At 38.5% G+C, this 72,089-nt stretch overlaps 2 protein-coding genes and 1 pseudogene across 4 annotated transcripts; all 3 read right to left on the bottom strand.

Annotated features, from left to right (window-relative positions):
- Window positions 1-20,818: 20,818 nt before the first annotated feature.
- PLA2G2E (phospholipase A2 group IIE) lies at window positions 20,819-22,847 on the bottom strand. Its single transcript, XM_074191890.1, has 4 exons — window positions 22,808-22,847; window positions 21,444-21,585; window positions 21,113-21,219; window positions 20,819-20,961 (listed from the first exon to the last, which is right to left on the bottom strand). Exons 1-4 carry the CDS (start codon window positions 22,845-22,847, stop codon window positions 20,819-20,821), a joined length of 432 nt encoding a protein of 143 aa, XP_074047991.1.
- A 13,624-nt stretch (window positions 22,848-36,471) lies between these two features.
- On the bottom strand, window positions 36,472-38,457 carry LOC141508290 (progestin and adipoQ receptor family member 4 pseudogene; annotated as a pseudogene).
- Window positions 38,458-53,607: 15,150 nt separating this feature from the next.
- Window positions 53,608-56,579, bottom strand: LOC141491189 (phospholipase A2, membrane associated-like). 3 transcript variants are annotated; one of them, XM_074191868.1, is made up of 5 exons: window positions 56,113-56,579; window positions 55,407-55,456; window positions 55,005-55,149; window positions 54,431-54,537; window positions 53,608-54,164 (listed from the first exon to the last, which is right to left on the bottom strand). In XM_074191868.1, exons 2-5 carry the CDS (start codon window positions 55,444-55,446, stop codon window positions 54,022-54,024), a joined length of 435 nt encoding a protein of 144 aa, XP_074047969.1. In that variant the 5' UTR covers window positions 55,447-55,456; window positions 56,113-56,579; the 3' UTR covers window positions 53,608-54,021. The 3 variants fall into 3 exon arrangements, 1 of the variants encoding a protein (XP_074047969.1); XR_012469511.1 differs by lacking the exon at window positions 54,431-54,537; XR_012469512.1 differs by lacking the exons at window positions 54,431-54,537; window positions 55,407-55,456.
- Window positions 56,580-72,089: the final 15,510 nt, after the last annotated feature.

Here is a 72,089-nt window from a genome sequence, read left to right as displayed (position 1 = left end):
AAAAAGCTAAAAGAGCAAAGAGCACTAACCATAGAAAGTTACTATGCAGACAGAGATGATGAAAATGCCACCTCAGAAGAAGAAAGAAGTGAAAAATTACCAACATGGAAAGTCTCAAAGGACTCTATGAATTGGACTCAAATCCAAAACCTCATAGAAGAACTTCAAAAAGAATTTAAAAACCAAAGAAGAAAGGAAGAAGAAAAATTGAAAAAAGAAATGAGAGCCATGCAGGAAAGTTATGAAAAATTGACCCAAGAAATCAACTCCTTTAAAAGTAAAAATAACTAACTGGAAAAAGAATGTAATTCTTTAAAAAATAAAATTGATAGTGAACCCACAAAGGGACCCAGAGAGGCAGTTCTCCTACTCAAGGTAACCTGGAAAGAGCAGAGAGGCTCTGCTCCCCAGGGTCGGAGGGGCGGCCCGCCAGAGCGAAAGAACTTCAGCCTCCCAGAGGCAGCCCCAGGGCGCTGGAAGCCGTGGCTCACAGCAGTGGGGGAGTCTCCTGAGCTGCACACCGGGGAGCACCAGGCACAAAGTGGGGGAACAGCAGGGGACCTCTGCCAGAGTGAGCACGTGGAGCCCAGCCCTCGGGGCACACAGGGAGCAGCTCGGTCTTTCAGCAGCCCAGACCCAGAAACAGAAGCAGGCAGAGCCAGTAAGCAGGAGCCCCCAGGGCATAAGCCCATTGAGTTGAGGGAGGGGAGTGAAGAGAGATTGCAGAGCTCTGTCCTCTGCCCCTGGAACAGGTCTCTGGGGCTCGGACCACATTCAGATCCTGATCCCAGTCTAGGCCCCCCCCAATAGAACAACAGGGCCCCCCCACCTCAGCCCCATGGCAGAGGGGGGCGCTTATGGTCATTCACAGACCAGGAGGGAGGCCAGAGCCTCACACACTGAGACCCTTGTGGGAGTGTCCCAAAAGCTCAGGAAGCACCCCAAAACCAGGCCCAGGCTGGGAAAATGAGCAAGCAGAGAAATAAGAGGAAGACTATTGAGAAATATTTTGCAAATGAGCCTAAGAAGGATCAAAATACTCAGTCTGAAGATGAGGAAGCACAAGCTCCTGCATCTAAAGACTCCAAGAAAAACATAAATTGGGCTCAGGCTATGACAGAGCTCAAAAAAGACTTTGAAAATCAAATGAGGGAGTTGGAAGAAAAACTGGGAAAAGAAAGGAGAGAGATGCAGGAAAAACATGAAAATGAAGTCAGCAGCTTAGTCAAGGAAATACAAAAAAATGCTGAAGGAAATAGCATGCTAAAAACCAGCTTAGGTCAAATGGATAAAAAGTTCAAAAAGTTATTGAGGAGAAGAATGCTTTAAAAAGCAAAATTGGCCAGATGGAAAAAGAGATAAGAAAACTCTCTTCTGAGGAGAACAAATCCTTCAGACAAAGAATAGAATTCAGGGAGATTGATGAATTTACCAGAAATCAAGAATCAATACTTCAAAACCAAAAATAAATGAAAAATCAGAAGAAAATGTGAAATATATCATTGAAAAAACAACTGATATGGAAAACAGACTTAGGAAAGATAATTTAAAAATTATTGGAATACCTGAAAGTCATGATCAGGAAAAGAGCCTTGACATCATTTTCAAAGAATTACTACAGGAAAATTGCCCTGATATTCTAGAAGCAGAGGGCAAAATAGAAATGGAGACAATCCACAGATCCCCCTGAGAAAGAGATCCCAAAAAACCAACCCCTAGGAATATTATAGCCAAGTTCCAGAACTCCCAAGTCAAAGAGAAAATATTACAAGCAGCCAGAAGGACACAGTTCAAATATTGTGGAGCTGCAGTCAGGATCACACAGGACTTAGCAGCAACTACATTGGAAGCTCATTGGGCTTGGAATAGCATACACCGGAAGGCAAAAGAGCTTAGAATGCAGCCAAGAATGAACTACCCAGCAAGGCTGAATTTCCTCTTCCAGGGAAAAAGATGGACTTTCAATGAACCAGGAGAATTTCAAATGTTCCTTTTGGAATGGCCTGAGCTGAACAGAAGGTTTGATCTTCAGATACAGGACTCAGGTGAAGCATGGAGATTGGAGGAGAGGGGGGAAATATGAGGGACTTAATGAGGATGAACTGCATGTATAGAAAAATGATACTGATAATATTCATATGAACCTTCTCAGTTAATAGAGCAGGTAGAGAGAGCTTTTATAGTTGAAGCACAGGAGAAAGCTGAATTCGAAGATAAAATATGGTGTAAAAATGGAGTCAATAGAAAAAAGGTAAATGTAATGGGAGAAAGAAAAAGGAGAGGGAATAGTCCAAGATATTTCACATAATAAGATTTTTTTTTTTTATTACAATGAGCTATTGCAATGATATGGAAGGGGGGAGGCAAGGGGGAATGAGGGAACCTTTGCTCTCATCAGAGATGGCTAGGAGAGGAAACAGCAAATATACTCAATGGGGTATAGGCATTTGGAGTAAGAAGGAGGGGAGCAGGGGGAAGAGGTGGGGATGTGAATAAAGGAGGAGAGGATGGACCATGGTGGGAGAGTGGTCAGATATAACACATTTTCTTTTTTACTTCTTGCAAGGGGCTGGGATTGGAAGGCCTGACCAGGACCATAGGGCCAGGTGGATTCTGGGCCTAAGGGGTCGTATGGGGGCTCAGGGCTTCTTGGCCCTAGGACCAGGGATCTGTCTGCTGTGCCACTCAGCGACCCTACAGCAGAGTCAGAGTGAAAGGAGAGAGAAAATATAGTACATGGTAGTGGAGAAATAAGAAAGCAGGGAGTTGCGATCAGCAATGGCAACGTTGGAAAAATATGGAAGTACCTTTTGTGATGTGCTTATCATAAAGAATGTGCTCTACCTGTGACAGAGTTGTTGGTGTTGGAACAAAGACTGAAGCACATTTTTTGTTATTATTATTTGGGGGAGGGTGCAGGGCAAGTGGGGCTGGGTGGCCTGCCTGGCGCCACATAGCAGGGTGATCTTTGGGTGTCTGGGGCCGGATTTGGACCCAGGTGCTCCTGGCTCAAGGGCCAATACTCTGTCTGCCACCCAGCCACCCCTACTATTATTACTATGCTATTTTATTTTGGGTCTTTTTTTTCCTCTTCTTTTTGGTTTCTGCAGGGCAGTGGGGATCGGGTGGCTTGCATGTCACATAGCTGGGTGATTGTTGGGTTTATGAGGCTGGATATGGACTCAGGTGCTCATGGCTCCAGAGCTGGTGCTTCGTCCATTGCACCACCTGGCCATACCTACAATTATTACTATTATTTTTTTTAATTTAAATTTTTTTCTCTCCCCTTTACTTTTTTCGCCCAAGCAAGTCTATCTATATTCATGGGGGGAGGGGTATTTTATTTACTTGTAAACAAGAATATTTTATTAATGTAAAAAAAAACATTTGTACAGAATGAGAATAAGAAATAAATTAATGAAAAATTACTATAAAAATTTATGTTCTGAATCAAATTAAAAAAATAAAATAAAATTGATAACTGAAAAGGGAATGTAGCTCAGCAAAAAGTAAAATTAACTAACTGGAAAAGAAAACAAAAGCTAATTGAAGAATATAAAACTCTGAAAATTAGAATTGGACAAATAGAAACCAATTAACCAAGACACCAAGATTCCATCAAACAAAACCAAAAGACTGAAAAGAATTGAAGAAAGTGTAAAGTACCTTTTAGGAAAACAAGCAACCTGGAAAACAGATCCAGGAGAGATACTTTATGAATTATTGTTCTACCAGAAAGCCTAGATCAAAAAAAGAGCCTGGAAAATGTATTTCAGGAAATTATCAGGGGAAACTGTCCAAATTTGCTAGATCAAGAAGACAAAATAGCCATTGAAAGAACACACAGAATTCCTCCAGAAAGAGGCCCAGAATAAAAGCTCCAATGATTATCATAATGAAATTCCAGAATTCTCAAAAAAAAAAAAAAAAGGAAAAAGTACTCTAAGCAACCAAAAAGAAACAATTTAAATACAAAAGGAAGCACAGTAAGTATTACATAAGACCTATTGGCTTCAATATTGAAGGATTGGAGAGTCTGGAATATGGTATTTCAGAGGCAAAGGACCTTGGATTACATTCAAGAATTCATTACCTTGCAAAATTCAGCATATTCTGTCAGGGGGAAAAGATGGATATTCAATGAAATAGAGGACTTCCAAAATTTCCTGATAAAAAGACCAGAGTTAAATAGAGAATTTGATCTTCAAATACAAGACTCAAGAGATGCATAAAAAGGTAAATGAAAAGGGGAAAGAACAATCAAATGTTAGTCAAGAACCTTAAATTGTATATAATCTAGCAAGGGAGGATAATATTGTAACTCTTGAGAATTGTACTTCTCTTAAAGGTTATACTTAGAGGATATGGGTATGGTTGGTTCTTGGCCTTCTATGGAAGAAAACCAAAATCACATCACTATATTTGAGACAGATTATAGTGCATCTGATTGTGACTGATGAGACAAATAGAAGCTCAGAATGCTCTACTATAGGTCATGCACAAGTATTCCAGGTGAAAAGCTGAGGTATTTACCCTAAACTTATGCATCTCACATTTCCTTTGATCTATTTTAATTCTGTCTTGCTCATGGAGATCAGGACTTTCTCTGATGAAGGCATCTTATGCTGGGCAGTCCTGTGCCAGAGTCTCCCATATTTTACAATCAATTGTAAAGTTTTTAAGAGAGATTTTCAGGGTGTCCTAGTATTTAGAATACTTAGAAACTGTATACATAATTAAATCAGAAAGTGATTTTACTTTACTAGATACTTAGAGGTTTGTAGTACCATTGGGGCAGAGAGTGGGAAACTACTTAGAAGGATTGGACATAAAGAAATTAAGAAGCAATTTTATCTTAATCCATACTTTCTTTAACAAGAGCTTAAGTATCATGGTTGAGGAGCTAAAGGGGGGAGTGTGGGAGAGATTGTATCTGATACTTTGATTGGGGAGGACCTCTAGGCTATGGTTGGAGGGAGATGGAGGGAGAGAGTACACTTAGAGGGACTTGACATCAAAACATCATGAGAAGTCTTTGCTTAGCTTAATGCTTTGGCTATAACTGGAGAGAGTATGCTTGGGGGAGGTACAAACATTCAGGAAATGATTTGACTTTGCATGGTGCCTTGGCTCATGAGGATTTGGTGTCCATAGAGGATCCTTGAAAAAGGGGGTAAGGTATAAAGTGATTATAATTTGATTTGAATCATGCCTCTTGAGAAATGTATTTCTAATGATACAGAAGAGGGGAGGGTACTTAATGACTATGAGGGAATGCTGCTTATCAGTCAATCAACCTTTGATTGTACTTTGATTGATAGTACTTCAATCAGGTCAAATAAAAGGAGTATAATTTGACAAAGAGGATATAAGTACAAGAAAGAGTTAAAACAATTAAAAACATAAAAATAAAAAGAAGACTAGGCATTAGTGGATAAATAAACAGTGAAGAGGCACAAAAACCTATTCTAGGAGAGGGAAAGAAGGGAGGGTGTGAACACTGAGTAAATCCTATTCAACAGATTTATTATTATTCAACGGAATAATGTACATTCTTAGTTGGGTTTAAGAATCTATCCTACCCTACAGGGAAGTAGGGAGGGAAGGGAAAAGAAAAAAGGAAGAAGGGACTGATAAAAGGGAAGGTGAAGGTATAAGTAAACTGAAAGTTAAAATTTAAAAGAAAAGTTAAAAGGGAAAGGGAGCAAAACTTGGATGAGAAGGATTAAGAGAAAACAAAAGAGAAAAGTACAAATAAGGAAAGATGAAATGAAGGGAAATAAAGAATTAGTAATCTCAACTGTAAATGTGAATAGGATGAACTCTCCCATAAAATGGAAGTGAATAGCAGAATGAGTTAAAAACCAAAATCATACAATATGTTGTTTACAAGAAACATATTTCTTTATTTTTTCTTTTTTTCTGTTAAGATTTTATTTGTTTTCCAATTATATACAATAGTAATATGTACCTATCATTTTTTGAAAGGTTTTGAATTTTTCAATTTCCCCCCTCCCCCCCACCAAAGGCTGTCTGATAGTCTTTACATTGTTTCCATGCTATATATTGATGTAAATTGAATGTGTTATAAGAGTAAATATAACCCCCCCCTCCCCAAGAAGATAAAAAAACCTCAAGAACAGAGAAGAGAGAGAAAGAAAAAAAATAAAAAAATGTACTTCAGGCTGTGTTCAGATTCCAATGGCTTTGTCTCTGGGGTGAGTTTCTTTTTCATAAGTCCACCAGAGAAGTTGCTTCAATATTTTTCCCATAGTTGCTATTACTAGCTGTACCTCCACTCTATTTCTCCACACTTTCATTTATTCTATTCTCTCTTTCCTTTCATCCTGGCCCTGACCAAAATGTGTTGAATTTGAGTACCCTCTCCCTCAATCTTCCCTCTCTTCTATCGTCTATTCTCCCTTCCCTCCCCCATTCCCCCTTATCCCATCCCTTTCTTTTTATTTTCCTCTAGGGTAAAATAGATTTCCTTATCCTATTAACTGTGTATGTTATTTCCTCTCTGAGCTATTTCTGATGAGAATGAAGGTTCACTCATTCCCCCTTGCCTTCCCCCTTTCCACTCCATTGAAAAAGCTTTTTCTTAGGGTGGCTAGGTGGCACAATGGATAGAACACTGGCCCTGGAGTCAGGAGTACCTGAGTTCAAATCGAGCCTCAGACACTTAATAATTACCTAGCTATGTGGCCTTGGGTAAGTCACTTAACCCCATTGCCTTGCAGAAGCCTAAAAAACCCCCAAGTATTTCATTTGGGGCAGCTAGGTGGCGCAGTGGATAAAGCACCAGCCCTGGAGTCAGGAGTACCTTGGTTCAAATCCGGTCTCAGACACTTAATAATTACCTAGCTGTGTGGCCTTGGGCAAGCCACTTAACCCCATTTGCCTTGCAAAAAACATGAAAAAAAAAAGCTTTTTCTTAACACTTATGTGAAATTTCTTAGCATCTTCTTCATCTCCTTTTCTTTCCTCCCAGTACTTTCCTTTATCATCCACTGACTCCATCTTTTTATTATATTATACCATTATATTCCACTCCTTCCTATGTCCTGTCTGTATATGCTCCTTCTAATACCTCTTATAAATGAGAAAGTTCATGAATTATCAATATCTTCTTTCCATGCATGAATACAAACAGTTCAATATCATTAAGTTCCTCATAGTTAGTCCCTCTCTTCCACTCCCTCTAAGGTTCACCAGAGTCCTGTCCTTGGAGATCAAACTTTCTGTTCAGCTCTGGTTGTTTCAATAGGAAAGTTTGAAAGTCCCCTGTTTCATTGAATGTCTATCTTTTCCCCTGAAAGAGGTTGTTCAGTTTTGCTGGGTAGTTGATTCTTGGTTGTAAATCAAGATATTTTGCCTTTCAGAATATCATATTCCAATCCCTCCAAGACCTTAATGTAGATGCTGCCAGATCCTGTGTAATCCTGACTATGGAGCCTCAGTAGTTGAATTGTCTGTTTCTGGCAGCTTTTAGAATTTTCTCTTTGATTTGGGAGTTTGGGAATTTGGCTATAATATTCCTGGAAGTTTTTCTTTTGGGATCTCTTTCAAGAGGTGACTGGTGAATTCTCTCAATTTCTATTTTACCCTCTGCTTCTAGGATCTCAGGGCAATTTTGCTGTATTATTTCTTGAAAAATGAAGTCTAGGCACTTCTCCTGATTGTGGCTTTCAGATAGCCCAATAATTTTAAAATTATTTCTTCTGGATCTGTTTTTGAGGTCAGTTGTTTTTCCAATGAGATATTTCACATTTTCCTCTAATTTTTGACTTTTTTTGGAAGACTTATTTCTTCCTGATTGCTTGCAAAGTCATCAGCTTCCTTTAGTTCCATTCTGCATTTGAAGGAGTTATTTTCTTCAGAGAACTTTTTTATCTCCTTTTCCAGCTGGCCAATTCTGCTTTTTAAGGCATTCTACTTCTCATTTGCCCTTTGTTTTGCTTTTTTTCCATTAGGCCTAAACTGATTTTTAACATATTATTTTCTTCAGTATTTTTTGGTATATCTTTCTCCAAGTTGTTGATTTAGTTTTCATGATTTTTCTGCATTGCTCTCATTTCTCCTCTTAATCCCCCCCCCTTTAATTGCTTTTCAAAGTCTTTTTTGAGCTCATCCATAGTCTGAGCCCATTTTCTATGTCTCTTGGAGGTTTTGGATACAGAAGCTTCAATTTTGTCATCATCTGAGTATGTGTTTTGATCTTCCATGGTACTAAAGTATTTCTCTATGGTCAGTCTTCTTTTTCTGTTGTTTACTCATTTCCTCAATCCAAGACAGCACTTCCAGGGCTTTGTTTTTGTTTTGGGGGGGTCACCCCACTGGGAACTTTATTCCTCCAAGGTCTTATGCTCTCTTGCCTGTGCTTTGATATGTAGATGCCCACCCCCAAACTTCCCTCTGTCCTGGAGCTATAAGGAGGATCCTGCTTAGTATTTTTTTTTTAAGTTTTTGTAAGGGAAAAGTTAAGTGGCTTGGCCAAGGCCATACAGCTAGGTAATTATTTTTTTTCTTTTTCTTTTTAGTTTTTGCAAGGCAACGGGGTTAAGTGGCTTGCCTAGGGCCACACGGCTAGGTAATTATTAAGCGTCTGAGGTTGGATTTGAACCCAGGTACTCCTGACTCCAAGGCCGGTGCTCTATCCACTGTGCCACCTAGCCGCCCCAGCTAGGTAATTATTAAGTGTCTGAGGCTGGATTTGAACTCAGGTACTCCTGACTCTAGGGCTGGTGCTCTATCCACTGCACCACCTAGCTGCCCCATGTACTCTCTTAGTATGGAAACCCAAACTGCAATCTGGATCTGAGTGTAGGCTAGCAGCATAGTCCTACCCCGAGGGAGAGCAAAGAAATCTCTGCAGTCTTTTCTGACCCCTTACCATCTCTGGGGGTGCAGGCTGCTTTCTCCAGATTTTCACTGCAGATTCTGCAGCTTGTGCTCCTCACTGCACACTCATTCTGGTGTAGCAGAGTTCTCTCCCTGCCCCTTAAAGCTGTTGCTGGTGATCTCTAGGCTGGGCTGGGCTCTGCTGTGGTTTTTTCCCCTAATCCCTGTCCTGGGGAAACACACCTTTCCTGTGGAACTTCTAAGTTATCTTGGCCTGGGAAAATGTATCACTCAGTCTTTCTGTCATAATCTTGGCTTTTGGAGTTTGGGGGGAAAGAGTTCCCGGGAAATGCTGCCTTCATGCCTCCAACTTGGCTCCACCCCCTACAAGAAACATTTGAAGTAGATATATATCTATATCTATATCTATCTATCTATCTATCTATCTATCTATCTTCATACAGGATAAAGGTAAAAGGCTAGAACAAAACATATCATGCTTTAGCTGAAGTAAAAAAAAAATCAGGGGTTACAAAGCAAAATCAAAAAATAGATTTCACTAAAAGGGATAAGGAAGGAAACTACATCTTAAAAGACATCATAGGTGGAGTGGCTAGGTGGTGCAGTGGATAAACCACCAGCCCTGGAGTCAGGAGTACCTGGGTTCAAATATGGTCTTAGACACTTAATAATTACCTAGCTGTGTGGCCTTGGGCAAGCCACTTAATCCTATTTACCTTGCAAAAAACCTTAAAAAAAAGACACCATAGACAATGATGTTATATCATTATTAAATATATATAAGCACCTAGTGTATAATGACCAGATTCTTAGAGGAGAAGCTGAATGAATTACAAGGAAACATAGAAAAACTATAATAATGGGGACCTCAATTTCCCTCTCACAGAACTAGGTAAATTTAACCACAAAATAAACAAGAAGGAATTAAGGTAAAAATGTCTTAGAAAACTTAGATATGATAGATTTCTGAAGAAAACTAACTGGGGATAGAAAAGAATATAACTTTTGCTTTTCAGTCCATGGCATCTATACCAAAATTGACCATGAACTAGGGCAAAAAAATCCTTACAATTAAGTGCAAAAAGGTAGAAATAATAAATGCATACTTTTCAGATCATGGTGCAATAAAAATTACATGTAATAAAGGACCATGAAAAGATAAAACAAAAATTAATTAAAAACTAAAGAATTTTAAAGAATGAGTGGCTTAAACAACAAATCACAGAAATAATCATTTCATCCAAGAAAATGATAACAATGAGACATCATACTATGCAGCCAAAGCAATTTTTAGGGGAAGTTTTATATCTCTAAATGCATATATGAAAAAATAGAGAAACAAGAGATCAATTAATTGGGTATGCAACTAAAAAAAGCTAGAAAATAAACAAATTAAAGATCCCTAATTAAATGTCAAATTAGAAATTATGAAAATCAAAGGAGATTTGAATAAAATTGAAAGCAAGAAAACCATCAATCTAATAAAACTAAGAGTTAGTTTTATGAAAAAAAACCCCAATAAAATAGATAAATCTTTTGTTTATTTAAATAAAAGAAAGAAGAAAATAAAATTAACAGTATCAAAAATGAAAAGGGTGAACTCACCACCAAGGAGGAGGAAATTAAAGAGATAATTTGGAATTATTTTGCCCAATTGTATGCCAATAAATTTGATAAACTGAGTGAAATGGATGAATATTTACAAAAATACAAACTGCTCAGATTAACAGAAGAGGAAATAAAGTACTTAAATAACCCCATTTCAGGAAAAAGAAACTGAAGAAACCATCAATAAACTCCCTAAGAAAAAGCCTCCAGGTTCAGATGGATTTACAAGTGAATTCTGCCAAATATTTAAGGAACAATTAATTCTACTTCTACATAAACTATTAAAAAATAGTTCTCCCAAATTTCTTTTATAATACCAATATAGTGCTGATACCTAAACCAGGAAGAACTAAAACAGACAAGGAAAATTATATTTCCCTAATGAATGTTGATGCAAAAATCTTAAATAAATTTTAGCAGAGAGATTACAGCAAGCTATTACCAGTATATATCTTGATCAGATAGGATTTCTACCAGGTAGGCAAGGATGGTTCAATATTAGGAAAATGCTCAACATAATTGAACATATTAATAACAAAACCAACAGAAATCATATGATTATCTCAATAGATGCTGAAAAAGACCTTTGACAAAATACAATATCCATTCCTATTAAAAACACTAAAAAGTTTAGGAATAGTTTTCCCTAAAATAATAAATATTATCTATCTAAAACCATCAAAAAATATTATATGTAATGAGAATAAACTCAGAGCATTTCCAATAAAATCAAGGGTGAAACAAGAATGCCCATTATCACCATTACTATTCAATATTGTATTAGAAATACTAGCTATAGCAATAAGAGAAGAAAAGAAATGGAAGGAATCAGAATTGGCAATGAGACAGAAAAGCTTTTTCTCTTTGCAGATGATATGGCATACTTAAGAGAACCCAAGAAAATCATCTAAAACACTCCTTGAAACAATTAACAAATTCAGCAAAGTAGCAGGATATAAAATAAACCCACATAAATCAACAGCATTTGTATATATGAACAACAAAGCCCAAAAGCAATTGACAGAGAAAATCCATTTAAAGTAACTATAGACAGCACTAAATACTTCAAATCTACTTCCTAAGATAAACCCAGAAACAGGATGAACACAATTACAAAACACATCTCACCCAAATAAAGTCAGAGCTACATAATTGGAAAAATGTCAATTGCTCATGGTTAGGTTGAAATAATATAATAAAAATGAGAATTCTATCCAAATAAAATTATTTATTCAATGCCATACCAAATTACGAAATAACTGTTTTTACCAAGCTAGAGAATATTGTAACAAAATTCATCCAGAGCAACATAAGGTAAAGAATATCAAGAGAACTGATGAAAAAATGTAAAGGAAGATGGCCTTGCTCTACTAGATCTAAAACTATTATAAAGTGGCAGTCTTCAAAACTGCCTGGGACTGGTTAAGAAATAGAATAATGGGCCAGTGGATTACAATAGGTTCAAAAGAAAAGTAGTAAATGACTATTGTTTGTTTGTCAAGCACAAAGACATTAGTTTCTGGGATAAGAACTCACCATTTGACAAAAACTGTTGGGAAAACTGGAAAATAGTGTGCCAAAAACTAGGCATAGACCCACGTCTCATAACTATACCAAAATAAGGCCAAAATGGGTACAGGATTTAAACATAAAGGGTGATACCATAGACCGATTAACAGATCAAGAAATACTCTGTTGGATCTATGGAAAGGAAAAGTTTATGACCAAACAAGAAATAGAGTACATTATAAATTGCAAAATGGATAATTTTGACTATATAAAATTAAAAAGGTTTTGCATTAATAAAATCAATGCTGCCAAGATTAAAAGGAAAATAGAAAGCTGGGAAGCAATTTTCACATTCAGGAGTTTTGATAAAGGTTTCATTTCTAAAATATATATATTTTTTTATTTTTGGTTTTTTTTTTAGGTTTTTGCAAGGCAAACGGGGTTAAATGGCTTGCCCAAGGCCACACAGCTAGGTAATTATTAAGTGTTTGAGATCGGATTTGAACCCAGGTACTCCTGACTCCAAGGCCGGTGCTTTATCCACTATACCACCTAGCCACCCCTCTAAAATATATAGAGAATTGAATCACATTTATAATATTACAAATCACTCCCCATTTGATAAATGATCACAGGATATGAACAGGCAGTTTTCCAGTGAAGAAATTAAAGCTATATATAATCATATGAAAAAATGCTCCAAATCATTACTGATTAGAGAAATGCAAATTTAAACTACTATGAGGTATCACTTCATACCTATCAGACTGGTTAAGATGACAAAAATGGAAAAGGATCAATAATGGAGAGGTTGTAGGAGAATTGGGACAGTAATGCACTGTTGGGGGAGTTGTGAACTAATCCAAACATTCTGGAGAGCAATACAGAACTATGCTCAAAGAGCAACAATACTGATTATGCCCTTTGCCCAGCAATACCAATATCAGGCCTATATCCAGAAGAAATCATAAAAAGTAGGGAAAGTCCCATATATTCCAAAATATTCATAGCAGCTCTTTTTGTAGTGGCAAAGAATTGGAAATTGAGGAGATGCCTATCAATTGGGGAATGATTGAACAAGTATATGAATATTATGGAATACCATTGTTCTATAAGAAACCATGAATGCTTGGATTCTAGAGAAGCATGGAATAAATTACAGGAACTGATGCTGAGTGAAGGGAGCAGAACCAAGAAAACATTGTACACATTAACAACAATATTGTGAGTTGATCAACCTTGATGATACAGCTCCTCTCAGCAGTTCAGAGAGCTAGGACAACCCTAGGAGACCTGTTATTTTTTTATTTTAATTGATATTTTATTTTTCCAGATATATGTTATGAAAGTGTTCCAACATTCACCCACCTTCATATGTGTGTGTGAATATATATATACATACATATATATATATATACATATATATATATATATATATATATGTATATAGGCAAGGCAGTGGGGTTAAGTGACTTGCCCAAGGTCACCCAGCTAGGCAATTATTAAGTGTCTGAGGCCAGATTTGAATTTAGGTCCTCCTGATTTCATATATGTATGTCTCATTTTGTACCCGAAATCCATCACTCTTCAGTTAGGAGATGAATGATATGTTTCAACATAAGTATTTTGAAATCATGGATGTTGTATTAATTATAGTTTTTCCAGCTTTTTAAGTTGTTTGTCTTTATAGTGCTTTTGCTATTGTTCTTCTGGTTCTACTCATTTCATTTTCATCAGTCTGTAAAAGTCTTCAGAAATGTTTGTTTTATAATGTTGATGTTAGAGAGCAAATTGTTCTTCTGGTTCTGCTTACTTCAGTCTTCATCAGTTCATATATGTCTTTCCATGTCTCTTTGAAATTATTTCTTCACTTCTTATGGCATATCAACAGTATTCCATCAATTGTCATATACCACAATTTATTAAGCCATTCCCCAACTGATGAGCATCTCTTCAGTTTCAAATTTTTTTGTTACAACAAAAAGAGTTCCTATAAATATTTTTGGATATAAAGGATCTTTTCTTCTTTTTTGATCTCTTTTGGGTATAGATCTAGCAACTGGGTCAAAGGGCATTCATGACTTAGGAACTTTTTCTATAGTTCTAAATTGTTTTCCAGAATAGTCAAACATGTTTCCAGAATGGGTTTACCAATGTACCTGTTTTCCCATAACTCCTCCTTATAATTTCTTTTGTTGCCTTCTTGGCCATTATGAATGGCATAGATGGATTATCAGAATTGTTTTCATTTACTTTTCTCTAATTAGTTATTTAGAGCATTTTTCATATGTTTATAGGTTTCTTCCTTGAACACTTGACTTTATATCCTTAGATCACTTATCAATTGAAAAATGACTTTTTTATAAATTTGACTCTATCTTATATAGCTTTCTAGTCATTTTGTTACTTAACTTCTAGAAAATGTAAATAATAAAAATGATTTTAAAAAGACATATATTAGGAAAATCATTTATTTTATGCAGGCTTCAATGATTTCCCTTATAAAAGGGTTATTCTTGGAATTTAGTTGGTCCAGAGGTTTACAGGCATAAAAAATACAATCTGTGGAGAGTTATTATTTCTGAACTTTCTAAACTCTAGGTGGCACAGTGAATAGACTTGAACTTAAGAGTCAGGAAGAGCTGAGTTCAGATATTTCAGCTACAGTGTGTCTCAGAACAAGGACTTTAACCTCTCTAAGTCTCAGTTTCCTCCTCTGCAAAATGGACATAAATAGCTCTACCTCACAGGATTGTTGTGAGGATTTAATGAGCTATCAAAGTGCCTAGTAAACCTTAAAGGATCATATAAAATGTTAGCTAGTTTTGTATGACAAAGTTACCACTGCCCTGAAAGAAATTTTTCTGACCCAACACTGTTTACTTGGAAAAGAAAGGATTGCAACCTTTTTTTTAAAAACCTTTTTTTTCCTTTAGTAAATTTTATCCTTTTAATCCTATTTTAAATAAAGTTGTTTTTATTGAAGTTTATGATCCATGAATATTTTATTATGACTGACCCAAAAAACATTTGAATAAGTAATTTTAAGGAAATTTAAGTAATTTAAGGAAATTTCATACAAAATGTACATGTAATATAGAGTATATTTTGAGCACAAGTGCAAAAATGTACAACAGAAGTGACATCTATACCATAATAATACTTTTTTGTAAAAGTTTAATCTGTATCAGCCAGTTGCTAAAGAATGGAGACCAAAAACCCCTAAAAACTCCTAGTTCAGCTTTTTAGAGGATGAGTTCTGCATGTGTGTGTGTATCTGTGTTTGTGTGTGTGTGCATGTATGTGTATGTGTATATGTGTGTGAAATTTATTACCAAATAACACTGATTTAGAATATAAATTCATCTGTATTATCTTACAGAAAGGAATGATTGGTGATTATGTTTTGCCTTAACAGAAAAAATTGGAGGAGGGTGGAATCAGTTTAAAGGAAGTTCAGCCAGAACTCTAACAAAGTCATCTTGAGGGCATTTAAGGGTGATGATGGAAGGAACACAAATAGCAGAATAATGAATAACTTTTACAAAGATTTTTAAACAGTTTTAATTATGATGGACAGTAAAGCTGCTTCCCTTGGACTTTAGCATCACCATCCTGGTATTATTTATGGGAAAGGTATGAATGGCACCGAAGGGAACAGAAAGAAGAAAAGCTGACCAAGGTAGACCAGATGGTAGACCAGATTTTCATAGAGGTTCTCTGTGCGGGAGGTGACAAAATTTGAAGAATGATGAGGGATTGATTCACAAGGTATCTGAAAGATGGGAAGATACTAAAGGCATGAAAAAATTCTGATACATTATTTATTAATGAAAAAATGTGAATGAAAAAACATCAGCTGGTGTTACCCCATATGCTTACTCTGCTGACTATACAAAGACTCTGAAAGTCATCTACGCACCTATCAAGGGTGTCCTTGATGAAGGTGTTAGAGGGGAACAGACTGTCTTTCTAAGCAAGCACCAAGCTAATGCTGGAAGGGTCCTCAGAGGTCATCAGGACTAATCCTCTCATTTTAAGACCAAGGACATTAGAAGAGACTCAAGTCATATGAATAATAAGCCTCAATGATAGGAATTGAACCTCGGTCTGAGTCAGTGTTTGGTTACAGCTCGAAAAGCTAACATGATCATGGACTGCAGGAATAATGGAGTAATAAACCTCTGGCTCTCTGCTCTGGTGGACCACATCTGGAGTACTACATTCAGTTTTGGGTACCACATTTTAGGATCAGTATTGAGAAGCAGGAGATTGTTCAGAGAAGGGCAGTTAGGTTGGTGACAAGCTTGGAATTAGGCCCACATAAGGATCAGCCTGGAAAAGAGGCATTTTAAGATGAGCAGGCTTGCTTTTGAAAGGCTGTTTTGTGGAAGAGGAATGAGTCTTGTTTTTGGTCTTCTGCCAGAGGGCAGAACCAGGAGCCCCAGGGGGAAACTACCAAGAGTAAAATTATTCTTGGTAGCTTTTAAAGCTATCCAAAGATGGATTGGATTGCCTTGCAAAGGGCTGGGTTTCCCTTCCTTTGAGGTCTTCAAGCAGACTCCAGTGACTCACTAGGTACCTTGTTTGGAGTATGACCTGGGCTAGTTGGCCTTGGAAGTACCTTCTGACTTGAAAATCCTGGAGTTCTGGTTCTGGGATTCCCATGTGACTAATAAGGAAACAGTTTGTAGAAAAGAGACCTGATCACAGTCATGTGGCTACCAAGGTGTGACCAGAACTGGAACTCAGACCTTACAACTCCAAGTTCAAGTTTCTCTTCTATATCCTATGGATAGGGATAGTGGGGAAAAGGAAGGACATTGTTCCCTGACAATTTTGTCAAGGTCCCAGGGCAAGAGGGAATGGAAGAGGAAGAAAAAGTTTGTCTTGGGTTAGACTTCAGATTACATTGGTAGAGTTGAGTCTACTGATTAGGGATTTGCCTGACTAGGCAAGGGGATGATGGTCACCATTTTAGGGGTTTTCCAATTACTCAGTGATTTCTTTTTGAGAAGAACCCCCATGATCACAAAGTTTTACTTTGGGTCTCCAAATGCACATTTTGACTAAATATGCCATTTTTTGGGTATAGTTGTTGTCCCCTCTCTCCCCAAGAAAAAATCAGTTAGAATTAAAGCCTGGAAGTACTAGGGCAAGATGGCAAGATGTGCAGTCAATATGTGTGTGTGTGTGTGTGTGTGTGTGTGTGTGTGTGTGTGTGTGTGTGGTGCGTGGTGTGACTTGAAACCAGCAGTCAGCTATATACATTGTTAGGCTAGCCCAAATAGAGTTTAGTTTCCAAACTAGTCCCCTAGTCTTGCTTTTCACATCAGGGAACAAGGAGCACCTGGTGTTGGTCTAGAATTCACTAATCAGAACAATCGAGTGAGGGCAGCAAGAGGAAGCTCAGATGGTCATGGGAGCATCTGGTCCTAATTCACAGCAATGGTGACTTCAGATCTTGGTTAACCCTGAGAAGAGGCATATATTCTATGCATCCTTCTCCTTATCATAGTGGAGAGAGTGAGGAGAGGGTGTTTTTTTTATTACAAACATTGGGGATTAAATCTAGCATTAGATGGTGGTGAAAACCTTGGACTGGGCACCAGTAGAATTATTGGAGACAGCAAAGTTCAGTGACAAGAGGGTTGTATTTGGAGTTAGAAGTTCTGGGTTTGAATCCCACCTATGCCACTTAATTACCTATGTGACCCTGAAAAAGTCATTGTCCCTCCTGGGCCTTCCTTTCTTTAGCTATAAGGAGAGGGCTTGGTTTGTGTGTTCTCATGGACTTCCTTTCAACCCCAGATCTTGAATCTTACAATGAGCTTTGTGCTCTTGGACCTCAGTTTCTTTATCTTTTTCCTCTTTTTCCCAGTTTGGCTTAGTTTTCAAGATTTTCCATAGTATGGCTCCATCTCTCTCTGTGACTGTGTTTCATTCTCCCACAGAGTCCTGGATTTGAAGCAAGGACTTGTACTAGTTGTATGATAGGTGAGACAACCTCACTAAGCCTCTTTTTTCCCCATCTGTAAAATGGGGATGATTATACCATTGACTCACAGAGATATTGTGAAGCTCAAAAGTAATAAAATGGGCCAAGTGCTTGCAAAGCTTAAAGCACTTACATAAAAGTTATACCATTTACTATTTTGCACTGTCACCAGTGCTGCCCAGTTTCATTTGTCCCTCTTCTTGTTCCCTATTCCTTCATCTGGACTATTGAAATCCTTCTTTCCTTTAAGACAGTTAGGCAGACCACAAGCTTTTACTGATGGCTTTCTGCTAAGTCCTGCTAAGTGAGGAGGATACAAAGACAAGGCAAATGACAGTCTCTAGTCTTAGGAGAGGAGATAGGGAGGTGAGGTAGGGGAGAATCAGAGGGCCTGCCTGGAAGGGAGTGAAGTATGGGAGTTGGATCCCCAGATGGAGACATCCAGATTCTGAGGGCAGGTACACATATGATGGTATAGATGCAAAGGCACCTGGACAAACCAGAGAATCGGAAGCTTGGGTAGATGGACTCAATGGAGGCAGCATCTCTTCCATGTATCTTCTTTGAGAAAGATGGAAGAGAACCTTCCTGTAGTCTCTTGGTTTCTGACTTTGATTTTTCTCTATTTACTGTGTTTGAACTTGGTTTAAACATTTGCATACCTCTCTCATCCTTCTGATTCTGGGGCTCAAGGCCAGGATTGAACATTTTTCTCTTTTTATGCTTAGCTTCTTGTACAAGAATTTACCTTTGTGGTGTCTGTGATTTTCTTGGCATTGAAAATCTGTTCATTGATGACCAAAAATAAAAAATTGAAACATATGCTAAGTATCAGATGCTCAAGGATCCCTAAGTTTGGGGAGAGGCTTCAAAAGGGGTTGACTGGAGGGCAGTAAATGTGTGGACCATAGCAACTCCTGAAGACTATCTACTAAGACATCAAGGGGCTGCAAATGTTGATGAAATACAGATCTTTGATTTTTTTAATATTTTACTTAAGGTGCGAAGAACTGCTGTTTCCTCTCTACCCTTTAAAGTAAGAGTTGTATGTCTGCTAATCCTCATTTTACAGGAGAAAGAATTGGGGATTAAAGAGGCTGATTCACCCAGGGTTGATACAGCTGGGAGATATTAGAATTTGAACTTGAACCAGAGAAATCCTGGTAAATATTGAACAACTGACTCTTTGAAACTCACCACCCACAAGTTTAATTTGCATTTTAACATTTTTCTCTTATCTCTTAAGTCTAGGTAAAGAAACAATAATTCAAACTCTGGTTTGTATCTTTTGTGGCTTTCTAAGGTTTAAATGCTTACATTGAATATTTAACAGTAAGCTCTTATAAGCTGGTCTGAGCTGGTTCCAGCATACCTCTGACTTGAATTTAACACCTTCCAAATCTAAATCCAGAATACTGTTTATTCTGTAGTATAGAGCACCAATACTTATGCCATGTCATTCTTGTCTGTGGTGTATAGTAGGCCCTGAGATAGTTATTGAATTGGCTCTGCAAAATAAAGAGACTGGTCTTGAAGATTGCTGAGACCTCTTTTAGCTATAGGATTCATAATGGTAGAGATTTCAGATTATAGGTAATGAAAGGGAAGCACATCTCTGGGCAAAGGTACTTTTCAGCACCACTTCTTGTGTAACTAGACTGTTCTTACCATGCTCTAGATTGCCAATCTCTTTCTCTAATCTTTTAGATTATGAGCCCCCAAGGTGAATTTCAGGTCTAAGGTCACTTCCAATTTGACATTTGAGGGCATCTTTTTTAGTACTGAACTTGGGGGTCAGGACCATCTGAGTTCAACTCTTGCCTCAGATACTTAGTAGCTGTGTAGCTCTGAGCACTTGCTTAACTTAAACATTGCCTACTATAGTTTCCTTTTCTATAAAGTGAGAATAATAATAATGATAGTACTTTACAGGATCATCGTGAGGATAAAATGAGATAATATTTGTAAAGCGTTTTATAGTCTTTAAAATGCTATGTAAACATTAGCTACTATTATTATTTCTAAAGTGAAACTCTGAACTTAGAATCTGGAAAAGTCACTAAGTCGCTCAGCCTCTTTATCTGTAAATGGAACTAATTGTTGTGAGGATCAGTGATATAATGATATCATACCAATGTTCTGCAAACTGAAAGCACTTTCTAAATGTTAGTTATAATTGTTATTAATTCTGTCAAGGTCCCTTCCAGCTCTGATTTTCTATGCTCTCATGTCTTTTCTAATTCAAACAGAAGAAGTGGCTGGATAGACCGACAGACCTGGTGTCTGGAAGACCTGAGTTCAAATAATGACTTCAGATATGCACTAATTGTCTGACCCTGAGTAAGTCATTTCACCTCTCTTTGCCTCAGTTTCTTCTTCTGTACAGTGGGGATAAAAAGATAAAAAAAGCTTTCTAGACTTGTTAGAAATAGTCATTCTAATGTGCTTAGCAGAGGCCCTGGCACATTGGAAGCATTATTATTATTATTATTAAATCTTCTGTTAGTCTGAGATCAAAGGAACTGATTAACTTGGGATGATGATGATTTGGCTGGTACTTCAATGAAACAAGAGAGTATTGTCAAAATACTCCAAAAAATTGCTAGTACAATGGGCATTCAATCATAAAGCCATGGTCCAAAAGCTCCCCCAGAGGGAAACATAATACAGGGAAAGAAAAGACTCCAGAGATAGGCAAATAAGTATTTATTGATAGGAAATTCTGGTCATGATGCCCTTGACTGTCTCTAGAGGAGACAGAAAGAGGATTTGGCGGGGGAGGAGACAATGGAGGCTGGGAAGGCAGAGATGACTGACCTTCCACTGAGGCCCAGGACTTCAACATGGTGGAGTGGGGCCTGTGCACAGCTTGTTGGGGTAGTGAGCATACTTGGGATTGTAGGTGCTGAGATGTTCTCGGAAGCACAATGTGGCATTCTTGTCACACTCACAAGTCAGCTTTTGGCAGGAAGTTCTTCCCCCTGAAAGGGGAAGGGAAATGGTCAGGGCAGGAGAAGGGTGAGAAACCCTAATGTGCTTAGTCTCTGACCTTCCCAAGCAAGGCTTTCATCTGCCTGTGTATTTCATGTCATCCCTTGGAACTCCCTACCCTTCTCCCCATCCTCCACCTACCACAGATGATGTTGTTCTTTATTATAGAGAAGTTGTACTTTTCCATTTTGGGATCACAGCCTAGCTTATTCATCCTTCCATAGCAGCAGTCATGAGCCTGGCAGCACCTGGTGGGGATAGCACCGACCTAGAGGGAGTGTGTAGGAACTAGAGGGAGAGGAGTCTGGGTTCATGAATCTTCTCAGAGGACACTGGCTTAAAGAAACTTCCAGTTCCTCAGAGGTACTTCAGGGAGGGCAGTGGATGATCATAGGAGTTGAAGGGATTCTTGCAAGAGGGGGTAGGGGTGGATTTAGTTTCTTCCCAGACCACCTCATGCCTTCCTCCTTACCAATCTGTTTCATCCACAGGCCATTTGGAACCACCGATGCCACAGTAGCAGCCGTAGTCATTGTAGTCCAGTGCCGACTTTCCCGTCAGCCTCTCAATCATGAACCCAAATTGTAGTAGGTTCCCACTGACCAGGGGCACCACTAGGGAGAGAAAGCTGAGGACAGCTGAATCTGCCACAGGTCTGCCCTTGGGGCCCTAGACCCTTGGCCTGGCTCTACTTTGTTTTATAAGCAAGGCCATGATTTTGGGGGGCTCCTTACTATTGTCCCAATCCCTCCCACATTTCACCAATCATCTTCCCAAATTGACCCTAACCATTTTCCTGAATATGATACCTATCTCTCCCTAGTTACCAGCCCCATCTTCAAATACTATTCCATGAGTATTCATGATAATTTCCTTAATTATTATCCTTGAATCTCTCCAGAAAAGTTTTTCAGTTTCAGTTGACACCCCAATGTATCCCTAATCACCTCATCTACTGCCTTCCCCAAATTATCATTTCCCCAAAACTTTTCTGCTGTTTACTTCACCATTTCTCATCCTCTCCTCAAAGTGCTTTTTGTGTTCTTCCCCAAATGCAGTAGGCTAATGATGCGGGTGATTTTTTTTGGGGGGGGGTCAGGGGGTGGGGAAAAGGTGGAGGTCCATGAAGCAAAAAGTGAAGCTAGAAGTAGGTTGAGAGTTCCAAGTCAGAACTACTTTGCCTCCCAAGTTTAATCTGACTTTTCCTTCTGGCACAGGAGATCAAATCCACTGGTGCAGAGTCCTGCTCTTAGGCTATTTCCCATCCCTGATGATTTAGTCCAAGCCTACAAGGAGTGGCCTCAGACCTCAGGAAAAAAAAAGATTTTTAGGGAAGCCTTTCTGCTCTCCCTGGTGGGGTGATGTTTGTGGTGATTTCCCTCACCCCTCCTTTTTGCATCTTGACTCTTAGTTAGAATTTGAGGGACCCTTGGAGATCATTTAGTTACAAAGAGTAAGTTAGTGATCTTAGATAAAATAAGCAGACCTTGAAGAGGGACCATAGATTTAGATTGACAGAACTAGAACATCATCTAGTTCAAACCCCTCATTTTTTAGATGGGACGGGGGCCTGAGGAAGTACGTTGTTTTAAGTTACATGGTCAATTAGTTGAGGAACTAGTAATAGAATTCAGGTATCTGATTTGAGTATAAAACTTTCAGTCGTATACTAAACTAGCTCCTTCCTGCTCACTCCCTGCTGTAGTGACTGAACCCACAATAGGCTGGCTTCTCTTTGGTAAACTGTTGAGAGAGCTCTGGGTTCTCCAGAGAGATTAAGAGCAGTGTATATTGGGAAAACCACCACCCCAAGGGGTTTGGGGAAGAGAGACTCACCCAGGAGGCAAGGGAAGAGCAGAATGGGTGGAGGCTTCATCCTTGTGGCAAGAGTAAAGATGAAAGGAGAAGGAGAACCAAACAAGAGAAGAATGGAAGTGGTAGTCTCAAATCTGGAACCTTTCCTCTGCTGTCTCAGGTGCCTCTCTGATAGTTAAGTACTCAGATCCAGTCCACTCCCTGTCATTAATCCTCAAATCCTGAGTGATGCAATGATACTTCCAGCTCTCATGTCTAGGAGTCAGGCCTGTTATCTGAGGGGTGTTGGGGTGTGGCCAGTGGCCCTGTGGCTCTTTGCTTTTCATCAACAAATTTTTTCCTTCTCCAGAACGTTTTCAAGCGTACTCCAAGATATTGAAAATTCTCTCTACTCTATTTCTATTGATTAATCATAAACTCTCCAAGGTAATGTTTGGGAATGGAATTGAAAGATTGTGTGATTTGGTCCTGGTTCACCAGGAAGGCTAGGTCAGCTTTAATGCTGATCTCACTAAAACTCCAACTTCTCTAATAGAAGTGAGACTGAAGGCTCTGAACTCAGCCTGATGGGTTTCTTTATTCCCTTTTCTAAATACACTATTTAGCCTAATGGCAATGCAATGCAAAGGCTCCAAGGTGTTACATCCCAAACGTGATCTCCAAATGTCCATATGATTTCACCTTCTAAGGAATGCTATCTATCCAATGCTATCTTGCTGCCTTTTGTCCTGGATGATATAAAGTAAATTGAATACTGGCAGAGAAATCCTCTTACCTGGATGCCATATGGAGGAGGACTGTCCCATAAGCTTTTTGGTTTGCCATATTTTTCTCCCTGATTCTGCCTTCCAAACCTCAAATTAGAATAAAGGGGATATTATGAAGATGAGCAGTAGTAGTGACTGTAGCTAGGCTGATGGTCCCATCCACTCATACTCTCCTATGGAATCTTTCTACCTTTCTGATCTCTAGATCAATGCCTTATGCCATCCAGTTTACTCTATTATACAGAAAACTGGAATCAAAGCACAAATATTGTCATCAGCCCTGTTGAACTCTTCCATCTAGAGAGCAGAAGATGATTGCTGTACAGATGGCTTGCTTTTTAACCATCCACATTTTCCTACTTTGACTTTCTTGGGATTCAGTAGCACAGGAGGAATAGACAACCTGTGGAAAGGCCAATAACAAGTAGGTCAATGCAGAGAAATATTTTCAAGGATAGAAAGTTGGATTAGACTTCTCAGAGCAGAAGAATTCTCTAAATTTTATTCAACTTAGTGGACTATTATCATCCCCAATTAGATTTGGACTGTGGAAGAAGCTGTTGAGGTACAACTAAGTAGTACGGGCCATATGGAAGTTATTTAGGGTTAATGGTTTGAATCCAATACTTTATCCTCAGCAAAGCATTGACACATAGTCTGGAACCTTCTCACATGTTGCTAATAATGCCTCATGGTCTTGGATCTCCTTTTATCTCAGTCACTTCATTTTATAGGTAAGGGGAAGAGGGGTAGAGAGGGGCTAAGCCAACTTTTAGAGATCACAGTCAGAGACTCTGAGTCAGAGACTCTGGAGCTGGGCTCTAGCTATTGCTCACTATTTGCTTTTTAATTTTAATGAGGGGACCTCACCCTGCACCCAGCTACAAACAAGGGATAACAATGGTTCAAACTGTGAATCATCCAGGAAATATCTTCTTAACAATTTGCTACCCTTGAAGCTCAACTTCCCATTAGGGGTTTCCCATCTCTTCCTGCTGTGTAACTTGAATCTTCAGGCCAGAGCTAAAATGGTGGAGCTGGGGGGGGGGGGATATGTTTCTTTGAAACAGAATGATGGGTGGTTGGATTGAAGGTGGGTTATCTCTCTAGTCATGAAGGCCTGTGAGCAATCCAGGGATGCAAAGGAATAGAGGAACTAGAACTAGGTAAGGTCAGTCAAAGAAGACTTTTCAGATGTTTTCAGTTGAATTTTGGAGGAGAAAAGTGAGCTGATGCAGAGAAACTAATAGCCAGGGCAGTAACTCATCATATCTAATGCCAAAGTAGTTACCTGACTTGGATGAGAGTTGGGAGATGATGGAAATACAACTGGGAGAGGAGAAAGGGCACTCTATGGCTTTGCTGAGCTGTAAACACTTGAAAGATTATAAGACAGGCAGGAGGGTCCTTGGTTGAAATCTTGACTTCACTACTTTTTATCTGTGTAATGTTGAATTATTTTGGGGGACTTCACTTTCCTCCCCTGTAAAATGAGAGAGTGTTGGATTAGATGACCTTTAAGGTTCTTCTAAATTTGGGACCACATTATCATTTTCTGACTTGTAAAATGAGAGGATTGGGCTAGATAATCTTTAGTCTGGCTTACAGGTCTAGGTCCCAGGACTTGGCTTTGTCCTGAGATGTTATATGATACAGACTAGTAACTGGAAAATAGGGAATCAGAATGAATTAAGTTAATAATATTAGAGGCAGAGAGAGGGAATGGGCAGGTAAGAAGGTGGGCATTGTTGGTATATGAGGAATGGAAATGATTGAGAGAAGTGGTAGCTATGGTGGGCTTCCCAGCCTTATTTTATATCTAGACCTGATCAAAATCCATCCATTGAACTAGCAAATTCCTCAGCCAGGAAGAGTACTCTCAGAAGTCATTCAGTCTGTCTCAAACTATTTTCCACCCAAATAACGTCTGGTTATTGAAGGGTCTTAACTTGTTTTAGGGAAGGAAATCCAGAAGGTTAGTGATTTTTTTTTTAGGGTTTTGCAAGGCAAATGGGGTTAAGTGGCTTGCCCAAGGCCACACAGCTAGGTAATTATTAAGTGTCTGAGACCAGATTTGAACCCAGGTACTCCTGACTCCAGGGCTGGTGCTTTATCCACTAAGGCACCTAACCACCCTGAGGTTAGTGATTTTTTAAAACTTATCTTCCTGTCCTTAAACACCTCAACTAATAACCCTAACCTTCAATACACAACCTTACCTTTCAATAACTATCCCTGGATAAAAGCACTGATCCTAAGGTTGGAAAAGTAGATAGGGATAGATCATTGAATGATACTGTTTTATATTTATTCCCCAACTTTATTGAACTCTAGAATTCTATTCTCCCCTACTTAGCTGAAGGGCCCCAACAGAATCTTGCCTGTGGTACTTAATGTAGCACCTGACATCGGGCTCACAGGATTATAAAACTACAGCTGGAAGGGTCTTTGAGTCTAACCAATTTAATTTACAGGTGAGGAAACTGAGGTCCAGGTAGGGAAATGACTTGCTTAAGGTCACAGAGGTTAAGTAAGCAACAGGTGGATTTTAAACCTTAGGAGGTGGATCTTTCAATCTAGTTTTCCAGACTCCTTGTTTTCTATTTCTTAATCTGGGAGGCTGAGTAGCAACTCTCTTGGGCATGGCATCACTTAGGCCAGAGTGAGAAATATAGGCTCCTGGGGCAAGACATAGGACAGAGCAGATAGAATAAGAGAATGTCAGAACTGGAGGGAACCTCAGAAGTCATCTTGCATGCCTTCTACCTGAACCTGGAAGTAATGTACTAATGATCCTAAATATTAATTTGGGTAAAATATTTACCACTTTTATTATGCATGGTAAATGCTAGAACAGATAAAATATAAACTTTTCCACCTTAAAATTAAGTAATTGTGTTATAAATGAACAAGAATGATAAAAGCAGAGAAATACCATTCCATAGACTATCAGATATGCTTTGTGTTCCTGGAGTATCAGGTTGTCTTCTGTCCTAAACCATAACTCCTCCCACTTTTTCACAACTACTTATTGCTCCCTTTCTCTGAGGGGGGGGGGAAATCAAACTAGCTGCTTATGTATTCTGGCAGTCCCTCCCTCTGTATAAATTTACTTATGTGGGGAACACTCTGGACCCTAAGACTCTCATATTCATTATGTGGTAGAGGAATGAATACTTGACTAGAGACATGGGATTTAGGGTCTAGTTCTAATTGAACTAGCTACTTTGTAACCTTAGGCAAATTGTTTTGCCTTTCTTCTGTTTCCTTATCTTTATTGTACTACCATTCTATCTCCCTCTCACATTGGAGAACACTTAGAGAGAAGTTGCCTAACTTCTCAGGATTTTTAGAGGTAGCTCTGAGACTTGGAGTTTCTGGTAGTGTTACTCATGAGCCCCAACCAGTGTCCTCCTCACTGATTATCAGACTTCACAAGCTTTTAGAAAGGATATCTAATAAACATGTATAGCAAAAACATCTCCCTCATCCCCCCCCACCACTCCTACTTCAGTCTGGTGGCATGCTTTCCCATTGCACAAAGAAGAGTCTTAGACCAAAGGCTCAAACTTATAATAAAATGGTACAAATACACAAAGATAGAGAACATTTAGAGCAAAAGGTTCACATCTCCTGGTTAATGGGAGTCCTTTATCCCATTTTTAGAATCCTTATGAAATTCTTCTTAGATGTAACTCTCAATTGGGTGCTGACATTCTGATGCTTCCTTTTCTAGTTTGTTGTCATTGTGTTTCTTCTAGTGCTGATACTGCCATTAACAATTGCTTCTCCAATGATTTTGCCCCTAACTTGAATGGGTACTGCTACTGACACCAAAGGGATCTCCAGGTCTTCTGAGTTTCAGAAGTTCATAAAGTCATAATTTTTCAATGCGATGTGTTCATTGTCCATTGCATTTTCCCAGGTGACCTGTTAGTCTATAAGATGTCTTTTCCCATTCAGACTCAGAGTGGTGGTCTCAAACATTGTCTCCACTAAGATAATATCTGTGTGCCATACCTGGTAGATAAGCTGCTTTCTTTCAGGACATGGTATCTTGGTTGCTAGGTTGATTCCCCTTTGGACTGGGTCCTGAAAGTCTCTTCTTAGGAGAGCCCTCCTTAGGAAGTCTCTTTGTGAGCCTTGACTGCTGAAGTTGTGAACAGACTTTGCTATGGATTCTAGTTGCTGGACCTCTGAAGGCTATTCTGCCTTTTTTGAGGCTCACAAGGTTGTGACCTGATCTTTATCCAATACTCATTCACATAAAACCAGAAAATAACAAACCCAACAGAAACAGAAAAAGAGGCACCATGTGTTCATTGGCTACATGTCAGCTACATGAGCTCCCTTCTCCACCCAGATATCCACAGTAGTTCTCACCACCAAGAGAGATTTCATTTTTAGAGCCTTTCTATGCACATTCAGTTCCAGTTCAGTAGCCAGTTAAAAGGCTTTTAGATCATCAATAAACTGACGAGAAACAATGTAAGTGGACAATTTGACAAACCTGTATGTAAAATTATTTTTATGTGTTGTGAATTTGCCTGCTGACTTGAAGAAGTGAGGGAGGCAGAAAGAAGCCTGCCTATCTGCCAGCACAGACTTCAAGGACACAGGGAAGTCTATGAGAGAGAAGTGAGAGCAGGAGGAGGAAATGTGGAGCTGGGGCCAGTTATTATTGGGGCCTGGCTGGAACCAAGTAGGAGAACATGCTGGGGGTAGACATGTGGGGGGTGGACACAGACACAAACAGGAAAGGACAAGGGACACATGGGGCCAGGAAAGGGTGTAAGATTCACAGGGGCCAACTAGGGTGGGCCGAGTGGGGTCACGGTCTCCTCTCTCAGTGCTGGAGGTCTTCAGCTAACTCTCTGATCTGTCCATGGTGGTGGTCCCTTCACCTGTGTATTCTGCTTTCCTTGAATTTTTTTGCGGGGGAGGGGGAACTTTGGGAGGCTATGGAGCACCAAGATGAGCTGCAAAAGCACAGAAAAAGCCCAGTATTGTATGGTAAACATAGGTATTTTTGGTGGGGAATGTGGATTTTTTTCAGCAGTCTTTATATAAAGTTGAATTTGCATAATACAAATTTACATAAAATGAGAAATGTCTGTATAAAGTGCCATGCTGTTTATCAGAAAGTGTAAGGGGGCTCTTCCTCTGTGAATTTCCAGAAGCAAGTTCAACAAACTCTCTATATGGATTGGCTGCAGGCAGATATATGTGCTCTAAGGACTTAGCCTTTATTGGTTTTGTCCACTCATTCCCTAAAAAATAAATTCAAGGTAATTTTAGAGGGGGGGTGGTGGAAAGCCTTAACAACCTGAGGAATCAGGAAAGATTTCTCATGGAATGTGGCATCTCATGAAGAGAGATAGAGGTTCAGAGAGGCAGGGGTGAGGGAGAACACAACCAGGTTCAGCCTAGACATAGATATGGAGACAGAAGATGGAATATCATATATGCTGGGAAAACTGGGTCATGCTATAGGCCTGAAATTAGGAAGAGTTCAAATCTAGCCTCAAACATTACATTGCTGTGTGACCCAGGGCAAGTCACTTGACCTTTTTGCCTCAGTTTCTTCATCTGTAAAATGAACTGGAGAAGGAAATGGCAAAACACTTCAGTATCTTTGCCTAAATGGGATGAGGAAGGATTAGACATGCCTGAAATGACTCAACAACAGCAACACAAACAATGAATAACAAGCAGCTAGCCAGGAAAGTTATAATGGGGGAGTATTGTGAAATCAGCTTGGAAAGATAGATTGGAATCATATTATGAGGAGCTTTAAATGCCAAATTTTTATCCTAAATCTTTAATTCAAGTCTGGTAGGCAGGCAATCCCTTTGTATCCTTCTGGGGAGCTCCTTAGCTGTGAAAAATAAACTATAGGTTTAACCGTGATTGAGTCTAATTGAGGTAATAACAGGGAGCATGCTAAGTACCATTTTGGACATAAATAGAATCAAGACAAAACAAATACACTCCTATACTACTCTCATTTTGGTCTTCTCAGTGAAATGACTGAAAAAAATGATTTTCTTACAGTAGAGGTCTTCGAGCAGAAGTTAAATGACCACCTGTAAAGGATGTCACAGAAGGAATTTCTACTTAGAAATTGAATTAGATATCTTTCACTTCTAATTCTCTAATTTTTTCTCTTGCTATTATGTCAAAATCTTCTAAGGCTTATGGTTTACACCAGTAAGATGATAGAAGTCACTTAGGGGAACAGAAAAACATTTTTTTTGAGGCAATCAGAATTAAGTGAATAGCTCAGGGTTACACAGCTAAATAGGTGGGGGTCACATTGGAACTCAGGTCCTCCTGACTCTAGAGCTAGTGCTATGTACAACACATCTAGCTACCCCTAGAATGCTCAATAATCTTTAGGCTGCTCTAAAGTCTGCCCCCAAGAGAGATGGACTTAGCTAGGTATCTACGCTTTTAACTTGACAAGATTAGTTCTAAAGAGTTTTGCCTACTCACAGAAAGCTAACAGGTGTATTCACTTGGAATATAAGGAAACCAGTAAAGTCTCTCAAGGTTAAGAGGATAACCTTGGGACTCCAGATGAAATATCTAATTAGAGATCTTTATGTCCTAAAATTTTGACTGTGGGGCTTGAATCCATTAAGACCTTTGGATAGGAATTAGTACAAGAGAAAGCCTTTGGGGAAGCCTTGCCTCTGGTCAATGGCACTCAGCTGTGAATGAAATTTCTTTATGTGCCTTGGAGTCAGGAATGAGACTTAATTCAGCCTCAGGCTTATGGCATTGTGGCTGCCACAGGCATTGAGATTCCTCAGTCTTATGATTAGAGGCAGAGACACAGACATCTGTGATCAAATTTATCTATGTATGCATTGCACCCCTTGAGTGCCAGGATTATTTCAGTGTCTTTGTATTCCCAGATCTTTGATAAATTTTTGTTGAATTAAACTTGCTGAATTGAAAAGAATACCAGGACTTGGTGCTAGCTAATCCCAGTTGTTCGTTGGTAAGGTGAATACTTAGTAAACAAACATACATTTAGATCTAGAATTCATCCCAGTAATTATGATAATTAGGTATCTAGCCAGTGAGGGAAAAAGGTGAAAACACCCACTAATAATAAAGGAGGTTCCCCTAAATCTTGATCTATCCTGTTCCACCTGGCACCACCCTGTGTTAGGTCAGGAACTGTCTCCTCTTCATGACAGGGTCTGTTGGAGTAGAGGTGCAGAGACAGATAGTTTAGGAAGTTGTACATTGGAGCTGAAACAGTCCCTGCTATGCAGCCCAAGAACCAGGGTTCAGATCCTGACTCATCACTTAATGCCTTGCTTGCTCTTGGCAAGTCAATTAAACTTTTTAGGCTTCAGTATTCTCGTTTATGATTTGAAGAATTAGATCAAATGACCAATGTTCCATGTTCCTTTCCAGATTCAAACCTATGAGGTTATGACTTATCTCTATCCAGAACTAGGACTAAAAGCCACCAAAAATCAACCAACATTGAGGATTTACCTGTTAGGTCTGAGGCAGTTAACATCATTAAAGCCAAGTCCCAAGTGTTGAGCACTTTAAACTCAATGCCATTTCTTGTTGACTTAAAACCTTTTCTGACCTCCGGCTGCTAGGGGGAGCTTCACTTTCTCCCATCTCCCCCCTCCCCAATTACATTATATTTATTTTCTATTTAACTTTACTCTTGTTTCCAACTAGACTATGAATTCCTGGAGTTCAGAGACTGTTTCATTCTTGTTTTTGTATTCCCAGTGTCTAGTCCAGTGCTTGACTCCTGGGTTTTTAATAAACATTGTGGATTGGTAGGTTGATGGATCAAAAAGATCCCAAGTGAGGATTAATGATTTTCTTGGTCATTGAGCAGTAAATCAGTATCTGAGGTTAGATTTGAACTCAGGAAGATGAGTCTTCCAGGAAGACCTGGTAAATCATTTAACCCATTTTCTCATCTGTAAAATGAGCTGGAGAAGGAAATGACAAATTAATCCATTATCTTTGCTGAGAAAACCCCAAATGGGGTCAAACAACTGAGTAATAGCTTCCTGACCCCCACTCTGGCCACTGGGCCACTTTATTGCCCTAGCTGCTACTTACTGTTGGAATATATTTAGGATCTTAGGTTAACCTTGAGATAGGATTCAATCTTATCCCCCACTGGCCATATGGATTTTCAGTGCATCAAATAGAGTCAGTAGATAGGCAGCAGATTTTCATGTTTTGAGAGAAACTTATTCTTAAGACTTAAGGAAATCTGGTTTATAATTTTTGTAAATTGTTAAACAGAATTTTATTTTAAGGTGTAGTCTTACTAAGACAAAGGGGTTGAAATGTGTAGGAAAGAATGAGAGAATACTGGGAGCAACTTAGTTTTATAAAAGTTGTTTCATGATCAAAGTATGCTGGATTTGGAGGCCCTGACAGTCTCTTGAAGGGGGTGCATCTTGAATGGAAAATAAAACCATACCCAAAACTTCCATTCAAAGGGTTCAAATCACAGAGTTCTCCCAGATGTTGCAGTAGAAGAGGAATGAGAGGAAAGCAATAAGTGCCAGATCTAGCATTAGCAGCAGACACACCTTTGGTAAAAAAACCATTTTGGCAGAGGGGCTACACCAGGTTGAGGGTAATCGACAGGCCACAAACCTCTTGGTGAATTAGGGGATGGTCAGATGAGAATAGTTTGTTTCATTAACCATGTAGGTGGCTGAAGAAGGTGCTGTGGTTTGCTTAGAGCTTGGTCAGATATAAAAGACACAGGGTCATCCACTGCATTCTTGACCATCATCAGTCTCTTTGACTTTTGTATTGCCAGTGGGCTAAAATGACTCTGGAGAGAGAGTGAGGCTGATGACTTTGTACAACACTTCACTTAAATCCAAATCATGTGCAAGTCATGTGATGTCATTGATCTCCTTGAAAATGAAGATGAACAACAATATTGTGTCAGCTACCATCACAATCTGGAGGTGAAAAGAATTTAAACTCCTTTTTTGTTTCAAAGAGCTTTCTTTGAAACATGAATATATTTAAGTATACACAAATTATGTATATTAATAAACTACTTAAGCTTGAATGAAACATGAATATATTTAAGTATATACAGATTATATATATTAATAAACTAAGCTTGAAACTCATGTGTAAAATGAAAGAATTAGATGGTCACCAAATGTGCTTTCTAGATCGAAATCTTGTAATTTTATAAATCTTCACTATCAAGAATATTTCAGGCTACTTGGCAGGGTAGTAGAGATGAATGTATCAGATGTAATGATTAGATTGCTCTACCCATTAAGTTTATACAACTTGCTTTATTCTGACTTTAATTAAGCTTTCCATTGTTAGTAATCTTTGAAAGATCATGGAGAACCAGAGAGGTAATGACATTTGGAGGAAGGTAAATGTTTTTGGTTTTTAAAAGTGGAAAGAAAGTAGGAGTTACCAAGCCTAGGGGGGGGAAAACTATAAGTTAGTGAATTTTATTGCTTGCAAAGCTCTAGAATATATTATTAAAGGGATGATAAGTGAACAAATAGAAAAGGAAACAATGATTATAAGCATGGCTTCATCAAGATTGAATTATGGCCCAACAAACCTTATTTATTTATTTATTTGTTTATTTGTTTTTGCAAGGCAATGGGGTTAAGTGGCTTGCCTAAGGCCACATAGCTAGGTAATTATTAAATGTTTGAGGCCAGGTTTGAACTCAGGTACTCCTGACTCCAGGGCCTGTGCTCTATCTACTGTACCACCTAGCCACCCCCCAACAAACCTTATTTAATAGGGAATCTATCTATATGTCAAAGTCTTGGTTGATCTGTCCATCTGTCTGCCTGTCCTTCTTTCCTTCTGTCTGTCTACCTCCATATATATTATATATATATATGTACATATATGTGTAAATAGATAAATAGATAGACATATCTAGTTATAGACATATAGGGCATGCTAAAGATACGTTTTGCCTGGACTTGCGAACAAAGCATTTGACAAAACCTTTTATGCTCTTCTTGTGGAAAATATAGAATGTTGTGAATTGGAACAAGAATATAATTAGGTCAATTCAAACTGGTTGAATGGCTGGACCCAAAGCATAGTCAATAATAGTTCTATTTCATTTTGGAAGGACATCTCCTGAAGATAGTCTTATCTATCAAAAAAAGCAGTTTTGGATGCTGGGCACTGAGAGGTACTGGGGAAACAAAAATAAAATTAAATAGAACTTGCCACCATGGAATCTTTTTGGGGAAAATGCACATATGTATGTAAATGTATAAGTAACTGAAAAATTTTCATTAAGTTGATGCAAAGTAATTGAGGGTAGGGGCACTAGTAAATGAGGAAACAGGAAAATCTCTCCTGTAGGAGGGTTACATGATCTGAACTTTGAAAGAAGCTAGGGATTCTAAAAGGCAGAAATGAGGAGCTATGGTATTTAGAAAATGCCTGATAGTCAAGGAAAAAGGTGTGGAGATGAAATGTGTAAGAGGAATATAAAGTTCATGGAATGGAGAAATGTTGTACTAAGTCTAGAAAAGTAGTGTGGAGGCATATTATGAAGGCTTCTAAATACCAGAGAAGTTTGTTTATCCTAGGAGCAATAGGGAGCCTCTGGAGCTTTTGGAGCAGGAGAATGGCAGGATTAGATAAGAGGTGCCATAGTGCTTAGTGTACTGGGCTTAGAATCCTGAGTTCAAATGTAACCTCAGACATTAGTTGTGTGACCCTGAACAAGTCACTCAACCCTGCTTACTTCAGGTTTTCTCATCTGTAAAATTAACTGGAAAAGGAAATAAACTACTCTAGCCTCTTTGCCATGGAAACCCCAAATGGAGTCATGAAAAGTTGGACACAACAGAAATAACTCATCATCATCAATAACAGGAGAGGGGGTGGCTAGGTGGAGCAGTGTATAAAGCACCGACCCTGGAGTCAGGAGTACCTGGGTTCAAATCCGGGCTCAGACACTTAATAATTATCTAGCTGTGTGGCCTTGGGCAAGCCACTTAACCCCATTTGCCTTGCAAAAACCTAAAAAAAAAACAGAAAAAAAACAATAACAGGAGAGACTTGAGGCAAGGAGATCAATTGGGGGCAATGTTGCAGTAGTCAGGTGAGAATTGATGTGGCCTAAACTAGAGTGATGTCTGGAAGTGAAGAGACAATGACATAGGCAAAAGATTTGGAAATAGAAACAGTAAGAATCACTAAAAATTGAATTTTGGGGGTGAATATGTTTGAGGAGTCAAGGTTTGCACTGAAGTTGTGAACTTGAGTGACTGGAAGTATAGTGGAGCCATTGATAATAGGGAAGTTTGGGAAAAGGATGGGTTTTGAGGAAAAGATGATAAATTCTGTCTTGGCCATAATGTTTGAATTGCCTATGGTACATCAAGTTTGAAATGTCCAATAGGTAGTTTGAGATGCAGATTTGAAGTTTGGGAGATAATAGAGCTGGATAATTAGAAATGGCATTTTTTTTTTCATACTGCTCCATTTATTGATTTTATCCTTGGTTCTACCAACCCTAAAGATAGGGCCTAGGGTAGGAAAGATATTCCTGTTCCAAAAGGCCAGAGTCCTCATACAAGAAGACTGATGATTTGGAGTTGTATCTTGTCAGGAACTGAGAGGTTTCCAAGTCCTACAAGTCCAACAGTCAAAGAGCACCATCCTTGGGCAAAAAGTGCAGGAGTTTAGACCTAGGTAGTTTCAGTCCACAGGTGAGGCTTAAAGTTTGCTTAGGCATTAAAAAACCCTCTGGATCCATCTTATGCAAAATAGAAAAAGCCTGGATTCTTGGATCAGAGAACTAGTCTTTTGCCCTAGTTTGGGAGTGGTTGTTATTGTCTTTGTGAGAAGCTGAATTGTCTTCTGCAAGGACCACTCTGGTCCAGTCCTTGTGCAAGAAGCAGACATCTTGGTGTTTGGTATCCTTAAATCCATGACTGTGTGGATGGGAAGTTTTAGGGGGAGAGAGGGTAAGGAAGAATCTCAGAGGGGGAGTTTGCACAAAGTTAAACATAAGGGGCTGTCATGCTTTCTTGAGAAGTGCTTAAGGCCACCAGAAGCTGGAGGAACTGGGGAGTTCCCTCTCTGCCCCTTATCCAATTTAGTGAAGAACAAAAGGGGTTTAGATAATAGGTAAGGTTCCTGACTAGTGGCTCTGAGAAAGGGTGGCATATGTGCACACATCTAGAGTCAGAAACCTAGATGAGAGCTTAGTTTCAGAATTATTAAACTTTTATAGCTCACCCCTCATTTTACAGAGAAGGAACCCAAGGCCCTATGCCTTGTCTAAGGTCTCAGTACAGGATAGTAGAATAGTGGAGGACCATAATGCATTGTTCCCTGAAGCTGCCAGTCATTCAAGTCAGAGTTCTACCTTGTAGGGTGAGCTCCACTCCCAGAAATAGCACTAGAAAACATGACGGACTGTAAGAACATATTCTGGAGAAGTAGATGAAAGAACTCATAAATTCTATAGGGTTGGGACAGCCTTCTACAGTCCTGAGGAAGGAAAAGAGCCCAGATTTAGGGAACTCAAATGAGCCTTTGGTGCTCTAGAGAAGAGCTCATGATTAGCCAACATGAGAAAGCTCTATAGATTTGAAAAGGGAGACCTAGGGAAAAACAGGCTCTAGATTTCAGGAGGCCTTGAAGGAAAAAAGGAACCTTCTACAGCTTCAAGGAGTGGGAGCATTTTTTTTGCAGATAAAAAAAATGGCTCAGTCCGTGGGACACGCCCAGAGCAGATCAGGTACAGCTCCAGCATGCCATTGTAGGATGGAGCCAACACACAAATGTAACCTCAGACATTAGTTGTGTGACCCTGAACAAGTCACTCAACCCTGCTTGCTTCAGGTTTTCTCATCTGTAAAATTAACTGGAAAAGGAAATAAACTACTCTAGCCTCTTTGCCATGGTATGCACGATTTGATGGGAATTACCCCAATAGTCAAAGTGACCAGGCCCCCAGCGTTCAGGCAACCGGGCCCCATTCACTAGCCCCCCCCCCAGCAATGCTAACGCGTCCATTCGAAGATAGCAGGGCAGAGATCCCCAGATCTCAGCCCCATCCCTCGAGCCCCAAACACCAGCAGTCGTGCCAGCCGAAGGCCCGAAGTCGGGCACTAGTTGAGGGGGCAGTGAGGGCTCGCCAGCCTGCCAACCCAGATACGAGAGTATAGCCCACCAGGGCTGCCGGACGCAGCCAAGGTCGACACGCCAGGGTACAATGGTTGATGGGCAGGGCCCCGTGCGTGTAGATGTTGCCCAGCTCGTTGTGCAGGTAGAAGAGGCTGCGCAGGCAGCCCGAGCCGCTGCTGGCCGGCCGGTAGCCCGTCAGCACGAACTTGCTGAACTGCAGGTGTGGGGGGCGAGCTGGCCCTGTCCAGCAGCCGCGGCCCCGACAGTTTTCTTTATAGAAATGGTAACTGAACTATTTAGGAACTAATGAGGTCACCAAATGAGAGAGGGTAAAGAGAAAAGGAAGAGGGTTCAGGACAGTTTTGAGAGACAATAACAGGATACAATGAGATGTAGATGAAAAAGCAAGATATAGACGTGCAACTTGACAACACAAGAGATATGAGAAGGTTGTCAGTAGTATCCAATGCCAATAGAACAGAGAAGCCAGTTGAGTATTCAGTGGGGGGGGGACCCAAAACCTGAGAGCTGGAATTTAAGAAATCTTTGGCAACTTAGGAAAGAGCTGGTTCCTTTGAGTGATGAGATCATAAGACAAATTGTCTTGGGTTTAGGGGAGAGAGAGAGAGAGAGAGAGAGAGAGAGAGAGAGAGAGAGAGAGAGAGAGAGAGAGAGAGAGAGAGCAAACGAAGGGGGGCCTCTTGAGTACAGAGGGTGTTTTCAAGCAGTTTGACTCAGAAGAGAAGGAGAAATATGGAACGATAGGTAGTAAAAAAGGTAGAAGCTAGTGATGGTCTATTAAGGTTAGGGGAGATTTGGGAATGTTTGTAGCTCATAGAGAAAGGACTGGTAGGTAAAGATTGAAGATTATGGTGAGGAGATGATAATGAGGGAAATAGTCTGAAGAAGTTAGGAGATGGGATCAAGGGTCCACATCAGGAGTTGTCTTGGGGTGAACAAAGGCCACTTCATTAGATACTGTTACAGTGGAGGAAACAAAGCAGGATGATGTCAGAGTGTGAGAACTGGGGATGGAGAAAAAAAGGAACTGATTTAGATGTACTTGGTCAAGTATGAAATTAGATACTCAGAGAAAGGGTGAAGGAAAGGGGTACTGTGGAAGACTTGAGAAGAAGGTAAAAAGCTTGGAACAACCAATGTGGTGAGATAAGAGGCTAAATTAGAGAATAATAGTTCAGACAAGATAGCAAATTTGAGGGATCCAATCAACATGGCTATGTTATCTCTTCCAGCTCTGTTTAGCAGCATGTTAGTCTAGAAGTAAATGATCCAGAGACTGGAAGTTTTTTGACAGTGATGGGTGCAGTTTGGCAAGTGGTAAGAGGTTGGGAGGAAAGGGGAACAAGGGAAGTGGCACATTAAGGAGTCAAGGTTGGGAAGGAAGGAGAGCATAGCCAAAGGAGTGATATAGTAGAAAAAATACTGAAGAGGGGAAGAAGTCAAAAATAAAAATTGATTAATTATATAGTGAGAGTTTCAGAGGCTCAGTAGGAGTGGGTATATCTCAAGTTAATGGGGAAAGGCTGATATGGATGGAAATAAGGAGTTAGCAAGAACTGGGGGAGAGGGGGTTATTCTTCAGTAACTGAGGATTCAATATCACTGGGATTGAGGGAGTACAAGTTGGAGGAAATTGGCACAGAATTTGTACTTTGAAAGGTATTCTGTTGATGAAGGCATCATGTTTTTGGCGGTTTCCAGTGGAGCTTGTGGTCTCATGTTGAAGTTATAAGAAAATGGCAAGGAATAGTAAGATAGAATTTCCTACTGTTCGAGCTCGTCAAGAGCAGAATGTACAACTTCCAAAGATCATGAGTTCCTTCTAGCTAGAGAGCTTCACCCAAAGGTAGTATGGCTAGAGGAATTCTTGTTCACGTTTGGGATAGGCTACAGGGCTTCTATGGACTCTCTGGCTTGGGTGTTTGTGACTGTGTGCTGCTAACACATTCTTTTCATCTTCATATTCCTATAAGAAAGAACATATACTACATGGCTGGGTGATTGTTGGGTTTATGAGGCTGGATATGGACTCAGGTGCTTGTGGCTCCAGGACTGGTACTTCATCCATTGTGCCACCTGGTCATACCTACAATTATTACTATTATTTTTTTTATTTTAATTTTTTTCTCTCCCCTTTACTTTTTTCGCCCAAGCAAGTCTATCTATATTCATGGGGGAGGAGGGGTATTTTGTTTACTTGTGAACAAGAATATTTTATTAATGTAAAAAAACATTTGTACAAAATGAGAATAAAAAATAAATAAAAAAGAAAGAACATATACTGACTAACACAAGAATTCTGCTCTTGTCAGAACTTATATTTCAGTATAAATTGATTCATTTGGTTTATCAATGAATGTTTATCAATGACCTCTGACATAAGACTGAAATCAATATAAAATGATGCACTCAGGGACAGTTACACTAACTCTATTCTATTATTTTCTTGGAGAGGGTATGTTGTAGGTAGAGATTTGTTACTGGCCATTGAGCGAGTTATGTTCCAAGTCTTTACTTCAGTCAGAATGGATCCTGATAGAAAATAAGAAATACTTTACCCCAAAATACTTTAGTGACCATGGAAGCTTTTTATTTCCTTTTTGGGTAAGTCTGTGAATATTTGATGAAATGGTTGGTAAGACTTCGTAGTTCTTTGTTGTCTCCTTCCAGATGTGAGTCAGTGTCAATAAGTTCTAAATGTTTGCTAGTATTATTCTCTGTGTATACAACATGAATTGATGTTACTTTCTTGCTACTTTTTCTGGCTTCAGACACTGGCAAGCTGTGTGAACCTGGATAAGTCACTTAACCTTTGTCTGCCACAGTTTCCTTATCTATAAAATGGCGAGAATAACAGTCCCCATCTCCTAGTGAAGATCAGTGAAACATTTGTAAAGTTCCTAGCAAAATGCCTCTCACTAGTGCCTTCTTGTCTAAAGTTAACCTTGTTCTTGCTTTGTATGTGTTAAAGGTGCTGGGAGTGTGGGATGAGGGATGTAGGCAGTGCCTCAGTGAGACTTTGGCAAAGTTCAAAGTCTTCAGAGGCTAAAAGACAGACTTTATAAAGTCTTTATAAAGTAAAGATAAAAAAAAGACCTCTTTTCCTTTGGATGGAGCACTCATAAGTATGAGTCCTCTTTGAGAATGAAGAACAAAGAATAATAGCAACAACCACCCTATGGGATTAACCCTAGAGTCCTGAGAGTAGTATTAATCCTCAGGGGATCCAATCTGCCAGGGTAGGTTAATTGAGTGACTCCCATCCTAGGGGAATGATACATATAGATCTTCACTGTATCTATATAAGAACATGTCATCTCCCTCATTAGAATATGAAGTTAAGGATTTTTTTTTATTGTCTTTATTGTATCCTCAGCACTTAGTATAATTCCTGGATCATAGGAGACATTTAATAAATGCTATGCTTATTGATTCTTTGTGTGAAGTGAGCACACTTTTTTGGCAATTGGAACATCCCATGGTGTTGCCCTTTTTAAAGATCTGGGACATAAACTGATCTTTTCCAATACAGTGACCAATGTAGAATTTTCTAAATTTGCTGGCATATTGAGTGAAACCCTTGAACAGAATCATCTTTTAGGATTTTAAATAGATTGATGGAATTCCATCACCTCCATTAGCCTTATTGTTTTCCTAAGACCCACTTGATTTCCCTTTTCAAGATGTCTATCTCTATAATAGCCACCACTGGTTATTGCTGATGTTAAGATAGTCCTTGTATAATTCTTTTGTGATTTTGCTTCCAGTTCTCTTCAATCACTTATCCGCAAGTGGAAGTTAGTAATTTAGCAAGAGGAGCATAATTCTGGTGTGTGTGTGTGTGTGTGTGTGTGTGTGTGTGTGTGTGTGTGTGGTGTAGTGTTAATACTAACCATTAAATCCTTTTATAGCTCTTTTCAATGCTGTTATAATGTTTTTAATTTTACATTCAGGATCTACTTTTGATATTAAGAGATCTTTTTGGGCGGCTAGGTGGCATAGTGGATAAAGCACCGGCCTTGGAGTCAGGAGTACCTGGGTTCAAATCCGGCCTCAGACACTTAATAATTACCTAGCTGTGTGGCCTTGGGCAAGCCACTTAACCCCATTTACCTTGCAAAAAAAACCCTAAAAAAAAAAGAGATCTTTTTTTGTGTCCTTATGCTGATTTCACAATATGACATCTTCCATTTTATGCTCAATTATTTGCTCAGTAATGCTAAGATTAAGCATGTAGCATCCTATAGTAATAAAACAATGCATCCATTAAGGTGGGAAAATTATTGTCATGGCAAACTGACACTGCTGTGATTGCACATACACATGGACATTAACACTTAATATCTGAATAAGCAAGCAGGAACCACTAAGTCAGTATCATGAACATGAGTGTTGTCTTAAAATCACATAACCTAGTATATTCATCAGTAGCTGCAGTGCCAGGCAACCTTTTATAATCTTATGGAGGAGGAAATACTTATGGGGAAAGCAAAAAACAAAGCAAAATAAGAAAACAATTTAAAAAAATTCTGGACTGCTATCAAAAGCATCATCTGTTCTACAGATAGTAGCTTATTTTACCTTCAAAGGCAGGAAAGTTGTACTGGAGATTTGATTGGTTGAGAGTACTAGAGCTGAGGCTATTGACATGGTTTCCAAATGATCAGCTCCGGGAATTGGGGGTACTTCAGGTCTTTTCAACACCATGGCCAGTGCAGAATCAGGAATGCTCCCCTTGTATCCTTGTTAAATATCTTTTTTTTCATGTTTTGTTAAGTAGATATTTCCTTAACCTCTAGATTGTTCACTAAACTTGAATCACTGAACCAACTTGTTTCAGGTCTGGGCTAGAACAAATAAAAAGAAAAACCTAGTGAATAAACAAGAAAATATTTCAAAAATGAAAAAAAAGAAATAGAAGGGGAAAGGGGGAAAACTTCTTTTAGAAAACAGTAAGAAATTTACTCTAACTCAAAGAAAAAAATTTCCAGATTGTCTTAGGCTATTTCTTACTTAGTCTCTCGAATACTACAATTTAATGGGCATTAATAAATTTGAAAGTGTTCAGAGGTGGGTAACTAAGATGGCAAAGAGCTTTGGAGTCATGTCGTAAGAGAATTGATTGAAGGAATTGGACATATTTAGTCTGGAGAAGGGAAGACTCAGGGGTGGCTTCAAGTATTTGAAGGAAATTAGATGAAAGGTTAGCTCTACCCCAAAGAGCAGAAGCAGGACAAATGCATAGAGGTCCTTTGGGGCTTAATTTCCAACTTTAACTATCCTAACATAGAAAGTGATGGATTTCTGCCTGAGATCTTTATAGCTTTTAAACTTCATCAATGCTACTAATGTCTACTAATTGGATATTATCATTCAACTGATTTCCAGTCCACCTAATATACAACACCTATACGACATCTTTCCACTTTATCCAAAAGAAGAACATAGTTTTGTCAAATACAACATTCCACAGATCAACCAGTCTTGTAACCCTGTCAAAAGAAGTTATTCTGCTATGACCTGTTCTAACTCACAAATCATCTCTTTAATAATATGCTATGGAATTCTGCTGATAATTAAAGACATTTCCATTGACCTACAGTTGATAAACCCCACCCTCTTCTCTTTTTTAAAATTGATATTTCTTCTTTTCCATTCTTATGACACTTCATCTTTTTAAAAAATTAATTTTTTTTCTTATTTTGAACATATAAACATCAATAAACCTGAACATTTCATTATACAAAGAACAGAAAAAGTTTTGTATATAAAACTACAAAGATAATTATATAGTTTGTTTTGTTAAAGCAATACTAAAATTAGCAATTAGTTTAGAAAGCTGTCCTACTTTTCCTTATAATCCCTCTTCTATTCTCTAATGTGTAGTTCTAAAATACTTCATTGAGGGACTCTTTCTCTTTGTCTCTCTCTGTCTCTATCTTTCTTTCTCTCTCCCCTTCTCCCCACTCAGTCCCTCGATTTTCTCTCCCCTCCAGTTAAAAAAGCAAACAAACCAAAAACTTCCCCCTTGCATCAACTTGGCAAAGTCACACATTTTAGAATTGCATGTTGGCCATACTTGAAAATGTATGGTTCATTCTGCACCTCTAGTTCAGCAACTTGGTGAAGAAGTGGAAAGCATACTTATCCTTGGTCCTCTGGAAATATGATTGGTCTTTGATCAGAGCTCTTAAGTCTTTCAAAGGTGTTTGTCTTTACAAAATTATTATTGTAAAAATTGTTCCTCTAGTTCAACCTGTTTGGTTCATAGAAGTCTTCTCGGGTTTCTCTGAATCCATCTATTTTCTTATGTTGCAATATTTCATTGAAATCATATACCATGGTATATTTGACCATTACACAATGGATGCCTTACTTCCCAGTGTTTTTCCATAATAAAAGAATGCTGCTCTGGATATTTTTGTTCTCTCTCTCTTTCTTGACATCTTTGGAAAAAATGTGTGTGTGTGTGTGTGTGTGTGTGTGTGTGTGTGTGTGTGTGTGTGTGTGTTGTGTTAGTGATCCTTGAGGACCACAGCTGTGAGATAACAAAGACAAAAGGTCTCCAAGACCCTCTTGTCTTTCTGTTGTTTTGCAATACTGCTGGCTTGGTATGGAGGGACATCTTCATTCTCCTACTTTTGTGTTTGCTCAGGAAGTGGTTCATCCTGAGGTAACAGGATTATACCAAAACTGTATAGATAAGGAAGTATGACAAGAATTTGGGCAAACAACTTTATGATCTGTTTGTATGGTTGACTCCCATTGATTATCTCAGGAGATATGTTTGTACTGTCCCAGGGCATTGGGAAGATATATATATATATATATACATATATATATATATATATATATATATATATATATATATATATACAAGTTAAGGATACTCAATAAAGTGGCCTTTTTGGTTTTTGGTTTTTTGTTCCTAGGAACCAAGTTCTTTGCTGGTCAAAGAACTCAAGGTTGGTGCACTGTTTCATTTTACTTGATGCCCAACGTGGTAGGGGAAGATCCTGGAAGGACTTCAACCACAGGGTGGATCAGCCTCCTTGGATCCAGGAGGTCTCTGGTTACAGCCCAGTGTACAGACTGGTGAGGTAAGAATATTCTTATCATGGGACAAGTATTAGGGGTTTCAGATAAAGACAAGCACATAAGATTATTATATAAAGCCTTAAAGAAACAGGGTTGTACAGTACAAATCAGAGATATTAGGAAATATTTAGAAGTAGTTTATAAACTATAGTTTCTTAATTTAGAAGTAGTTTATAAAGCATCCCCTTGGGTGATAGAAAGAATGCCCAGTGACATGAATGATTGGATCATAGTAGGGGAACAAATGACTGAACTTCATAAGCATGAACCTGTCACTGAAGGAACATTTTTATGCATAATTTATTTAGATCTGTTTATACAGATGAATCACACTTACAATGCCCTAGGAAGTTTAACACAGAAACAAACGTAAACCTCTGCTCCTAGGTCTGGTCAAGAGACACCTAGCTCTCTGGTCCTTAACAACTTATTGTATCTGGATTTGGGTCCGTTTAAAAATGAAAGAGGGGCGACTAGGTGGCACAGTGGATAGAGCACCAGCCCTGGAGTCAGGAGTCCCTGAGTTCAAATCTGGCCTCAGACACTTAATAATTACCTAGCTGTGTGGCCTTGGGCAAGCTTAACCCCATTGCCTAGCAAAAATTAAAAATAATAAAATAAAAATAAATAAAAATGAAAGAGAAAGGGTTAATAAGGAAACAATGGATAGATTAGAAAAAGAAGTCACAGAATTAGCAGAGAAATGCAGTCAGTTGACTATGCTTTTAATAAGTCAAAAACCGGTTAAGAACATTATAAATAAATCCATAGATAGCCCAAAAGGGTTGGAGAATTCATTAACTAGTTCAGAAAATAAGGAATTCGGCTTATCACCTCTTAAAAAGGGGTTATTTCAGGTGCTACAACAGGGAGAAAATCTCACAGATTTGGGAATAATGATGCCTGTCTTAGAAGACACTCACAAGTGGATCCTGATACTGGACAACAAGCTAAAATCAGCAGACATAATGTAGTTCCTATTAGTCAAATAAAAGAGCTAAAGAAAGCAGTTAAAGAATATGGGGTGAAATCACCCTATGTACATTTGCAGTTAAAAAATTTGGAAACTTATGTTCTTTTACACCAAATGATTGCGAGGTAGTAATCAGGGCTTGTCTAACACCTGGTGAAGCAGTAGCCTGGATGTCAGAATTTACAGAACATTGCAGGAATGTAGCAGCTTCATTAAATCCAAGTAATCCAATCAATGCTAACACATACTTTGAGTAAATGACAGGAACAGGACAGTATTGTACAGATGGTCAGCAGATCACCTATACTTTGGAAACTTATGAAAGACTTGAAAAATGTGCAATAGAGGCTTGGGGTAGAGTCCCTGTGTCTGGAGAAAGTAAAAAACCCTTTGCCCCTATCATATAAAGACCTGATGAACCTTTTATTGACTTTATGACCAGAATGCAGGATGCTGTAGCTAAGAGTATGGGGGACACCCTGGGTACAGACACTCTATTGAAACAATTGATAAGAAATAATTGTAATACAGATTGTAAAAAAGCCTTAATAATAGGGAGCAAACGGGATGCCTCATTGGAAGAGATGATTCAAAGATGTTCTAGCATAGGTTCTGCAGCATATATGCAGCCGAAATCATGGCTCAAGCTATGGCTAAGGGCTTTAATAAAAGTAGCATAAAATGTTTCAAGTGTGGCAGGATTGGACATATGAAAAAAGACTGCTGTGATAAAGGAGGAGGGAATAGCCTGACCACACCCTGTTCTAAATGCAAAAGGCCAGGACATTGGGCAAGTGAATGCCCTTTAAACTCAATGTCGGCCACACCCCATTGGCCCAGGGAAATAATTGGGGAATGTGAGGGGTAGAAACAGAAGTGACAAAAGACAAAGGAATTAAGACAGAAATATCAGGAGTTAACCTCTCACAGGGAACAATTTTAATTGACCTCCTTTCCTGAGGGAATTATTTAATCAGGGCCAATACTACAGTTCTTTTACCCATACAAGAAATTTGAACAGATAATGAATATTTAGTAATAAATGCTCCAAGTACAGACTATACTGGCTTACATGTTCAAGTAGCTATATTAAAAGGAAACAAGATTTTGGTTTTTAATCCCTTATAAAATCATATAGAAGTTGATGATAATCAGGTAGTGGCCCAAAGAGTATTACTAAGATGAGTAAGTCACACACCTTAGGAATGTTTACTGAAAGGATACAAGCCTCAAGACCAATGATTACTATAAAAGTAAGAAAAAGAAACTTTAAAGGGATGCTAGACACTGGTGCTGATAAAACTATTTTTCCTATTAGCATTTGGCCTCATAACTGGCCTCTGGAGGCTACAGATAAACAAAAGAAAGGGAAGTTTGGGAGTAAACCTAAGATAAGAATAGATATGGCATGTTATACATACAATTACCTAAATTTTAATGAAGACTATATTACCCCAGCCATGAAATATCACTGTTCTCCCTTAACAAAAAATTGTGCCAAGGGACATAAACAAATTGCACAATTGAGGCATGATGAACAGGTTATGTGCAAAAATCACGGTGGAATTTGGAAAGGGCCTAACAAGGTACTAACAAAAGGGCCAGGTTTTCTATGTGTTTCTACAGGTGAAGGAACTGAATGCTGGATTCCTCAAAGGAATGCACAGACTGTCTTTGAAGGGACAAAGATGCAAAACGTGGAGGAGACAATCACATAGAAAGGGAACAGAAAAACATAAACCCATCATACAAAAAATAATAAAGATCATGATGCTGTTGCCTCAATTAAATATTGATGCAGAGGCCCAACAGGAAGAAGCAAAAAGATGGGCCTTTTATCCACAACCACTGTGGGTCCAGATTATAGAGGAAGGAGAAAAAAACTCCTCCAATTATCGTATTTGGTAACTTGTCTCAAATAATTCAGCCACAATTTGAACAGAATACTTCTGGCAATTATATTAACCCCCCTGTTAAATTCAATTTTACAGGACTTTCAGCAAAATCCCCTCTTTGCTTTTCCAAGAATAATGATAGGTGTGTTCCAGTAGTTCCAGTGACTTATCACTTAACAGAAATTCCCAATGACACTATCCCATTTCCACAGATAATACCAAACCTTATGAATTATAGGATACAATTTGATGCTTTCAGGATCAGTGGGACATTTTGTAATGTCACTGGACAAAGATTCTGTTTTCCTTGTACTATGGGATCTAGATACTTGCATCTGGAGTTATATCCACACATGATTAAATGTAGTACACAGCAAGCTACTTGCTTCAAGGACTGTGTGTCATGGCACAATGAATCACTTCCTAATGGAACACTTTATCATGGATTCCCTGCTCCATTATACCTGAATAAGGCAGGGAGAACTTTGGGGGAAGGCTAGAAAATAGTTATGATTCTGGGATAGAATAAGATCACCCGGAGGGATACATCCAACAGGACTACCTAAACAGATGTACTGATGGGAAGGGCTTGTTTGAGGGATAACTATGCATTTATGTCTGGATCTCAAGTGAACATAACTATGATTGACAATTATTATAACGTATCATGCATAAATTGTACTGTATCAGAATGTATAGGTAGAAAAGTCAAAGGAACAATATTCATAGTTACTAGACCAAGATATATTATGATACCTGCAAAAGCCCAGGGTTGGTATCAAAGTAGGGCTGATCAAGTATTTTCAGAAATAGAAGAAAGAATATCCCACTCTCCTACAGCCATCAGAGAGAAAAGTTGAGTTTTATGTGTTATTTTGGGAATATCGGTATTAATATCTCTTATTGCTTCTTCAATTTCCTCAGCAATGTCTGTAAGTACTGTAAGAAACAAAATAGTGCAGGCTAAATTTTTGGAAGAATTAGCTAAGAATGTCTCTTTGGGGTTTAAAGAACAGCAAATTATGGATGAAGAATTTTATAAGACTATCAAAGCACTAAGGGACACTATTGAAAATGTTGAGGATAAAGTAGACATGATAGAATATAAGGCTAGTTTAGCAAGTGATTATCGATATTCCTCTTTTTGTTTGACAAAATTACAATATAATGAGTCACATCATTCATGGGACAGGATTAAGAATCACCTAATTACCTAATGGTAATATTTCTATGCAAATTAGAGATTTATATGACTTAGCTCAACAAATTAATGATGCTTCTAAAAATGATCTTCTGCCTGATAAGACTGCTCAAAAAATTATTGATTATTTTAGTCATTTATCCTTTCCTTCTTGGGGACAACATGCTCTGTACACAATCGGAGCAACCATCAGAGCCACTATTGTGGTTTTGATCATCTTGTCATTTCTTGCTCGATTTGCCATTTCCAACTTTGATCATATGTAGTGGTATATTTGGCAAAACAAAAGAAGGGGGAATGTTAGTGATCCTTGAGGACCACAGCTGTGAGATAACAAGGACAAAGCTCTCCAAGACCCTCTTGGCCCTCTGTTGTTTTGCAATACTTCTGGCTCTGTATCTCAGGACATCTTCATTCTCCTACTTTTGTGTTTGCCCAGGAAGCAGCTCATCCTGAGGTAACAGGATTACAATAAAACTGTATAGATAAGGAAGTATGACTAGAATTTGGGCAAGCAACTTTATGATGATCTTATTGTATGGTTGACTCCCATTGATTATCTCAGGAGATATGTTTGTGCTGTCCAAGGGCATTGGGAAGATACATACAAGTTAAGGATACTCAATAAAGTAGTCTTTTGGTCTTTTGTTCCCAGGAAAAGAGGCTCCTGTCTTTCCTCCTTTCACTGTAGCCGAGACCAAGTTCTTTGCTGGTCAAAGAACTCAAGGTTGGTTCACTGTTTCATGTCAGTGTTGGTCTAAACCTATCCCCCCACTCCAGGTTGTTTTCTAGTTTTTTTCTTTAGATGGTTTTTTTTTTTTTTTTGCAAGGCTGTGGGGTTAAGTGGCTTGCCCAAGGCCACACAGCTAGGTAATTCTTAAGTGTCTGAGGCTGGATTTGAACTCAGGTCTTCCTAACTCCAGGGCTGGTGCTCTATCCACTGCGCCACCTAGCCACCCCTCTAGTTTTTCTCTTTACCTATTCATAATCTTTCAGAGATCACTGACATTGGTTCAGCAACCACATCTATAATAAGCTCTTCTAGTTCCCATATACAAATAGTCTTTGTTATAGCCTTCCCAGTCCATAAACTTTATGTTTACATAAAAAGTTGAGTAGATATTTCTACATTGCTTATTATCATTCCATTCATCCAAAGTAGTATTTTATCTCTTTTTTGATCTTCTCTTGCCTCCAACAGTTTTTTAAAAACTTTTTATTTTCTTTAGCATTTAGCATAAGATCAGTCTTAGGATCTTTCTATTCTATACTAACCTCTTCCAGAAGTCTTAACAAACTAAGCCAACTCTTCTAATACTTCTGTATTCCTCCTTCTAAAGTTCATGTACCCAAATGTTTTGCTTCAGACTGTATGTGTTACTGAAAAATATACATGTAAAATTTCTGTCATTCAAATAATAGTTTCCATGCAAAGTAATGTTCTTTCTGCACCGAACAATTTGTAAAATTATGAATTGTTTCATAAAGAAATGTTTCATCTATTTTAGATTTCTAGGCTTAAAAATATTACCTTTTTTTGTGGGGCAGTGGGGATAAGTGACTTTTCCAAGGTCACACAGCTAGTTATTATCAAGTATCTGATACCAAATTTGAACTCAGACCTTCCTGACTCCAATAATCTATCTTCTGTGGGTCAGTGCTCAACTGTTGCAGTTCTATGTGACCCACATAACTTGACAGAGGTTCAAAAAACTTAAACATGTCAGTTGAAAGCTTTAGGTTATTGTCCATTCCAATCCAATCATTTATTAAGTACTTACTGTGTAGCAAAGAGGATACAATTAATAAGCAGAAACACAACCCCTGCCCTTAATGAGTTCAATTTAATGGAACAGTTCACTCCTTTCTCTATTTCTTTGCAAATGGAAGAAAATTCACAGACAACTTTCCTCATAAACAATAAGCAGAGTTGTATTGAATTTTACCTTAAATTTAAGATATAAAAAAATTGACATAAATGGAAACAAAAGTACAAGAATTCATAAAAAATTAAAAATCATAGAGTATATACACATTACATGTATATATTTAATATATAATATAATATATGAGAAATTGCTTTAAAAGAAGTAAACTGAAGAATTATAGTAGTATTTAAGTTTTTCAGGCAGAAGAAAAATCTCAGATATGAAAAAACACCCCAAAACTACATGAATCCCAGGAATGTGATTCTCTTGTTTTCTTTTTGTTTTCTTTTTGTAGGGCAGTGGGGTTAAGTGGCTTGCCCAAGGTCCAGCTAGGTACTTATTAAGTGTCTGAGGTCAGATTTGAACAGGTCATCCTGATTCCAGGGCTGGTGCTCTATCTACTCTGCTACCTAGCTGCTCCAGGAATGTGACTCTCATAGGCAACTAGCATGTGTCACTGTGGAGTCTGATTTAACTGAATTGGGTGATGATTCCTCTCAGAACATGCCTTTTTCTTCCTACTGGGCTCACTCTGGAACTTGCCCTTGCCATTGATCCCTTGCCTTCTAAACTATTTCCTTCTTGTTTGATGCTGGAAGTTTTGCTTGAGGCTTCCATCTTCTACAGTCTAGGAACTCAAGGTGTTTGCCTTGGGCTTTTGTTGTTTAGTCATTTGAAGTCATGTACAGCACTTTGGGGTTTTCTTGGCAAATATACTGGAATGGTTTGTCATCTTCTCCAGCTCATTTTACATCGAGGAAATTGAGGCAAACAGGTGAAATGTCTGAGATTGGATTTGAACCTAGGAAAATGAGTCTTCCTGAGTCCAGTCCTGATGCTCTATGCACTATGGCACCCCACTAACTGCTCCTATTGAAGAGAACAAACACCCAGCTGAAATACAACACTTAGACTATTAAAAACAAGCTTTGCTTTCTGACAGAAGTAGAAAGAAGAAAGAGAGTAGAGTTTCTTCACCAGCTATTGGAAGGAAGTTCACTGATGATCTGGCACCCTCTGTTCATTATTGTCCTGCTCACTCCCAGTGCATGAATGTGTGTACCCTGTGGTGGTAGAATCTGGGCAGACTTGACACCATTTTTCTCCACCTTTGCCATCCTCCCTTGTGTGTCATTAAGTAATTCTCTTCTTCTTCTCTTCTTCTTCTTCCTCTTCTTCCTTCTTCTTTTCTTCTTCTTTTCTTTCTTCTTTCTTCTTGTTCTTTTTTCTTCCTCTTCTTCCTTCTTTCTTTCTTCTCCTCCTCCATCTTTTTCTTTTTTCTCCTTTTCTTCCTCCTCCTTTTCCTTGTTCTGTTCTCTTTATCCTTCTTGTTTTCCTTTTCTTCTCCTACTGCTACTACTGCTGCTGCTGCTACTATATTACTACTACTATTATTACTACTACTACCACTAGCATCATCACTATTACCACCACCATTACTGTCTTTTTCATCTTCCTTCTCCTTCTACCACTGCTTCTACTACAGTTAATACTACAAGTACTACCAAACTCACTAACACCATCATCACTACTTCTTTTGCCTCTTCCTCCTCCTGCTCCTACAGTGTTGCTGCTACTATCACAACTACTACTACTACTACTACTACTACTACTACTACTACTACTACTACTACTACTAGTACTACTACTACTATAACTGTTACTGATGCTGCTTCTACTCTGCTATTACTAATAATACCACCATCACTACTATCTCCCCCCCCCACCATCACTATCTCCTTTTCCTAGTTGTGGTGGTAGTAGTAGTAGTAGTAGTAGTAGTAGTAGTAGTAGTAGTAGTAGTAGTAGTAGTAGTAGTACCAGCAGCAATGGTAGAAGGAACAGGAGGAGGAGGAGGAAAAGGAGATTGTGCTACTACTACTACTACTACTACCACCACTACAACTATCAACACTATCTCCTTTTCCTCCTCCTGTTTCTTCCTGTTCCCAATGCTGCAGTCACTACTGTTACTACTACTACTACTACTACTACTACTAATTATACTTCACTACTACTACTACTACTACTACTACTACTACTACTACTACTCCTACTACACTATTGCTACTACTACTACAACTACCACCACCACCATTACTATCTCCTTTTTCTCCTCCTGTTCCTACTGCCATTGCTGCTGGCACAATTATTACTACTATTACCACTACCACTACCTCAATCATCACCTCTATTACAACCACTATCACTACTTCTACAACTACTACTCCTATTTCCACTTCTACTCTACTTCTTCTGCTACAACTACTAATCCTTGTTTGATTCTTACAATAATCCTGGGAGGATGAGGAAACTGATTTAAACAAAGATTAAGTGACTTGTCCAGAGCCAGACATCTAGTGTCTGAGGTCAATTTGAACTCAGATTCCAAGTCTACCACTCTCTTCACTGCTCACATACTTACTATCTGTGTAACCTTGGTCAAATTATTGTCCTTTCTTAGCCCTCCAATCCTTCAATCTACAGCTTTCCACATTTCCTTTGCTAAACAGCACTGCTTTGACATCAGGATTCAGATTCATTAATGCTATACATCAACAAATCTTTATTAATTGCTTACTGTGGGCCAAGCATCCTGAAGAATCACAGAATTAGAACCAGGGAATTTTCAAGTTATCACATCCAGCTCTCTCGTTTTACAGATGAGAAGCCTGTGATCCAGAGAGGATGAGTGATTTATCTTTGCCCACATATACAGGTAAATATCAGAAGTGAGATTTGAATCCAAGTCCTGGGGAGCCATGGTTCTTCTCACTGCCCCCCCACCCCCACTGCCTCATTAGGAGATAGACTGTAGGGGAGGTCTTTTCCAACTCTATGTTTATGATGGCCTAATCTCTGCTTTATGTGTTATCTTCCATTAGTAGATTGTAAACTCCTTGAGGGCAAGGATTCTTTTTTCTTTTCCACATCCATAGAGCCTAGATCAGTGCTTTTCTCAGAGTAGGTTCTCATATTTATTTATTCTTTATTGAACTGAATCAAGTATGCAAAGGAAAAGAAGCCTTGGGTATGGACAGTCCTCAGCTGATATATTTGGAGTTTTGAAAGATCTTGTCAGAAAGGTCAGAGCCCTGGACCTGAGTACAGGATCCAGACTTGGTCTTTGATTCTCCTAATTATTTGCATCCCTAAACTGCTGGAAGTTTCCCAAGTTCTAGATTGCTTTGATGGTGTAGTTTCCCTCACCCATGATATCTTTGTATTTGGAATGCATTATACCATTCTTTGACTGAAAAGACTTGGCCTTCTAAAATGTGTGTGATTCTACCATGAGATGTTCATAGCAGCAGGGATCCTGGAGTCCACTTTCAAGGAAGGTGAATTAGCCCAGTTGGAAACGGGAAGAAGAGATCAAGGGCAGGGTCTCTGACTTTAGGCCTCCCCCAACCCCACCCACCCCATCATAGGCAGCAATATGGATCTAAGCTTCAGTGGGTTGACAAGTGCTCATTGCACACCTACTGCAAGAAAGACAGAAACAGCTTTGAGATAGAAGATTCTTCTCTAGGCAGGCATCTAGTACCTGACTACTAGCAGAACCCATTTTCACCTTGGAATCTGTGTTTCTGAACCTTTCAGAGGAACAGTGACAGTTGGAGAAGCTGAGTCTGCAGGTAGAAAAGGGCAGAACCACTTTTCTTATCCCTGATTTCCTTTCCTCCCTCTTCCCCACCTATCTGAAGCTTCCAGAGCAAGTTTCCTTGTTGCCAGGAACACTGGAATGTTGAAAAAACCATGCAAAATCCCAAAGCCACCATTTTATTGATCCTTTTTTTTTCATATCACTGTCACATCTTAATAATTCCTCCCCCCTCCTCATAAGAAAGAGAAAGAGTGAACCAAACCAAACATCCCAACAGCAGCTTACTGCAGGTGTGATTCTACCTCTCTCCTTTTTTCACCTCTCTCCTGAGAGAAGGGAGATAGGTTTCATCATTAGCCTGAAGTTTGGAGATGGTAATTCTATTGGTATGCTTGTCCCAGAGTAAGCAATTAGTAAAGATTTTTTGATTAATTGCATTAATTGATCTGAATCCTGATATCAAGCAGTGCTGTTTAGAAAAGGAAATGAGGAAAGCTGTAGATTGGAGGTGATGGGTCTGGAACTGGAGTTTTGAGGTATCTTCTTGTCAATTCTTGTTGAGGAAGGAGAAAAAGATGCTCTCAGCATTTAATTTTTTCTCCATTACACATGGATATAGGAAACTGGCGATACTTTACTTGGAAGCTTTCCAGGTTTTTCAAGAAACATTTGGCAGTTTCTACATCACAGGCACACTCTTTATCTTTACATCTGGCTGAAGTCCCTATATGTTCAAAAAAAATGAATGGTCAGGAGACTTGGTAACTTTGTCTTCTATTGACAACTCTCACCCTGTCATGCCAAACTGAGCCCCTTTACTGGACATCTTGATGGAGACACGGTCCCTTCCCCATGGAAAGCCCCTAGCCATAGAGGAAAGTACAGACTTTGTTTTCAGGGAGTCTAGGAGTGGTGTCCTTCCAGACACCATTTTAGGATTTTTCATGTTTAGATTGCTCAGAGGTTCCTGATTGTAATATGCTATCTCACCACAGGTGATGTATTGTCCATTGATCTTGTACTTATAAGGATATATATTGATACTGCAGCCTTCCTTTTGCAGCTTTAAATAGCAGCATTTCTGTTTCACACAGCACCTAAAAGAGGAACCCTGCTGAGTACTGTCTTCTCCTATTAGGGATCAGGTGGTCAGCAAATAGAATACTCAGAGAGACCATTCAAGGAGGCAGCTTGCTGCTGGGGAGTGATGTTTGGTCTGGGAGTCAAGACACTGAAGTAATTAGGATAACACTTTTGTCATCTGTAAATGAGATCTCTAAAGTTCTTTTCAACTTCAAATCTTATTATATTTAATGGAGAGTTTTTGATTCTGAAATCTTATCTGGTCCCATATTCCCTAATGACCCTTCTGGAGGATTCTAAAGGTATCCATAGATGCCAAGGAATGCTAGAGAAGGACCCTCTTAGGTAATTTTGCTCTTGAAATGCATTTCTTTGGTGTGCCTATTCTTGTGCCCTATCAATTAATATGCATCTCCTGTCAATGATGCTTCTAGTGATTCCCAAGGTAACCACCCAGCAGGGTTGGAGAACAGCAGTTTACCAGTCAGTTTCATCTACGGGTGCTCCGAAGTTTTTCCATCCACAATTGCAACCGTATGTCATATAGTCAGCCATTACATATTTCCCTGTGAGTTCCTCAGTCATTTCTTGAAATTGTTCCAACTTCCCATGGACCTCAGAGAAGCCTGTAAGAGAGATCAGTGGTCTTCAGTAGGATGTAGCCAGCCTTCTATTTTCCCTTTCCATTCCTGCTTTAGTTTGTCCTTCCCCACCCTTCATCTGAAGGGAGATTTTCCTCCCAGCCCCTAAGAATGCACTGTGAAGAAGTATTTAGAATATCCAAGGTTCAAGGAATGGAGAGAACTTGAATGCAAAAGACTATGGCGAAAGCACTTTTTTATAATTCTACAGTTGTCTCATCTGGGATGTGGTCACTTCTTACCACAGATCATCAGTGCAGCTAGCAGAAAGACTGTCTTCATTTTGAAGTTCCTGTAGGAGAAAGTATAGACCTCATGTCTGTCTCCTTACCTTCCTTCCTTTACCCCTGGTGCTGCTACCCCACTCAGTCATCTGGGAGGGGAGAATGGATCCTTAATTTTAATGAAAGGGATGGTAAGAACCATCTGCTGCAAACTAGACCTGATCAAGAAATCCCTGTATGAAATTTCTATTAGTACAGAAAGATATTTTTCAGGCACTGCACCATCCCCTAAACACTCAGTAATCTACTGGTTGCACAAATGCACTAGTCATGTTCCCTGGACATACATACATTGTAATTCAGGTACAGAGACACCAGACCAAGTCACCTAAATTCACACACTCATTTTGATACTCAGGGTCACAAAAATGCAAAGACAAATCAATATAAACAAATATTACCAGTACAGAGAAATGTTCTTAGGTCATCTAAACAAGGGATTCTTCACTTTTTTTTTTAAGTCTTGGACCCCATAGAAGTCTGGGGAAATCTATGAACTCATCCTCAGAATCATGTTTTTAGATGCCAAATAAAATCATGGAGAACTTTAAAGGAAACCAAATGATATTAAAAGATAGCTATCAAAATATTTAAAAAAGAGACAGCAGGTCAATAATTTCTTCCTCTTCCAATATCATAGAAACACACACACACATGCACTCACACTCTTTGATTTTGTCATTCGTCTTCTGGTCTTTTGGGGTCCAGATGCTTTCTGCTGTTTCTTGGTCCAGTTCAACTGCAGGGCTCTTGAGTGCAATTGGTCCTCAAAGCAGAAAAGCTCCATATATGGAGGTGGCTGAGAGTTCCCACCCCCTGCCTAACACCAAGAGTCCACATAGCAGGAAGAAGGGGTGGGGCCCGGAAGGAGCTCCTCCAGCTCTTCGGGGAGCCATCCCCTCAAGGAGAAAGACAGCCTCTTTGGATGGAATTGTAGGTGTAAATCTGAGTGCTGACACTCAGTTGGATTAGATACAGGGGCATTGTTTTGGGGATTACACTTACCTTCCAATTCAGGGCATAGCATCTTGCCTCAGAGTTTGGACCATGGACAACTCTGAAAACAGAGTTTATGGAGAAATAGCAATACAAAACCATTTTCCTATTAAACTGAAATGTGTGGGTACTATCAAAAAGAGCAAGTATGGAGTATAGAGCCGCTTGTGGTGATTCAATGGTTAAGCAGTAAGGTTGTTGGAGAGATAAGGGGTGCATGGAAAGTTCCTGTGTTGGGTTAGCTTTCAGCAACCTTGAGGAGCTAGAACTCAGTATAGCCACTGAAAGTCAGCTGTGTGGATTGTTGAAGATGGTTGTGTTGGACTACACCCTGGACTGGACCCTCAGTAGTCTGGGTCTCTGAAAACTTATCATATTTCATCATTCACCATGATCCCCTAATGTCTACTTTAGAGACCACTGTTTTGTAAAGAGACATTTTTCTATGGAGGAAGGTTGATTGACGCTTCCTTGTTACTTCTGTTAATTATTTTAGGCTAAAAATGAAATAATGAAAAGCTAGTTTATCCATGAAGTTTTATTTTCTAAGATTTTACTTAGAAATCTAAGAGTGAATAACATCATTAAAGATAATTACAGGGGCAGCTAGGTGGTGCAGTAGAGAAAGCACCGCCCCTGGAGTCAGGAGTACCTGGGTTCAAATCTGGTCTCAGACACTTAATAATTACCTAGCTGTGTGGCCTTGGGCAAGCCACTTAACCCCATTTACCTTGCAAAAAAAAAAGATAATTACAGAAAAGTCTTTATAGAAATTTCACAAAAAGTTGTAAATTTTGGAGTCCAACTAATCAGGTTAAACATTAGGACATATAGGCATGATTGATTACTTTATGATTCTCTATAAAGTCTGTCCTGTCAGAACTGACAAGGATCCAATTAGAAGTTGGACTACTGTCTCCTATTCTGACTTGATATTTTAGATTGTTATCAGATATGATATAGACATAAAAAGATTGGGATTTCTCCTTTTCCAAAATGTCCTAAGTCACCAAACCAGTTTCCTGCCTTCTCAGAATGATCTTTGCTCAGATTTGTTTACACAACTGGCAATGTCAAACCTGTTAGGTGCAATTAGAAGTGAACCAGGCTACTTCACACAGACAAAAGTCTGTCTTCAATTTACAGCTGGAGAGACACAGAGTAAATATTGAGATTTACAAAAACACTAATTTGAGGCTGAGAAATCAGTTTTGATCAGAAATACAATATTAAAGACATTAAATTTTTATACATCATTTCTTTCTTTCCTAGGTAAGTTAGAGGGAGAGAACTTGTGATTCTGGGGCAATGACTACACTCCCATCTATGGACCATTCCTAACTCTTGTCTAACAATTTCCAAGCACAGATTCCAGCCTGGATAGCCTGACTCTCAACCCTTATAAAGAATGTTTACTTTCAGTCCCCATGAACTTAACCTTGAGGCTTGGAATACTGCCTTCCTTTTATCTCCATCCCTCATATTCCTTCCCTGTGTTGGCAGAGAGCTTTGTACAGAAGACATGCTTAATAAATTTTTTCAAATTATTTGAATTCAATAAAAGTTTATAAGCCACCTGTCTACCAAGATGGAAAATAGCACAGTTCCTGCTCTTAAGAAACTTATGTCTTGACCAAATATACCCTGCCACAGTATATTCAAGACTCCCCCAAATAAGGAGTCTAATATGATAATGAATAAAGAAGTCAGGGAGTTCCAGATTGATTATTTAAATAGTTTAGTAATCAAAAGAGGTACTGAAATAGGAACAGTCAGGGACAATGGCCAGACAAAATATTTGAATCCCCACCAAGACCTTCCCCAAGCCTGTGTAATAATTATTAAAAAACAAAAAAGAATTGTATGTTAACCTTGATTTGATATTTTTGTTTCTTCTGCTCAGCAGAGGCCTTATGTCCCAGATACCTGGGTGTCATGGTGCTGTTTGGGCTAGAATCCCAGACCTTCCGCCCTTTATTCTGTGCTGTGTAATTGCTTTTCAAATTTCTTTTAATATACTTTTTGTTGCCTAGATAAAATCAATTGTTCTAACACCCTTTTTTTATCAGTATGTTGATTTATTTGTGAATAAGGAGAGTTTTAACAGTGTTTAGGAATTTGTACACGGAAAGACTCAGTTTGAACCTTGGCCCCCCAAAATGCCAGACTTTCTTTTGCTGTGGAGTTGCTTTTGATTTATTGGTAATTTTTGATAAATTTCCTAAAAGGCAGAACTTCTTTGTCCAGACTAAAAAGCCACTTACCCTCTTAGACAAGAATGGATTACTTGGATCATTTCTTCCGTCCATGTAGTTATTGTTTTGTAGAGGGAGGTCTCATTAAGAATTTAGTAAGTTGGGGTGGCTAGGTAGCACATTGGATAGAGCACTGGCCCTGGAGTCATGAATGCCTGGGTTCAAATCTGGCCTCAGACGCTTAATAATTAACCCAGTGGCCTTGGGCAAACCACTTAACCCCATTGCCTTGCGGGGAAAAAAAAACCTAAAAAAAATTTAGTAAGTCCATAAACTGGGAGTAGGAACTTCCCAGGGAGAAAAGAAAAGATGTTTCTGGATATTACTGGAAATATCACACATTCCAAAGGAGGGGCCAGAAGAGGGAGTGAGTTCTTTTCCCCTTTTAAACTGTATTCCCTACCTCAAGGCATTGAAAATGAAATCATAATCTAGAATTCCTCTTTTGTTTTATTATCTGCTATCTTCCCTTCTCTCTTCCTTTGCTTCATTCCTCCTAAATTTCTGTAGCCATCCGCTGTCCACCAGGAGATGGATTCGGCTCAGGAGAGGAAAGAAAATACATTACACTCAGGTGGGGCTATCATCAGGACATCTGACAGAGCCGTTTATTATAGAAGAAATCCACAACATTAGCATGTAGGATAAAAACAATGATGTAACTTTGTTATGGGCAGAAAGTAACCCAGCAGGATGTAACCCAGGTCAAGAAGTTCAGAAACAGGGCTTATCGAATAGTGAGGCAAAGAATGACGCAGTTGTGTTATCAAATCAGAGTTCTGTGGAAGCTTTCAGCTCAAGGGTCAACAGAGCTCAGGTTATTTTGGCCAATAACTGGCCTCTGGACCCTGAACTCACTTGAGCGGCCTCTACACTTACTTCTTTTCTGTTTACACAACAAGCTCACAATTGCCCAACTTGATGCTCAACCTGGGTGACACAATCCTGAACTCTATTAATAGAAAATATAGTTGCTCTTGTTTCAGAAAAAAAAGACTGAAAAAACTCAGTAAACAACAAGAGAGAAGCATAAAGAGAACTAATACAAGACATAATTGTATAATACTCTGGGGCCAATGCCCAAAAAGGGTGGGGTGATAAAACCATTTAATTATCAGCTCTCTTCTCAGGAATCAAATCTTGGGGGGCTATTTGGATGTCTTTAGCCAATTTATACAAATCTTCAATACCAAAAGATAGTTTTTAAAATGAGAGACAAACACCAAATGATCAATATCATAATTACAACAAAGCTGAAAACAGATAATACCATGTAACCATGGACCAAGTACAGGTGGAAAATACAACCAATCATAGAATTTGTTGCTCAAATCTACATATTCTTCCATAACACAAATTTTTTATTACAAAAGTTTGTAATTCATTAATCAAATGATAAAGATTTTCATAATCTTCTGAGCCTTTAATGTTCTAGTAACATTTTATGATAAATCTTGAGTAAATTTTACTTCTATCTTCATAACTTCTCTACATACACATGCATGCTCAAATAATGCAATTGTAACAGTTAATATTATTTCCCTCTTTTTCTCAGTAATGATCATAAATTCCTCTCTATGGGGTGTGGTACTATTTAAGTCAGAAAAATTATACCTAACTTCTCAGCATCTCTTCTTTGATATTTCCAATAGTAACTTTGTTATATCTCAAATAAATTTTCAGCTTCCCCTACCAACATAACTTGTCATATTTTTCTCTCCATATTACAGTTGTTACCATGGAGGATTTTGCACATAAACTCAATATTCAGTTCTTTTTGCAGTTCCCAAATTGGCTTTCCTTTTGTATGATCTGTCCTTCTTTCTCCTCTAATGCTTTCGTTTTAGATTTCTTAAATGTTAAGTTGTTCATTTTCTCTATTACTTGATTCATCTGTTCTGCATGGTCTGATGTTTCTTTCTGATATCCAGATCTCCATCTGTGGACAAAACAAAAGCATACCCTTGACCTCAGGTTAGTAAGTGATCAAGTCTTTTCTAATTTCCATCTTTTGTATCCTTCCACATTACTCTCTGAGTACTCTTAGGGATGTTTATTCTGTTATCTATGGTAATTTTGTAACCAAAGTGTTTTTTCAGCCAAGGTTTTATTCTTATCATCCAAAGTCAAATAATTAACTTATATAAAGTTTTATTTAGGTTTAGTCTGGTATCAGCTTCCCCACATTCCCTCTTTTCTGTTTATTTGGGAACATTTTAATGACCTATAGGCTTGATCCAATGGATTATAATAAATGCCTGTAATATATTTTATATTGTATAGACAGAATTGTTTAAATGCTATAGAAGTATATCCAAGGCCATTATCTATTTTTATAAATTTTGGTATCCCTGCAAAACAATACATACAATCATACCTAGAGTAGCCCCTGGACTTTGTGCTGTTGCCATTGTATATGAACTAAATGTATCTACAGTAACATGAATAGATTTCATTTTTCCAACAAGTGTATAATGAGTCACATCCATCTGCCATAACTCATTAGGAGTCTGGCCTCTAGGATTCTTAAAATAATTTAGAGGGTTAGGTAAATACCCCTTTGTGGACAGGATTTTACTATATTCCTAGCTTTTGCTCTGGTGATATTAAATTCTTTCCTTAGTAAAGAGGCATTCTGATGAAATTTTTTGTAAAACATTTTAGCTTACTCTTCTACTAAGCTTTTAAGGAGTGGAAGGGTTAATTGATTGGTCCTATGATTACCTTCATATATATAAGTCCAGGTAATTCAGGATGGGATTTTATATGTTCAATAAAAAAGGAATTGTATCCATTCCTAATAACTTTTAGTAATTCTTTACAGAGTTGATGTAATACTACATCAGTGCTATGATTAATAAAGGTTTTTATTATGCATCTGATGACATGATAATTATACTTACTATGTGTAAAAATATTAAGGAGTTACGGCCATTCCCTTAATAACAATCATAGAGCATATAAATTTTTTAATAGATGTAAAAGGAGTATATAATTTCTTTTCTATTATTGCATATGTGCTTGAGCCTACAGTTTTATTTTATTTTTTTGTGATATGCTTTTTTAATTTAATATTCTCATTTTATACAAACAATGATTTATTTAATACATTAATAAAATATTCTTGTTTAAGAGTAAACAAAATACCCCCCCCAAAATATAGACTCACTTGAGCAATAAAGTAAAGGGGAGAGAAAAAAATTTAAATTTAAATGAAAAAAACAATAATAGTAATAATTGTAGGTATGGCCAGGTGGTGCAGTCGACAAAGCACCAGCCCTGGAGCCAGGAGCACCCAAGCCCATATCTGGCCTGTACACTCAACAATCGTGACATGTAAGCCACCCCAACCCCACTGCCCTGCATAAACCAAAAAAAGAAAGAAAAGACCTAAAATAAAATAAAATTGTAATAATAGCAGGGGTGGCTGGGTGGTGGACAGAGCACTGGCCCTTGAGCCAGGAGCACCCAGGTCTGAATCTGGCCTCAGACACCCAACAATCACCCTGCTATATGGCCCCAGGCAGGCCACCCAGCCCCATTTGCCCTGCACCCCCCCCAATAATAATAATAAATGTGTTTCAGTCTGTGTTCCAACACCACCAGCTCTGTCGTGGGTGGATCACATTCTTTTTGATAAGTCCATCACAAGTCCATATTTTTCCACCATTGCCATTGCTGATCGCAACTCCCTCCGTTCATATTTCTCCACTACCATGTACTATATTTTCTCTCTCCTTTCACTGATTTTGCTGTAGGGTAGCTGGGTGGCACAGCAGACAGATCCCTGGCCCTGGGGCCAAGAGGCCCTGAGCCCACATACCACCCCTTAGGCCCAGCATAGACCTGTCCCTATGGTCCCAGACAGGCCATCCTAATCCCAGCCCTTTGCAAGAAGTAAAAAAGAAAATGCGTTATATGTGACCACTCTCCCCCCATGGTTCATCCTCATCTCCTTCATTCACATCCCCACCCCTTCCCCCTGTCCCCCCTCCTTCTTACTCCAGATATCTATACCCCATTGAGTATATATGCTGTTTCCTCTCCTAGCCACCTCTGATGAGAGTGAAGATTCCCCCATTCCCCCTTGCCTTCCCCCATTCCATATCATTGCAATAGCTCATTGTAATAAGGAAAAATCTTATTATATGAAATATCTTGGCCTATTCCCCCCTCTCCTTTTTCTTTCTCCCATTACATTTCCCTTTTTCTATTGACTCCGTTTTTACACCATATTTTATCTTCAAATTCAGCTTTCTCTTGTGCTTCATCTATAAAAGCTCCTTCTACCTGCTCTGTTAATTGAGAAGGTTAATATGAGTATTATCAGTGTCATTTTTCTATACCAGAATACATGCAGTTCATATCATTAAGTTCCTCATATTTTCCCCTTCTCCTCTGATCTCTATGCTTTACCTGAGTCCTGTATTTGAAGATCAAACCTTCTGTTCAGCTCTGGACATTCCAACAGGAACATTTGAAATTCCCCTGGTTCATTGAAAGTTCATCTTTTTCCTTGGAAGAGGATGTTCAGTTTTGCTGGGTAGTTGATTCTTGCTTGCATTCTAAGCTCTTTTGTTTCCAGTATATTATATTCCAAGCCCTACGAGCTTTTAATGTAGTTGCTGCTAAGTCCCATGAGATCCTGACTGCAGCTGCATGGTCTTTGAATTATGTCCTTCTGGCTCCTTGTAATATTTTCTTTTTGACTTGGGAGATCTGGGACTTGGCTATAATATTCCTGGGGGTTGGTTTTTTAGGATCTCTTTCTCAGGGGGATCTGTGGATTCTCTCCATTTCTATTTTTCCCTCTGCTTCTAGGATATCAGGGCAATTTTCCTGTAGTAATTCTTTGAAAATGATGTCAAGGCTTTTTTCCTGATCATGACTTTCAGGTATTCCAATAATTTTTAAATTATCTTTCCTAAGTCTGTTTTCCATATCAGTTGCTTTTTTCAATGAGATGTTTCACATGTTCTTCTAATTTTTCATTTTTTTGGTTTTGAAGTATTGAGTCCTGATTTCTCATAAATTCAGCAATCTCCCCGAGTTCTATTCTTTGTCTAAAGGATTTGTTTTCCTCAGAGAGCTTTCTTATCTCCTTTTCCATCTGGCCAATTCTGCTTTTTTAAAGCATTCTTCTCCTCAATAATTTTTTGGACTGTTTTATCCATTTGACCTAAGCTGGTTTTTAGCATGCTATTTTCTTCAGCATTTTTTTGGATTTCCTTGACTAAGCTGCTGACTTCATTTTCATGTTTTTCCTGCATCTCATTTCTTTTCACAGTTTTTCTTCTAATGCCCTGATTTGATTTTCAAAGTCTTTTTTGAGCTCTGTCATGGCCTGAGCCCAATTTCTGTTTTTTTTTTTTTGGAGTCTTTAGATGCAGGAGCTTGTGCTTCCTCATCTTCAGACTGAGTGTTATGATCCTTCCTGGGCTCACAGGCAAAATATTTCTCAATGGTGTTCCTCTTGTTTCTCTGCTTGCTCATTTTCCCAGCCTTAGCCTGTTTTGGGGGTGCTTCCTGAGCTTTTGGGACACTCCCACAAGGGTCTCAGTGTGTGAGGCTTTGTCCTCCCTCCTGGTCTGTGAATGACCATATATATCCCCCTCTGCCACGGGGCTGAGGTGGGGGGGCTGCTGTTCTATGGGGGTCCTAGACTGCAATCAGGATCTGAATGTGGTCAGAACCTTAGAATCCTGTTCCAGGGGCAGAGCTTGGCAATCTCTCTTCACTCCCCTCCCTAGGCTCAATGGGCGCATGCCCTGGGGGCTCCTGCTTACCAGCCCTGCCTGCTTCTGTTTCCTAGATCTGGACTGCCTTGGCCACACAGCTCGCTGTGTGCCCTGAGTGCTGGGCTTCAAGTGCTGGCTTTGGCAGAGGTCCCCCACTGTTCCCCCAATCTGTGCCTGGTGCTCCCCAGGGCATAGGTCAGGAAACTCCCCTGCTCCTGTGAGCCGCAGCTCCCAGAGCCCTGGAATTGCCTCCAGGAGGCTGAAGTTCTGGTGGGCCACTGCTCTGTAGGGCCACCCCTCTGGCGGGTGCGTGCTCCAACCCTGGGGAGCAGAGCCTTTCTGCTCTTTTCCAGGTTACCTTGAGTAGGAGAACTGCCTCATTGGGTCCCTCTGTGGTTCTGTCTCTCAAAAATTTAGTTAGAGTCCTTAGTTTATAAGTTTTATGAGAGAGCGCCTAAGACATGATCCTCTCTTGTCGCCATCCTGGCTCTGCCCGTTGAGCCTACAGTTTTAGAATAAGGTCCATTATATTGTTTAAAAATTTCAGGGAACTCAGAGACTCATAATTTTTGAAATTTTTTCTTATGATCTCTATAAAGCAATCAATTGTTAATTCTAGTCTTAGATATTATTGCAGTAAAATAAAATATCTTATGTTGACAAAACTAGATCACATAACTTTTTTAACATCTTGCTCATCAGCAAGTTACTTAATTATGGGTTACACAATTTTCAATTTCCCAATCATCTTTCAAAGTCCCTTTATATATATATATATATATATATATATATATATATATATATATATATATATATACATTCAGTATTATTGGAAATACTTGATTAATTTAAAAAACCAATGTAAATTTTTTTTTACCAAAGTCAGTGTTACAAGATATATATTTAATTTTTATTACATATAATATCATAAACATGATATGGAAAAAGAATCATTTCACTAACTCTCTGGGCCAAAAAGACCTTGAGAGATACAATCTGTTGGCAAGGTATTCCCTAATTTTCTTATAACAAATTTTTATAAATGTGATGGATAACACTTTAATTCCTTCATATTTTGTTATTGTAACACAATTTTAAATTTTCAAAAAAATTGAATCTGTTCTTATACAGTTTATTAATTATGTATAATCACATTTTCAATGTAAAGTATATTCCTTTTACTCCTTAAAACTTTGAAATAAAAAAATTCTTAAGACCAGATGTTTCTTTAAAATGTTATTACAAAATTTTCCTTATAATTCTCTTAATAATCTTATCAGTTATAAAACTCATATTCAAAATTACCTTAAATCATTTTCTTTTATAAATTATAAAGCCTGATTAAAAACACATCAGGAGTCTAACTTTCCCATTAGTTCTTTTTCCTCCTTATTACTGTGGAGGAGCCAAAAAATATTATAACCAAAAAATTATTATTATTTATTTATTCTTTTACAAATCCATTAATTCAGTTACATGTGTTTTCAGATAATTTTGTTCACTTCATTACACATTATAGATTTAACCAATTTGAAGAAACAGTTAACATTTACTTAGCAATTGCTTTCATATCAAAACTTTTCACTTTATGGGGATTACTACTTTTCCAATCAATTCATTGCCAGATATTGTAAAAATGTTGGTTTAATGCAATTTTCAGATTATTCCAACTTCATTTAAACACATATCTCTCTATACTTTCTTCTTTTACTACAATGATTTGTAAATTGCTTTTCAAAGTTCCCAAAATCTATCTCTTTATACAATGTCTACTCAGTCTTTCTACATGCTCGAACACACTTCACAAATGGTTACAAAACCCCAACAGTCTCTATTTGCCTTTTCATATTTCCTTGCAACCCATTTTCTCTATCAAAATCTTTTCAGAACCCGTTACTCAGACTTAACTACTTACTTATTCCCTTAATATACTGTTCCATTATCCTTTTCCATAAACTCTTCAAATAAAACTAGTCAAGCAAAATAATTTCAGGAATAATTTCAATTTTTACTAGGTCTCTTATAAGTATAATTTGCCAATTCATAAGTAAAACTCTGTTAGACAATCAGATGAGAAAACAAACAAAAGAAGATAAGACAAATTAATAGAACCCCTTCTTTCCCAAAAAACAACATTATTCTCAGGAAAATTCCTGTGGCGCTGATCGTGAGTTTTTTGAACAAAGAAAAAGTTCCAATTTTAAAAAGAGATAAAGAAAAGAGGATTGGCCAGTCAGAACACAAAGATAAGACAGCAAGTCTGACCATGCAGAGAGATCTAAGAGCTTTCCTCTGCCTGGATTTTAAAACAAACACATAGAAAACACATAAACAGAATCAGAGCACATTGAACCAGAGAGGCCCCTGAACTCCGGGGAAAACCCCACCTAGTTCTCACAGTAGAGAAAATACAAAGAATATTTAATATATCACAATACATTTTTTAATAAAAGGGTATTAATATTTTTAATACTTCTGGATTATAGCTAGTATAACTTTTGAGAGGGCAAAACAGTCATTTAAAAATTCTTCAGCCTAATTGGAATATCCCCTGTTCCCCTTCTATTTTAGAGTAAACCAAATAACTTCTTTCTAAGGGGACAAGTCTAAAGTCTTTTCTGGGGGTGGGTGGAATCTTCTCTTCTTAAATCCTCATTTGACTCCTAATTTTCTGAAATTACTGACATTATCAGAATCTATATTGATAGTCCTGAAGCTATAATGTGACAATATCGTCTTTTTTTTTTTTTAGGTTTTTTGCAAGGCAAATGGGGTTAAGTGGCTTGCCCAAGGCCACACAGTTAGGTAATTATTAAGTGTCTGAGACCGGATTTGAACCCAGGTACTCCTGACTCCAGGGCCGGTGCTTTATCCACTGTACCACCTAGCCACCCCGACAATATTATTTTGATAAAAGATTAACTATTTCTTTTATTAATTTATTTTTGTCATTACTTAGTATCCAGACTATATACTTTAGAATTAACCTGACTCTCTTGTCTTTTTTTTTTGAATATTTATTTCCCCCAAACATTATCAAATTAAAAATAGTATTTCATATATATATATATATATGTATATATATAAACATATTTGGTAATAGACACTGTCTTTCCAGATTCTTTTAACTACACATAAATTTTCTTTTTTGAACACTTGTTTATCTAAATCTTCATGAAGTAATTCTCTCTCTCTGTCTCTCTGGCTAGTAACTCCAAGGTCAAAAGATAAGAGCCAGATTGCAACAATGGAGAAGCCACAGAGAGGGAGAAGGGGGGGGCATTCTGGCAGAATTACAGTGAAGAAGCAGGGAAGAGAAAAATTTCAACAGTATTTTATCATATTAATATTTATTTATCTGTTTGATTCAAAGTATCTTCTAAGCTTAATTCTCCTATCCTTGGGGATGAGTCTGTAAAGACTTATATGTTTTTTGATAATTTCTAAGTTCTTCTCTTTAGCCAGTTTCTTTAAGATTTTTATGTCCTGACCTGGTTTTTTTTAGTTCTTTGGAGATTTCCTTCCCCATTATACCTGGTGTACCTGCTTGGAAAAAAAATAGTAAAAAGCTATGCTGCTCACAGCTCCACCCAAAGTCTTCCCCTCACCTGGTCAGGGGACTCCTCGCAGCTTAGCCAAGGGGTTTTTTCCTCCTGAAGGATTCTCTCAGTCTCTGGAGGACTTCAAGTCCCACACCTGCCCCATGTAAGGATGCCAAATGTAGCAATTCCCTGTCCACCAGGGGATGGATTTGGCTCAGGAGGGAAAAGAAAATATATTACATTCAGTTGGTGGTTGCCATTGGGACATCTGACAGCCATTTATTGAAAACATTAAAGAGTTCTTATAGAAAAAAACCACAAAATTAGCATACAGGATAAAAAGAATGATGCATCTTTGTTATGGGCAGAGATTAACCTGGCAGGATGTGACCCAGGTCAAGAAGTTCAGAAATGGCGGCGACTAGGTGGTGCAGTGGATATAGCATTGGCCTGGAGTCAGGAGTACCTGGGTTCAAATCTGGTCTCAGACACTTAATAATTACCTAGCTGTGTGGCCTTGGGCAAGCCACTTAACCCCATTGCCTTGCAAAAACCTTAAAAAAATAAGAAAATAAAAAAACAAAAGAAGTTTGGAAACAGAGCTTATCAAATAGGCCAAGAACAATGCAGTTGTGTTATCAAATCAGAGTTCAGTGGAAGTTTTCAGCTCAAGGGTCAACTGAACTCAGGTTATTTTGGCCAATAACTGGCCTCTTGACCCTGAATTTGCTTGAGCGTCCTCTACAAATTTCTTCTTTGTCTTCTTGACTTCAATATTCTCCATTATAGTTGAGCTGTCACTATCTTCCTCTCTTCATAGTCTTCATTGTCTTTACCCCTTAATTTATCATTTCAATTATGTTACTATCTTGGTAAAGAGCACATGTATTATTATTGGTTTGTGAAAAACTCACATCTTATAATGACTTTATTTACCCTCTCTGTGGTGGAAATGCTTATTCTTTACTTTTCTAATAAGAAACCAGTATATATAGTCTAAATAGAAACCAGTCTTTTTTAGCCCCCTCTCCAATCCCTACTGAATTAAGTCAGAGACATATAACTTTCCACACTTGCTGTCTTTTCACTCCTCTTTAGAGATATGTTACAAGTTCCTTTCAGGAGGGCAAACTCCATAGTCAACCTGGGATAACTCTTGATTGTCTTGCTTAGCTGGCATTGAGATAGATGCTTAATAGGTTTCTGTTTTGGTTGATGGATGTGTGAAAGACTCTTGCTTCCTTTCTGAGCTAACAGTTCACATTCTCTTAATTAGAAATAGCAATCCCCATTTGCCTACCAAAAAATCAAGATGGATTGAGCCTTCCATTTCTCATTGTTTTGGGGTATTGGCACACATGGCAGATGTAGGCTTAAAATGGAGTCATTGATGGGGGATGAGGGGTTAAGACTTCTTCACAGAAAACTGACCCTCTTTCCCTGCAGCAAGCAATCGATTCTTGCTGTTGATACTGCCTTGCATTCTTCTATCCTTGGGAAGACCCCAAGAAAGGGTTTTAACAAGCTTTAACAAGCTCATTGCAATAGTGTCTCACATGTCATCACATGCATATGACGTTAGTGGAGCTTACCTTACTCACTCAGAGTACAGGAAATTGAGACCCAGTGGAGGTCTGTGTTGAATGCGGCTACCACTTTAAGACTAGTGGAACTGGACTATGTGCTGCTGATTTCTATTTATTCTGTGGATCTTTTAAGAAGTATCTCTGGCCTTGTAACCTTCTTTTTCAAGTTATTTCCAGCAGATTAGATGATCCACTGTCCTTTCACTTTAGAACTGATTACATTATTTATTTGTATTTTTCAAGTCTTATCTTCTATTGCTCACTCCTCTATGGGCAGGAAGATGAGGAGTAAGGGTATTAACATTTAACATTAACATTAATGTAGAATTTGTTAGATTCAATAAAATCCCTTTATTTCCCTCCCTTATTTTGGAGATAAGGCAGTGGTGAGTCTAGGAAACTATTCCCTGAGCAATCGCCAAAGTAAATCTGAGGTGAACTCTGGGTATTTGCTCTCTAGGCTGACATGTTCCTCATATATTAGCTAGAAATATTAATACCATTCTTCACCCTTCACCCTTTATATCTCTCCCCCAATAGGTAGGATTACGAATTAATTACAATTGGAAGATGTGGAAGAGTTCATCCAGGAAATGGTTAGAATTCAGGTTTGGAGATTGGGATCATATTTCTTTACACTGGTGAGTGCAGCAACTGAGAGACTTTGGAAATAAGAAAGTGTAATTACCACGAAGCTACTCTCACAACTCATAGGGGTAATAGCTGACATTTCTATAATATGTGAACAGTTGAAAAGTACTTTTCATATATGACTTCACCAATTTCTCTCAACAACCCTGGAAGCTAAGTATTACAGATGTTATTATACCCATTTTATAGATGAGGAAACCAAAGATGGGAGATAATGGGTGGCTTGTTCATGGTCACACAGGTAGTAAATGTTGCAGGGGAGATTTGAACCCATGCTTAAAAAATATTTTTATAATTAATTTTTTCCAACTTTATGCAATGACAGTTTTCAACATTTATTTTACTAGTTAAGTTTTGAGTTTCACATTTTTCTCCCTCCCTTTCCTCCTCTCACCCTTTTACAGTGAGTAATCTAATATAGGTTATACATGGACAACTCTTTGACTCTATATTTTACTAAAGTTAAGTTATGGTACTTTTATCACCACTATACCAGGGGATCTCTCATGTCATTTATACCAACTCAGATCCTATGTAGAGCCTTTTAGTCCATTTTTAGCTTAATGACAACCTTGAGGTACATTTACATAGCCTTTTCCAATTTAGAAAACATTTTATCTACACTTTTCATTTGATCCCCACAGTCTTGTAAAACAGGAAACACAAAGATTTTTTCTGTCTGAGAAAACTGAGGCCTAGAAAAGTCATGATAGGCCACAAAACTAGTAAATTCTCAAGTTTCAGATTAACCCATGGCCTCTGACTTTAGACTGACATTTTGTTTATGGTCTCATATCAGTAGAACAATGAACACTTGCTTATATTTGTAAGGCATTTAAAAATTTTAATATATTTTAAACCTATCATTATATTCTATTAAGAAAAAATATTGTTTGATATTCTAAAATCATCCATTCAATATTTGATAAGCACCTATTATGTGCAAGTCATTATTTTTGCTAGCTCCTGGGAATAAAATTGTAGGAGGACATAAATCATTGCTATTATAGCAGAATACTCGCTCTTCTCCATGAGTCAGAGTTATTTGCCTCCCCAACTTTGTTTCCTTGTGATAGGGAAGGGGGAAGAAGAGAAGAAGCTTACTATATGGTGCTAAGTGCTGGGGAATTAAAAAAAAAGCCCCAAAACAGTTCATGCTCTCAAGGACCTCAACCAAAAGGAGGGAACAACATGCAAACAATTATATACAAAAAAATCTAAATATAGGTTAAATTGAAAATAAACAGTAGAGGAAAGGCAAGAGAATTAGAAAAGATTTAGAAAATCTTCCTAAAAAACATGGTATTTTAGCTGGGACTGAAGAGATACCAAGAGACAGAGTGGAAGAAGTAGAGCATTTCAGCCATTGGAGAGAGCTAGAGAAAATACTCAGAATTGGAGATGGAATAGTGACCAGCAAAGAAGCCAGTGTCACCAAATTGCAGCATCCATGTCCTTTGACTTGATAATTTACCAATCTCTTCAAACCTCACAGTGTTATAGGTTGAAGTAACTCCAAGATGGAAGAGTGAGAGGATGCAATAGTGTCTAGCTCTCCTCTTACCCTTTCTCATTGATGATGTAGGAAAGGCATTAGACAGAATTCTGATCAAGAAAGTCATGAAGAAGTCACAGGGAATTTTTTCGAATCCAAGAAAGCTTAGGAAGACAAGTCTACAGATTCTGGGAAGAAGACCTAGCTAGGAATATGTTCCCCAGCAGTGGTAGGGAGCATTCCAGGGCTGAGACTGAGCAAGTGGTGTGTGGAGGAGCTTATGCTACATGCTAACTCGGTTTCCCACCACCCAGTGCCTGGTCACAGTCCCAGGGTGGAGAGGAATGGTAACCTTTGATGTTCAGCAAGCATGGAGTC

This window comes from Macrotis lagotis, chromosome 1 (genome assembly GCF_037893015.1).
Source record: "Macrotis lagotis isolate mMagLag1 chromosome 1, bilby.v1.9.chrom.fasta, whole genome shotgun sequence".
In the NCBI taxonomy this organism is placed as follows: Eukaryota; Metazoa; Chordata; class Mammalia; order Peramelemorphia; family Peramelidae; genus Macrotis; species Macrotis lagotis.
Note: the sequence above shows the minus strand (reverse complement) of the source record. Positions and strands in the feature narration are given on the sequence as shown.

Bases quoted from the DNA above. Each gene is read 5' to 3' on its own strand.
- PLA2G2E (XM_074191890.1), bottom strand. From the start codon at position 22,847: ATGAAGCCTCCACCCATTCTGCTCTTCCCTTGCCTCCTGG. The intron at 21,586-22,807 runs GTGAGTCTCTCT...TTCTCTCCCTAG, and splicing joins GCTCTTCCCTTGCCTCCTGG to TGGTGCCCCTGGTCAGTGGG. The intron at 20,962-21,112 runs GTAGGTGGAGGA...TTCCCCTTTCAG, and splicing joins AAAGAACAACATCATCTGTG to GGGGAAGAACTTCCTGCCAA.
- LOC141491189 (XM_074191868.1), bottom strand. From the start codon at position 55,446: ATGAAGACAGTCTTTCTGCTAGCTGCACTGATGATCTGTG. The intron at 54,538-55,004 runs GTAAACTGCTGT...TTCCTCTTTTAG, and splicing joins CCCGTAGATGAAACTGACTG to GTGCTGTGTGAAACAGAAAT. The intron at 54,165-54,430 runs GTGAGATAGCAT...TTGAACATATAG, and splicing joins TGGACAATACATCACCTGTG to GGACTTCAGCCAGATGTAAA.